The sequence below is a fragment of the Elaeis guineensis genome, chromosome 12 (assembly GCF_000442705.2).
Source record: "Elaeis guineensis isolate ETL-2024a chromosome 12, EG11, whole genome shotgun sequence".
Lineage (NCBI taxonomy): Eukaryota > Viridiplantae > Streptophyta > Magnoliopsida > Arecales > Arecaceae > Elaeis > Elaeis guineensis.
The window spans coordinates 6,235,012-6,305,878 of record NC_026004.2 but is presented as its reverse complement, the minus strand read 5'-3'; the positions used below and the strand labels follow the sequence as shown (position 1 = coordinate 6,305,878).

General features: G+C 37.6%; 7 protein-coding genes across 7 annotated transcripts; 3 read left to right on the top strand and 4 right to left on the bottom strand.

Moving 5' to 3' along the window:
- The first annotated feature begins 3,289 nt into the window (after positions 1-3,289).
- LOC105054824 (WD repeat-containing protein RUP2) lies at positions 3,290-4,657 on the top strand. The gene has a single exon (XM_010936427.4). The coding sequence runs from the start codon at positions 3,400-3,402 to the stop codon at positions 4,546-4,548; it is 1,149 nt and encodes a 382-aa protein (XP_010934729.1). The 5' UTR covers positions 3,290-3,399; the 3' UTR covers positions 4,549-4,657.
- Positions 4,658-7,282: 2,625 nt separating this feature from the next.
- On the bottom strand, positions 7,283-16,508 carry LOC105054825 (pre-mRNA cleavage factor Im 25 kDa subunit 2). The gene is made up of 7 exons (XM_029267521.2): positions 16,254-16,508; positions 13,143-13,188; positions 9,997-10,090; positions 9,800-9,873; positions 8,306-8,392; positions 8,100-8,210; positions 7,283-7,617 (listed from the first exon to the last, which is right to left on the bottom strand). Exons 1-7 carry the CDS (start codon positions 16,370-16,372, stop codon positions 7,546-7,548), a joined length of 603 nt encoding a protein of 200 aa, XP_029123354.1. The 5' UTR covers positions 16,373-16,508; the 3' UTR covers positions 7,283-7,545.
- Positions 16,509-17,154: 646 nt separating this feature from the next.
- Positions 17,155-19,453, bottom strand: LOC105054826 (pentatricopeptide repeat-containing protein At3g29230). The gene has a single exon (XM_010936429.4). The coding sequence runs from the start codon at positions 19,197-19,199 to the stop codon at positions 17,523-17,525; it is 1,677 nt and encodes a 558-aa protein (XP_010934731.1). The 5' UTR covers positions 19,200-19,453; the 3' UTR covers positions 17,155-17,522.
- A 14,316-nt stretch (positions 19,454-33,769) lies between these two features.
- On the top strand, positions 33,770-36,576 carry LOC105054880 (transcription factor MYB86). Its single transcript, XM_010936511.4, has 3 exons — positions 33,770-34,174; positions 34,743-34,872; positions 35,698-36,576. The coding sequence occupies exons 1-3, from the start codon at positions 34,039-34,041 to the stop codon at positions 36,302-36,304; spliced, it is 873 nt and encodes a 290-aa protein (XP_010934813.1). The 5' UTR covers positions 33,770-34,038; the 3' UTR covers positions 36,305-36,576.
- A 3,735-nt stretch (positions 36,577-40,311) lies between these two features.
- On the top strand, positions 40,312-51,209 carry LOC105054827 (acetyl-coenzyme A carboxylase carboxyl transferase subunit alpha, chloroplastic). Its single transcript, XM_029267522.2, has 11 exons — positions 40,312-40,458; positions 40,909-41,357; positions 43,452-43,526; positions 45,556-45,663; positions 45,767-45,927; positions 46,273-46,387; positions 46,509-46,663; positions 47,257-47,308; positions 47,391-47,459; positions 49,792-49,869; positions 49,970-51,209. The coding sequence occupies exons 2-11, from the start codon at positions 40,986-40,988 to the stop codon at positions 50,960-50,962; spliced, it is 2,178 nt and encodes a 725-aa protein (XP_029123355.1). The 5' UTR covers positions 40,312-40,458; positions 40,909-40,985; the 3' UTR covers positions 50,963-51,209.
- A 3,269-nt stretch (positions 51,210-54,478) lies between these two features.
- Positions 54,479-59,126, bottom strand: LOC105054828 (remorin). Its single transcript, XM_010936431.3, has 5 exons — positions 58,786-59,126; positions 57,429-57,482; positions 57,243-57,330; positions 55,414-55,495; positions 54,479-54,927 (listed from the first exon to the last, which is right to left on the bottom strand). Exons 1-5 carry the CDS (start codon positions 58,946-58,948, stop codon positions 54,727-54,729), a joined length of 588 nt encoding a protein of 195 aa, XP_010934733.1. The 5' UTR covers positions 58,949-59,126; the 3' UTR covers positions 54,479-54,726.
- A 1,391-nt stretch (positions 59,127-60,517) lies between these two features.
- On the bottom strand, positions 60,518-68,543 carry LOC140852799 (uncharacterized). The gene is made up of 3 exons (XM_073246361.1): positions 67,463-68,543; positions 60,730-60,770; positions 60,518-60,643 (listed from the first exon to the last, which is right to left on the bottom strand). The coding sequence occupies exons 1-3, from the start codon at positions 68,103-68,105 to the stop codon at positions 60,518-60,520; spliced, it is 810 nt and encodes a 269-aa protein (XP_073102462.1). The 5' UTR covers positions 68,106-68,543.
- Positions 68,544-70,867: the final 2,324 nt, after the last annotated feature.

Genomic DNA, 70,867 nt, shown 5'->3' with positions numbered 1-70,867 from the left:
ATATTTAAATAAAATATTTATATTTATATTTATATTTATATTTATTAGTCAAAATAAATATGAATATAATTATTCTGATATTCGATCTGTATATGATCTGATTTCAGTCTTACAAAAAAAAAAATTTTTTTTTTTTTTGAAGATTTTTGGGAGGCAACGGCCACCCTGCTTTGATCGGAAGGAACAAAAACAATTTCTATTTATAAATAGTTCCAACCAGCTAAAGTTCAACAAGGAAAGTGGACACGCCATATGTTTGATAAGCATGGTGGATTAATTGCGATCCATGAATTCTTATTGCATTAATTATATGAAGATGATCACCAACTGTGCTCTCATAAACTTGCGTGTTGGGACGACGCGCCACGTGAGTCACCAAAGTGAATACACATTCTACTTAGGCCCTCACAATTCGCGTATCTTCCGGTGGCTTTCTTTGTATATATCATATATGGCAAACAAGGGACTGCCCTCACAAGCTAGGATTTGAAGAAAGTAACTTTGTAATTTCTCAAAAAAAAAAAAGAGAGAGTAAAAAAGAAAAGAAAACAAAGAAAGCAACTTTGTACCAACCTGGATTTGGATTGCAGGCTTTGCTGTCCCTCTTGGATGGAGACTAAACTCCTACATTGGCTATTCTCTGCATGGTGCAGTAATTTGTACATTTTTAATTTTGGGTGAGGGTTGTGGAGGTGGTTATTTAACGGAGGCTAGCCATCTCTTCTCTAGAAAGGGGACAGCCATGATAATGCGACGTTGTATATTATGCTCAGCTATATCTTAGTAATCTCAATCTCCAGTAAAAGATTTGTATGCATACTACAATATCACGATCAAGATACAAACATGCAACCAAAGATATTGTCACAAATTGGGTGGCACAATCGGAAACTTTCTTGTCACTTGATCCTACTTAGTGTAGATAGGTCTCCCTAATATATTTTCTTTTATTGGAAAAATATGATCATTCTTACTTTATTTTTTTAATAATTAAAAAGCACTTGCAGTTGAGTGATATGAACCATAAGGATTCATAATTTCTTTCTTCGAATTCTCCCATTAACCATACATATTTCTCTCTCTTTTTTTCAGAACATGGACGCTAAATTTCATCTGAATTACTAAATATGAAGGTGAAGTAAACAAACACTTGAATCTTTAGTATTTTTGACATCATTAGTTCACCCAAGCTATAATTTGGAGCGAAATGATTCGAATGAATCGAGTGGGTTTAAATTGGATTTAGCATACTGTCCTGATGGCAGACCGATACACGTCAAGGATGCGATGACCGGATCATAAGATGGATAAAATATGTTAAGCAATATGGGTTGGATCTGATCAAAATTTCCGTGTAATTCAATCTTAATTCGATGTTTGCTGCTACATTATCTTGGTGAAATCTAGGCCATATGTTGCCAAATTTGGAATCCTTGACTAGTAGGTCAAAGTCTCGCGAAATAAAATATTGCGTTAAATCAAAGTTGACCTGTTTGCATTTAACAAGTGCCAGAAACGTATGGAGGACAAGCCTGGGGACCAGATGGAAAAGGATTAGTCAAGAACTCATCCAAGAAATACGCTCTACCGTGGCAGCATCGTTCGTTGAGATTGCGAATCCCCGGCAACTCATATTTAATTTTAGGTGTATGGAAGGGCCCAGCAACCCAGCTTTGATGTGTGCTCGAGGTTTTATTCAAATGTAGAAAGAAATTATTAGAGGAGAAAAGAGGGGGTGGGAGGGGATGAAAGGAAGTATCCTGTGATGGTGAGGATGATAAGAACGAGACGTGTGATAGGCGTCCGTCGTCCCACGTTACGGCTAATCGACCACCACAATTCTTCTGGCCTTTGGACGGCTCCAACGAGGCTCAAATGTGGCCAACCTCCCCTTTTGTTCGTCCTCCACTACTTCCACTTGACCGTTCCACCAATGCAGTTCTACAAATTAAATAGGACGGTCGTAGTTGAAAAAAATGGCATTTCATATTTTTTTTCCTTGCAGATAATAAGCTATTTTATTTCAAAAAGAAAACATGCGAAATCTGGTTTCTTGGGTGTTTTTTTTTTTTTTTTTTCTCTCTCTCTTTTCTCTGTAGAAATATATATAGCAAAACCAGTGGCCTTTTTAGTATTAAATTATTGGTAATTGTTAATGGTACCGTTGAAAATATTATCTGATGTAGGCATTGATGATGAAATATAATTTAGGATAAACATGAATTTCACTCATATTTAATATGCTGAAACTATTTAAATGTTCAAATTAATTAAAACATGAAGCGTTAGGCTTGCATTAACTGATGGGGTTTGTAGTATTCGATTTGCACTATAAAATGCTATATAGCATTCAATGGCTGCTAGCAGACTATGGATAGCCATCAAATAAGATAGCTTTACATATCATACAGGACAACCTCATTTGATGACCATCCATCTTCAAATGATGGCCATCTAGTACTGTACAATATTTTGTGGTAGTATCGGCACGTATTAGAGAATTCTAGATCTTTATTAAGTACTAAATTACTGATATGCGGTATTGGTGGCAAGGTGTTCCATCTATAAATCATGAATGTGGTATGTAGAGTTGGTGGCAAAAGGTTGTCCAAATCCATGCATGTGAACAATTAGATCCATAAATCCATGCATGTCTCAACTAATCCATCACTGCCACGTCAACGCAAATAAATGTGTGACTTTTAGGTTGAACAGCCTTACACATGCTTAACTCTTCCATGTTCTAGAATCTAGATGGATAACATGTGCCAAACTTCCAATTCAGCAAATTGGTTGGTTAGGAACTATAGAAGAAGATGAAAAAAGAGATACAGAGTATGATATATGTAACGGATCTCCCAACAAACTGTTAGACAAAAAGCCATGTGTGACTACCGTCATCACGAAACCTTTGATCAGCGCATGTACACGTGTGCTTGTGTCATTTTGTAATAAAGATAAGTAGTGATTTATATGTAAAATTATCCCAAGTTTACAAGTATCAACCAAAATTGCTAATTAGCTAAAATAAAGTCCCAAGAATCCAATGGTCAGGCGGTGGAAAACAACAACGCTTCTTCTTTCTTTTTCTTTTTTTTTTTTCTTTTTTTTTTTCTTTTTTTTTTTTTGGGGGGCGGTGGCGGGGGTGGTAAAATAAATGATTCTCATTTGAGTGATGGTAACAGTAACACAATAAAATAATGAATATCCAATTACGACCTAAAACTGCCATTTCCAACCTAACATAAATTCCAACCAATCGAATCCCATATCTCCTCTAATCGCTCCACCACTTCCCATTGGCCCTCAACTCCACAAAAGAAAATAAATATTATCACAATCTTTTCATCTCCATCATCTCGAAGGCCCCATCTTTTCTATGAATAGGCCGTGAACAATATGAACTCTGGAATCTCCAACTCCAACGATGATTCAAACCAAGAAGAAGAAGAAGAAGAAGAAGAAGAAGAAGATGAGACACCCGAAGACAGAGCTCGCTGTGAATGGGACTTCCACCTCGCCTCCATCATCTCCCCTTCAACCACTAGAGAAGTCTCCGACGTCATCGGCGCCATCGAGTTTGACCCCACCGGCCACCTCTTAGCCACCGGTGGCATCTCTAGAAAGATAAGAATCTACGCTCTCAGTTCTCTAGTATCACCACATGGATACAATAATATTAATCCAACCACAAACTTTTCCGACCACTCCACCACCTGCAAATTCTATATCTGCACGCCGGCCAAGCTAAGCAGCCTCCGGTGGCAGCCCAATTCCGGCGGTCGCGTCATCGGCTCGGGGGACTACGACGGCGTCGTGACCGAGTACGACGTCGAGAGCCACGTCGCGATTTTTGAACGCGACGAGCATGATGGCCGGCGAGTGTGGAGCATAGACTATTCGATCGACGGGGAGCTCGGGGTGTCGGGCTCCGACGACGGTACTGCGCATATATGGGATAGGAGGTGCAATGGCGGCAGCGTGTGGGCAGCGAAAGCCGGCGGAGCCGTTTGCGGCGTGGAGTTCGACCCGGGGGGCGGGCCATGGATCGGCGTCGGGAGCGCCGACCGGCATGCGTACGTGTACGATATTCGGGCGGGGGCGGCGGGGGGGCCGGTGGCGGTTTTAGGGGGGCACGGCCGGGCGGTGACGTATGTAAGGTTCGCCACCGCGGGCGGCGGAGGGAGGGTGGTGACGTCGGGGACGGATGGGAGCCACAGGCTGTGGAGTTGGGAGGAGGGGAGGGAGGTGAGGGTTTACAGAGGGCACGCGAACAAGCGGAGTTTTGTGGGGTTGTCGGTGTGGAGGGAGGGAGGATTGGTGGGGAGCGGGTCGGAGAGCGGGGAGGTGTTCGTATACGACCTCCGGTGGGGGGAGCCGGTCTGGGTGAACCGGTGGGCGGGGGACCGGGCCGATGCGGACCGGGGTTTCGTTAGCGCCGTTAGCTGGAGGCAGACGCCGGGGGAACGGGAGGGGTTGCTGGTAGCTGGGGGTTCGGATGGAGTGCTGCAGGCGTTCGTTAGCAAGAGGAAGGCCGGGTATGACTGAAGGCTTGCCTGTTACTTTTTCTTTTCCTTTAAAAAAAAAAAAAACTTTTACCCTTTCCTCCAAAGAAAACTGTCTGAGAAAAAGTAATAAAAATGGTGAATTTACAAGATGATAGAAACTCAGATGATTTGTTTGTTTATTTTTCTAATGGAATGTTAATAGCATCATGGAACTGACTTTAGGAGCTTGTCATTGGACCTTTCTGCAAAGGAGAGGTATTGTGGCCAAACTGATCATTTAAACAATTATGAAAAATGTGATTTGATCTAACACTTTTCCGGTGGCCGACAGTCACAAGACTAGATGGAATGATCCTGGAAGCCAAACTTTTGGTTACTAACCATGAAATTTAGCAGTTGTGTGTTCTTATAGCATTGCTTTAAAGGCAAAAAACACTAGATGTTGCAGGACCTGCATGGCCGGCCACCATCTTAAAGATATAGTTCCACTCTCTTCCTTCTGGTTATGAGCTGTTTTTTTTGGGTAAGAAACATTGATTATACCAATAAGTAACAGATACAATGGTTGTTGCAATGAAAAAAATACTTGAAAGAACAAAATCCGCACAAATTGGAAAATTGCATTTTTAAGAAATTGCATAAGGAAACTACAGTGAAGACAAAAAATGAACAAAATGAGGGCAGCAACCGCAGAGGCCAGACGTGAAGAAAACCTGAATGAAAATGTGAAGAATAACAGAACCTGTGCTTGAAATTCATGAAGAAAAGAAGTATTCCCACCTGCATCATATGAGACGTGTGAAGTTATGAGCTGTTTCATTGTGAATCAACAACGCCGGAAAGAAAGTTTCCGGTTGTGGTGATCGTCTTGCGGCTCCAGTTTGAGCTACGTGCTCAAATATGGATGTTGTAATGCACTCGAATAGGAATCATTATACAACATGTATCTTCACGTACGTTTCATTGTGTGTCCTACTTCCTTCTCCTTTTTTGCAATAATTGTTGCCAAGTACATGGAATATATGCTATCCTTTTATTATGAGTGCTTAAATATTAACATAAATGGGTATATAAAGCTGCATTGCATGTTTCCGCAACTACATGTCATCTCGTTCGATATACAATTAATTTGTTATCCACCAATATTGTTTTTTGAGGGGTAAATCCTTGTAGACTTCAGCTACCATATCAACTCTCTAGTTTTTTCTTTAAATCAATTCTCTTTTCGCCCTCTGATGAAGTACAAGACCAGGAGTTACGTGTGACTTTGCACTGCATGTGCTTTAGGCCCATGGGATCAACACATTCGATCAGATGAAACTAATTCAAAATACCAAATTAAGTCACAATCTACTGAGTTAATGTGAAGGCAAATCGATTTGTTTTTGTTTTCTTTTCCTCGTGGATTATCCAATTGGGGTCCATAGACAAATTAAGCAGTCTTTTCTTTTTCTCGTCTATGCTTTATCAGATAGTAATTATCAAGTTTTTTTCCAACCAGTATCTCGCTATGTGTATCTCCAAGGCTCCATCCCAATGAACCCCACCAATCAGTGTCTCACCATGTATATCTCCAAGGCTCCATCCCAATGAACCCCACCAGGTCAGTCCCATTTATTTATTCAGATGAATTGACCGAATACTATTGAGCAGCTTGATCTTTTTGTGCGCCAACTATCTTAGCCACGAGATCTTTTCTCCCAAAAGTGTTAAACAAAGATGGAGGGGTTGAAACCAGTAAAGGCCAGTGCATTGCCAATCCCGCTATGTGGAAGATAATTCTCGGCATCTAAAATTCTTGGCCATGTACCCAATATTAGCCAACACTGCTTATTTGGAGAAGTATTCTTGACCACTTTTCGATTACGCTAAATTTAGTCTCAATATTTCCCTTATCACATTTATACATGAAAAAACGTTCTAAGCAGTATTCCAAAAAATCAAGCATGTCACACAACCCGGAAGGATTAGTTCTAATTGTCAAATCTGATATACGAATAAACCTAAAATATACACCTCATTTGTAATCTTATTGAACGAAACCTATATGAAGATTTCATGACAATTACATGCTGTGAATGGTAGCACAGCCTTCCCATCTCCTCAGTGTTGCCTGTTAGGGGACCAAAGCGATAACATGGACGGCCCCCAGACGGTGGATTGCATAAGCTCAGACGTGCCACCATCTGAAAAAAAGCAATGCTCAGGTGATATAATCCACACCCATTCAGGAGCCGAGGTTTCCGTACCAAGAACTAGAGATTTGATATTCGCATTACAACGACTCCAGCTCAGATTTCCAAATATAAAGTTCTCAAATTTCATCACAACAGAGCTTCAAACATGTTTTCTTTTATCTTGAAATGGTCCTAACATGGTGCCCTGAAATGACTAACTACAGGCCTTCATAAAAAAAAAACAGTCGACGAGAACATAGATATAGCTCCCATATCTTAGACAAATCAAATTAACTGCATAAATATATAAAAATATCTACCCCACTGGATTTTGTAATACATCTGCTCACGCAAAATTTACCCCATCTGGATCAAACATTTAGCAAGTCACCTGTGGAAAAAAAAACCATGCGAATCAGCATGAGCTGAAAACGTGGGCAGATGCATCAAACTTTTTCATCATATTGCACCATGCTGGATGGTGGTGTAAGCCAAGATACCTGTAATCACACGTAAGCTTCAACATGCAATAGCTATCGGTCTCTCATCTGTTTCAGCCCTCTTACGTATTCTCTAACCTAACATCGGAACTATAGATGAGCCAATCTTTTTTATAGACTACATGATGACAGCTTGTAAGTCCAACTGCCCATGTCAAGCTTACATATAAAAGAAGAAAATCCCATGCATGGATCAACCAGTTCTATATGTTTGCACAGAAAAATAAACAATAAATTGAGTAACCAAAGGCGCTCAAGTTACGTTGGACTAGCTTCATTTATCTTGCTGCTGCATGCACATTTTGAAGGTCCTGAGGATCAGTTAATCAAGAACTCTATCATGAAACCCGCCTACCATCTTCACGAACTGACCATGTTGAACTGGAACCTTGATAACTGTTGTGGAATGGTTGAGATAATAGGTCCATATCTCTGCATACATTTGAAATGGCAAGTTTTAAGCACATTACCAGATTCTCGGATGATGACTAGCATTACAGAACATTAAAAAAGCAAAATACCAGTGAAAAATGTAGGTACCAATCTGTTCTAGACTAATGACAAGGCCTTCCATTAGTGTTTAAAATAAAAAATAAGGCCACAAGGCAGAATCTAATAACAAAGACTTTTCCGTTTTGATAGAGTAAGTCACGGTTTCCCTGATTAAGTGATATTTGAAATGTATGTAACAAATTAAATGATTAGCAAACAACCAGAAATACAGCTTTCAGGTGGGAAAAGAAAGAGAGATGAACAAGCAAAATTGTATTGATATTTTGCATAGTGGTCAATTCCTAACACAGCAGGGCAGTCGACAAAGAAAAGAAATGGCTGTGGGAGATATCGTATACTAGCTACTGAGGAAATCAGAAAACAAGCATCCAAACACATCGTTAACGTTGGAATGTTCATACCGAAACATTGTCATACAGTTCAAACAATGGAACAGCAAGCAACTTCAAGTTTTTGGGAACAGCAAAGAATTCTCTTTCTGGCAGGTGAACAAGAAAAAGCTTCTTACACTCCTGCAAACAGAAATATATAATCAGTTAAAAACACCAAAAATTGTAACAGCAGACAAAAAAATTCACTAGAACTTTGAAGCTGTGGTGCAACTCACCTTGGGCTTGGTAATATGAGGAGGACAATATGGGTACATTGCTGTTTCAAAGTTTGGCCTCCACCACACAGCAACACACTCTCCAATCTGCAAGTGACAAAATGACCACAGAGTTCACCATCATGGAAGGTTCTTTGGATGAGTTTTCACTTCATGTCTAAATATATTACCTATCCAAAATTTATAGGTCCTAGCAATTCAAAGAAATATTACTGTATTCTTCTATGTAGCAGTTTGCCAAAGATTACAAACTTAAATTGACACCTCTGGAAAAAGTGCAATTTGAACTATGAAAGGTGTCGGAAGAAACTTGCACTCACAATTCCGAAAGACCTCTGGCCTAATGATAAATATTAGGCAACTACGCAAGGCTTAGAGGGTCATGATGTCACTTGTTAAAACACACATGGAAGAAGTTTCAGTGAGATGAGGTGAAATATGGTGTAAAGAGGCACAAATAAAGGTCAAATTTTACACAGGCAGGCAGCATTTCTGAACACCCCCCCCACCCCCCCCACACCCCCACCCACCCAAACCTCTTCCTCTTCCAAAAGCAGTGGACACGCACACAAAAAAAAGGAAGAGACATAAATTAACTGAAAGAAATGACAAGGCATGTCATTGAACTTGCATTCCTTCAATTGAAAATCATTAATGCCTTTCTGAAATGCATCAGAACAAAGGTATTGAAACCTTTTTTTAATTTTTACACTACCCTAATGCGATAGATTTCCATGTCTTGAAAAAGGATGTTGCTAGAATATTAAGAAAAATCACCCTATTTATATTTGGAACTCCCAAAACAAGAATAATTGCTTTGTTCACATTAAATGCCATCATCATGAAGCTGAAAGGGAGAATCTGTAATTGGAACATTAAATCTTAGATTTCCTTGAAAGTTGCAAATTTAGCTAGCAATCATTACAGAAATAGACAAACTTAACAGCCAGGCAATGACAACTGGAGAAGGTTTCGAGCTGGATTTGGCAAGAAAAGGCCGAAAGGAGGTTTGAAGTACTCATAGATGTACCTTACGGTATTTTAATGATACATGGTATGTCTATTTTTGCCCGCTCAGCAAACAAGAGGTGAGAATACATGTGTTCATAGGGTTAAGTTTCGAAGGACGTACTAGTACAGATATCTTAATAGGACAAAATACAGTGCAGCTGGTATGGATCCATATATGCACACATACTCAAATCACTAAGGGGGTGTCCTCATAATGGCCTACAAGCGACGCAGCTGCAGAAACCAAAAATCCTCACTATTTGTCCTTGAGAAAATGTGCATGAGAGGGATTGTACAGCAAGCCCATGGAGAGAATAACGGGACAAAAGATCACATTATAATGTCCGCCGCAGAATGCGGAACATATCTGAACACATAATCTAGCTAACATAAGGTCAAACCTCTTTTTACCATTCCATGTGCACCAAATTCCAATAAAGTGGCATCTGCTGATAGAAAAAGAATGCACATTCACACATGTACCTGCCAATTTTGCTGGAAGGAAGGTGAGTTGGCACCAAGTTTGCTAGACAGCTTCCGTTTCAAACCCTCAATTTCTGTGAAGGAAGTCACCAGCGACCAGGATTAGAAATTTTCAAACTTTGCATAAAAACATCGTTTAACAAGCTCTGCAGAGATTCAAGAATTAGAAATATGATATAATAAAACAACATCTCTACCATTCTCTCCAGGCTTCAGACGTCCACCAGGAAGTTTACAAAACGTATTTCCAATTTGCAGTAGCAATATATGGGGATGGTTGTGCTCCTGTACCTGCAGGTCATAAGACAGGTGAAGGATAGAGTTGCTAGAATTTTTTATACTGCATTCCTGAGGATAGCCAAGGAAAAACATCCACTGCATAAGAATTCCAATGATTATATGTGTGAATTCCATTTCAATGAATCGTAATATAAACCAGATCACATCTCTAACTTGCATGCACCTTGAGTATGTCATGCCACTGTAAAGATTACATGGACTTTAGGCATGAAAACTATTGAAGGCAGATAAACAATAGCTTAGCCTCTTTAAACATTTCTCACTTTCATATTAAATAGAAAGAATTAAAAAAAAAAAATCTAAACGGCAGCTACACATGGTAGAATGCTCTCAACCAAGGCTTGTCTGAAGTCTGAACAATTAACTTCTTAAAATAAACTGTTGGAAAATAATATCATTATGACAAGAAATACTGAAGAAAAGAGAGAAATTGCAATTAGAGGCAGACAGACAATGAAAAACCAACAAGGATAAGCCTACAATGACTGCTCTTTCAGACAAGCCATCTGCTGAACAATTAGTCTGTAAACACATGCTAGAAGAGCACTAGTATCAATACAAAATATGTGGACTAATGAATATCGTTTCTAAATGCCAATGGAACCCGATATAAAAATTACTGACAAATATGAGTATTTTCCAAAGGAACAAGTTATGTCTCCTCGAATGTTCATGTGATAAAGATCTTGGTTTGCATTGAAACCAACTAATCTAAACTAGATGAACCAGTGAGTATGACAAATGACTATCCAAAGCAAACTTCTCAAGCAAGACAAGAAAACTATTTAGAACATCTTGGCAGGAAAAAAGGGGGTCGAAGTTGAGGCTGAAAAAAAAGGATATTGTTCTACATGTTAAAAACTACAAGAAAAGATATGCCTCCATCAAGGCCAAGGCCAAAACCCTCCACCAACATTAAGAAACAACATCCTTACATCCATCATAAACTCTCTCATACATCATTAGAAGTGCTAGATCAAATTTTTCCTGTTGTAAATGTATTTCTTACCAACCATTATCCAATAACACAAGCCAGCTCTAGGTAGGTCAATCACACTCCATATTTGAGCATCAGAATCATTGCGACCCCAAAGGAGAAAAACCAAACCCCAAATACCATTTTAGTTCCATGTTTCATCCATTTGATTATAAAAATGCGAGAAATTATAAGAAATCAAAAAATGTGCAAAAAAAAAATTCATAGTTGCTTCATAAACATTGAAAACACCTATTATGCTTATTTTAGATCTAAAAAAATAAAGAGAAATTTAAAATAGTTCATGAGTATAACATGATAAAGTATTTCAACAAGGCTTTGTTCTTCAGATTGGTGCCTTATCATTTACATCAACAGTGTTGGGAAATCCTATAGTGATATGATGAGAATATGTGTTGCAAGATAACTGCAAGAGAAATGGGAGACATAAGATGTCAGAAACCACATCAATATGTGTTACCAGCTAATTCTAATCAGAGGTATCACTAAAGTTCAGTGCTCACTGACTATTTATAGGCTGCTAGACAACTTTATCACTTTGCAACGCTGTTAAAGTTTATAATGCTATTATGCGACTGATGCAGATGATGAAATAGATTTTTGAATGACCCAAAAGACCATACAAGATGTTTTTATCGTCTTCTTCCTTGTTTCTCTTATTGACATTTCTTCCCCATTCTTCATTATTTAATTCTTATAGAACATATCAGGTTACTGGTTCACTATGCATTCCAGCATCAACTTGGCTTTAGTAAGATCAAAAATTAAGATGCGATCCTTTTTCCATGGGAAAAGATGTAATTTCGGTATTTGTTGAATTACCAGGCTTGTTTTATGAACATGACTTGTTGACAGAACACAATATACAAGTCTAGTTTATATCTATGAGCATATGATACATATGAAACATGGAAGTCAGATGATGCAAAGTTTATATGAATGAAACATGCACAGCTTGTATCACTTGTCTATTGCAGTGATGCAAGCAGGTGAGCTATACATGCCGTACATCCCTGAATCCAAACTAATCTTAAAATCATTAAGGCCCTTTATTGGATTGAGAGAATTGGAGAGGAAAGAAGAGAAAAAGAGGAGAGAGTACAAATCCTACATTTGTTTAGGAGAGAATAGAAGAGAAACCATTTTCTCTGATTTGGTTAGAAATAGAATAAAGAGAGTAAAGAAGAATAATTTAATATTCCTCATTTGGATGGTAAGTCAAGAGAGAAGAGAAGAGAAATGGTGAGAAATGATTTCTCTCCAGATCCCCTTTTTAATCTCGCCAAAAGTAGAATCTGAAAAGAAAAAACTCGCTTCTCTTTCTTGTCCCTTCCATTCCAAGTTTTTTTTTTTTATCTTTTCTATTCTCTTTTCTTGAGTTCAAGATTCTCTTGTTTTTCCTTTCTCCTCTTCTCTCATTTCCTTTTTTTTTTCCTTTCTCCTCCCCTATGTATCCAAACAGGGCCTAAGTTCAACCACAAAATTCAGCATGTATTAACATCATCCAAAAAAAACATATATAAGCTGACAATTTGGATCCCTGATAATTCACTCCAAATCCATATTGATGTCGCTTCTTCTTTTTTAGAAGTCGCTCTTAAAACTCACATTTTTTAAGTTCTTAATAAAAATTAGTTTTTAATATATTTGGCATCTGGAAATTGGAATTGTAAAACTATTTTTTATAGATGAGATTGCCATGCATGAAAGCGAAGGAACAATCTCACAAAAAAGAAGCTAGCAGCTAGTATTTCTAGCTTCTCCTAAAAACCCTTCTCTCTTTTTTTTTTTTAAATCACTCCTGCTTGTTTCAGAAGCACTTTTTGATATTGCCAAACACACAATTTTTGTAGAAAGTACTTTCACTCTAAAAATCACAAAAGGACTTCTTCAAAGCAACACCAATGCACCCTAAGTCTTTAATAATATGGCTAATTAGCATGATCATTGATATATCAAAAGAAAAGGTTACATAATGAAAACAATGACTAAAAACTGGGAGAAAAAGTAATATCAGATCAAATAATGACATGTGCAGCGTATTACCAGTAAAATCGCCTCAACACTCGTCCGCATACCTTCTTTCATATAGCTGACATCCACCCAAAAGAAAAAAAGGAAGCCAATCAAATCTTGTATATAATCATTCCCAAACTCATTTGCTTATGCAAAATTAACAAAAAATCACCAGCAACATATAAGCTCTCACCAATATGAGTTCTAAGACCTTTAAATGAACAAAGTAGTGGGAAAAGTAACTTTTTTAGGTGCATTCATAAACAACATGGTATTAATGAGAACTTATGGACATGAATGGTTTTGAGCAATCAAAATTCAGCCTCCAAATATAGTGTTCGCCTATAATCTGGAAAAATCCATAAATTTACAAACTACTAGAATTGTTTTTGCACAATCTTTATGAGTTTGTTAATTTTATTCTGTATCCTAATTCTGTGTAGTTTTTGTTTCCTTTATCCATTCAATTAAACATCTACTCATCAAATTCTTTTCAAAACAAAGAAACATGGACGTTACAACTACCAAGAGATACATCAAAGAGTTTTTTGTTCTCAAAGTTTTAAAGGCAAGACACTGGTCATCTTGGTTAGTGACTGATATCAAGATGTGCCGAAATACCAGATCCATAATTCAAAATCTCAGCCAAAGTAAAATCAAGTTCAAGTACAGTAACTGATTTTGACATTTACTAACTCAAAGAACCATTTAAAATAATAAATAAATGGATTAGAAAATTCTCACATGAGATATTGAAATTGTATCAGCTTAAGTTTTCTAAGCTTGATATCCCCTTGGCTCTGAATTAGCGTTATAACCAAGTATATAAGATGCTAGGGAGCGTAATGGAAGCAAAATATCAACCATAACGGATGGTTATAGATGTGTGCAGGGTGGAATGATTATGCTTAGATAATTGGAGAAGGTGAGTGAAACATGGAAATGTACGACCAAGAAGACCATACATATTCCTTATTAGGAGGAAGATTTAGTGGATCACAGCACTTGAACGCAAGAAGGGTAACCTTGACTCACTATGAGAACTTACAGTTGTTCCACATATTGGGATACCTATACTGTACGATCTACCTACTAAGTGTCGGCTCTCAAACTTGAAAAGATAATTTGATATTTTCACAAGGCTCTTACCCATTCCTACAGAAATGACCTTCACTATTCCGAGACATGTCATTAGAGTCTACAGCAATGCTACAGCAGCTCAGAAAAAACTCTCAAATTGCTTCATTTAATGGCATATTTCATGATGCATGCGCGAGCGCGCACAAACACATAATTACACACAAATTGTAAAGAGAGCAATGAGAATGCACCATACCAGCTGAGTTAAGCATTTCGTTAGAGCTTATTAAAGGCTCATAAATAATTCTAGAACACCACAGAATCCTTTTTTTATAATTATTTTTATTTCTGATGCAGTATGTATTAAAAGTATCCTTTATATGGGCACGTTTGACATAAACTTGCTTTTATCAGCAAGCAAATTTCAACCATCTGGACATTGAGGCCTGTATTACCTACACCATACACAAGCAAAGTTACCTATAGAATGGAACTCTCAGTTTCATCTACATATCCAAACCTGACTCAACCTCTCTTATAACTAAGGCTTATCCGTCATTGGAGTCAGATCTGACAGCTATAAATATTTAATGCTCCAACAGATGATGATGAGGCATCTCTAAATCAGAGGAGAAAAAGAGCAAATAAGGAAGGACACTGTGTTATTTTCTTCCTAAGCAAGTTCCATTCTCCAAGACCCTCCTTCCAGAAATGGCCAAACAAAATAAGAAATTGTTAAAAAAGCAGCCAACAAAAGGAAAAGCATTCCAACAATTTCTCATATTCAGCATTCTGAAACGGAAGAGATGGATTGCCTTTATGTATCATCAATGCATCAACCAAGGTTTACATAAAATAGGGAAGAAAGTGGGGCATTTGAGTGGACAATTTATGAGCCCAATCTTTCTGCCCATCCAGGAGTGTCTATAAATTGACTGATCTTTAACAAAATGTACTCCTCCTGTCCCTTCCAGAAAGAAAGAAAAGAAAGTATACTATGAAGCAACATGGGTGCATGTATCAGCTCCAATTTTACTTTCCTTTGAATCAGCAGGTGCAACACATGTTAAGATCTTGCAAGTAGGTCTCTACACTACCAAGACATACAATAAATGATACGAAAATTACACTTGAAAGTTTGTGATATACTAAAAAGGTTTATGCTCTTTGTAATGAAGGCATCCATCTACAAGCTATACATGTTGAACTCAAAATGTGAAGCATACTGCCCATACGGTGGGCGTCCTAAGAGATATTGGGGCATTGGTCATCCACAATTGATAAATAATACAAGGATAATCCTCAACCTTTCTCTTAATTTCACAAACACACATATGTATAGAAATGCACAGACATGTGCACATGTAAAGGATTCAGCAAATGGGTGACTTGATGTGAATTCCTTTACAAGCCATCTAAAGCAGTTTGGTAACACCATCTGAAATACTTTTTACCAAATAAATAATGATTAACACCATCTGGAATTCTCTTCTTCAAACAGTTTGATGCCCTTTTTCCACCTTGACATGATACACTCAGAAAACAAAACATCAATGCGATCCCATATTTCCACCAAAAAAAAAAAACCAAAGAAACTATTTTGGACCAGCTAGGTCACTTCCATTCCTCCACTTTCCCTATTTTTGGAACAAAATCCATCGATATCAATCAGAAAAAGGAAAAGAAAAGTGATGCTTTTAGGGTTCTACCCTCATCAAACCATTCGGAACAAATGAAACACTTTTCGGGCCAGCTAGCTAAATCGCTTCCGTGTCTTCTTTCCACTTTTCAGGAACAAAAACCAATCGCTATCAATCAAAAGGGGGAAAAAAAAACCGTCGATGGTTTTAGGGTTTTACCCTCATCACCTAAAGCTTCATTCCGGACATACAAACCCTCGTAGAATCGTACAACAGCAGAAACTAAGCAAGCAGATCGCATCACCGGATTCCACTAGGGTTTCCGTGAATCCTTAGGAAAAAAAAAAAAACAAAAGAAAGAAAGAAAGAAAGAAGAAGAAATATAGTGTTTGTGGAGGTTTAGGGTTTTGACTGCGCTTACTTGACCTTCATGCGAGCGAGGCGATCGGCGACGGAGGTGTCCTTCTCCATCTTGGGCTCCTTCGTCCCGAAAGTGTAGTTAGCGAGCGGGTACATGTTCACCGCCGTAGACGTTACCATCTTGGGGTCCTCTTGGTCCGACGGCGGCCCAAGGAACTAGGAGAAGAGAAAGAGGAGGAAGCTGCGTTGCCTCGTCGAAGTCTCTCTCCGCGTGAAGGCAGATAAATAGTGCGAGCATGTCGGTTATCGGGGTGGGTGGGAGCCCGAGCCTGCCCTTCAAAACGAAACGACCGCCGCCACGCCCGCGCTCGACCCGGCGTAAAACCGGGTTCATTTTCGGACCGGGCAATTGGCCGGCCTTCAATATGTTTACCGCTTGACAAAAAAAAAAATTTTTCTTTAAAATAACAAATAGTTTTAAAAAAAGTAAGTATTTGATAGCATTATCTAAAAAGTATTTCTGAAAATTTAAAAAATAATTTTAGGAGAAGGTATAACTCCAGTTTCTTGTTCTCTTTTTAACAAAGTAGGAGCAACAACTAGAAGTGTTGTCGCTATTTTAATTCAAGAGGGCCCAAGTAATAGGTTGGGGAGGAAGAAGATGCGTGTCTTCTTTTTGTTTTCATACATTCCAAGCCTCGTGCATACAACAGCCTGTGCAATGTTTTTGTTGTGTGAGAATACCATTGCATTTCCGATCCATGACCAGTCATAGGAATTCCGTGATGTTTTAACTTCCCTCAACATCCTTGAATACAAGCAATCATATGAATCAAATGTATGAAAAAAATATAGAGATACTTGCAACATCCATGTGCTGGGTATTTACATAAACATTCTTAAAAAATAAATAAATAAGTGAGATGAGATGTCTCCATTTACAGAACTGTGAACAAGATATATTAGGATGTTCAATAGGTTTCAAAGATTTCTCATTAGTTTTGTGGCAAACGTTCTTGGAGTTCTTAACATCAAACTTTTGATTAAAAAAAGTTGCATGTTCCTTTTTTGGAGCTACAAAAATCAAAAAGATCCAACAAGAAATGGTAAGTCAAATTCTCTTGCCCAAACTTTTGCACCAAACTCACGTAATGGGGCTCTCCGGGGCTTCACCTGCAATACTTTCTGACCAATTATTGCCCTTTCTGCAAACAAAACTGTCAGCCGGTTTTGCTCCAAGTTACTTGCAATATAAAATTTCCAAACATATTCCTCAATTTGTCGCTGCACTGACCATGCTCTCATGTGGTTCAACCAGCATTTAGGGCGACTATCTCACATCAGCAGCCTCAAGAATGCTGCTATACCCTTTGCACTTCCAAATTCCTCTCTGCTCCATCTTGTGTCTTGCCTTCAGTGCCTCATTCCATTCACTGGAAGCAGCATACATATTTGATACAAGTGCATAAACTCCGCCCTCATTGGTTTCCAACTCTGCAATTCTTTCCATTGCCTTCTCCGCCAATCTAAGATCATTCCTTGTTCTACAGCCACCAAGCAGAGCTCCCCACACAGCAACATCAGGCTCATAAGGCATCTCTTTTATCACTTGTTGCGCTTCTTCCAATCGAGCATTACGGCAGAGAAGATCAACTAGACACCCATAGTGTTCAATTTTTGGCTGAATCTTGAAGTCTTGCTCCATAGAATCGAAGATTTGGCGACCCTCTTCGACAAACCCTCCATGACTACAAGCAAACAACACGCTCATAAATGTGTAGTCATTAAGCAAAAGTCCTCCTCTTTTCATTAGTGCAAAGAGTTTCATAGCATCCTCTACCCTTCCATGAATTGCAAGTGCTTTAATCATCACATTCCAACAGAACACATCCTTCTTGACCATCTTGATGAAGATTTTAAGTGCTCTATCAATGTCCCCACACTTGGCATACATTTCTACCAGAGCTGTCCCCACTATAGCTCCAGACTGAAGCCCATCTTTTATAAGGTTGAAATGTATCCATTTCCCAATCTCCAAAGCTCCGAGGTGAGCACAAGCTGATAAAGCTGCAACAAATGTAAAGCCATCCGGAACAATTCCATCTGCGTGCATCTGACGGAAGAGATCCAATGCCTGCTGAAATCTTCCATGACGGGTGTAGCTCGAAAGCATGCAATTCCAAGATACTACATTCCTCACTGGCATGTCGTCAAACAATCTCCTTGCTGCTCTAAAATTGCCCGAATCAGCTAAACCTCTGATCATGGATGTCCAAGACACGACGTCCTTCACTGGCATCCTTTGGAACAAGTCTTTTGCCCTCTCTACATCCGTGGCTCTCACGTAGCCTGAAAGCATCGCATTCCATGATACCACGTCCCTCTCCGGCATTTCCTCAAAGAGCCTCCTTGCAGACTCGATGTCACCGAAACCAACGTATTCCGATATCATCCGATTCCACAGACCAATCGTTTTGTCCGCCAAACCGTCAAAAACCTTCCGCCCGTCGGTTAATGATCCAACCAAAAGGCGAGATCTTTCCATCTCCATATAAAAATTCAACAGCGAACTACCAATCGAAGGGACAAAATCGACACCGGCCTTGATAACCCGGCAATGCACCTTCTTCCCAAACTCACAATCACCAAGGCGGGTGCATGCATCTAAGACATACGGGTAGGTGAATTCATTAGGCTTTAGGCCTCGCTGAGGCATTTCCTCGAGCAAATGGAGGCAGTTCTCGTGGGGGCCATTGTAGGCGTAGCCTCGGATCATGGCGTTCCAGATAAGCACGTGGGGAAGGACGCCGGCGGAGGAGAAGACGAACTCGGCGTAGGCCATACGGCCAAGATCTGTGGCTCGGCGGATAAAGAGGGAGGAGAGGGTGGGGACTTGGGAGAGCGAGGAGGTGAGGAGTAGGCCATGGATTTGCTTCAGCTGTTGGAAGTTGCAGTGCTTTAGGATGTCTGGGAGGCTCCGTTCGATTGGCAAAGAAGCGCGGCACATTGGGTATTGGGATCCTCGGCGTGGCTTCTCACGCTGCCGACTCGATTCACGGCCAAACCAACACACTGCCGGCTTTGAAGCTACGGGCCTAAAGGCTATGGTTGGTCCAAATTGGTCTTTTAGGCCCAGGGTGGCAAAATTTTGAGCTGGATCTGCCAAGCTGTGTCGTGTGTCTTCTGGGATGAAGATTTTCTATCATTAAATCTGTGCTAGAGGGTCCATGACTACCTGGAATACAATTGTGCCTCGCCATCTCCCTGCAGACAAGTAATAATTTGGATAGGTTTGGATTGTATCTTTCACACAGAAGAATGATTGATCTTCTTTTACGACCTTAGTCTTGGATCATATCTCATGCAGCTCTCAAAACACTTCAAACTATTTCCATCCATCTGCACAGATCTCAAAGTAGTTATTATGCATTCCAATAGTTGATGTTGTGAAAGAAGGTAAAAGATACAATCTGATCCATAGTCGGACAAATCCTTGTTCTATTTATTGATTCGTTTGTTTTCTCTGAACATGTTCCAAAATAAATAAACATTATATATATATATATGTGGGCTTTCAAGTAGTCCTAGGGGTTATTACGAAACATACAATCGGCCTGGACAGGACACCACTATTACATGGAGAAAAGTAAGAAAAAGAAAAGACAATACATAATTTTGCAGTCTTTGAGAACTTCCTCATCAAGTATAGGAGAAAAGTAAAGTTGCGAAATACTTTGATAGCAGGTAATGACTGAAACATCTTCAATAGTGTAGCCCATATTGGACATAGAAACATGTATAGATTGAGATATGCTAATGAGGATATTCATATGCAAACTGAAACCATACAGTGAAAAGACTGAAAAATAAGCTGAGTGAGGTGGAGCTTGCCAATACTGAATACTGGATGACATATAAGGAAGATAGTGCTTTGGAATCCAACTAGTGTTGAAGCTTAAAAGGCAAGCCACAGGATCCATCCGACCAGAGTATTGGAGCAGAGTCTGGAGAAGCATCACGATTAAATTTGGAGATGCCTTGAGACCTTTTCCAAGGTGCTGAGAATTATAACTGAGATAAGAAGTGGGGACCTATTGTTGAAATCTGAAGCCATTGATGAAAGAAATTAAGCAGCAACCAGCATAGCTGAAGCCAGGTAAAGGCATGAAAACTTGAGAGCAAACGCGGGAAGCATAATAGTTGAAGTCACAAATCAATTGGCTGTAATGTCAAGCTTGTAAATCAGGGTCCTCCGAAAATTTTCTTAACGGTAACTTTTTATTTCACTGCTGGCTCTAGAAATCAATTCATTGTGCACCTGTGGTCAAGTATGTTTGGATGAGTCACTAAAGCATTGGGTCCTGGATTTAGTCATGACATACAGTATATCACCTTTGACTGTATGACTTGACCCAATTGCTTGGCTTCGCAAGCAAATTAGGGTTGAGCTAAGATAAATTTGAGCCTGGCCTAGTTTTGTGCACAATCTAATAAATATGCCACTCATGCATATTTTAAGGAAGAACCAAATTAAAAATTGAGTACTCTAAAAAGTGATATTATTGCTGCCTGGTTGTGGTAGCCCAAATAGAGCTGGGTCACTCGTCAAAATTGACGAGGTCGCATCAGGTTGGTCATTCAACGTCCCGATCATACCAAAACCCAACACATTAAAACTTTATAGACAAATCCCCATGTAAGTGATGGTTTTCTCCAAGGATTGTGGTTGGAGTTATGGTCAGAGTAGGGGTAGCAACGGGTCACATATAGGTCAAATCTATCAATATCTATATCCATCTTATAATTAAAAGCTTCTTATCCATGCCCGTTTCGGATTGGATCAAGTCAGGTAAAGTAGACTGTAGGAATCAGATTGGGCTGGATAGATAAGACGGTTCAGATCAACTAAAGAACTCATCATATAAATAATCTAAAATAAATATAATTTTGAAAAAAAATTTAGATTAAGATTATATCAAACTAGATTTGAAGCAGAACATATCATTATCTCCATCTGCACTAAATCTACTTCGAATATTTTATTTAAAACATTGGCCCACCTTAATGTTTAAATAGATTAGGTAAAATCCATCTCAATTAGATCGGGTTAGTTCGGGATCCAATGGGTCGGCCATAATTGCCAACTCTAAGTTGGACCCTATTGCAGGAGTTTGGAGGAATATTATTAGGCTAGGAGGCAGCATGATCAGGAGAAAATTGAAATATTTATGGCATGATTTTATTAGAGCTACTTGCACCACCAGCTGCATCTCGGCATTTTTAAATTTCTCCGTAAATTCTATCTGGGCTTTTCTTGGATGGATCAACACAAATCCATTGTCCGCAGTTGCGTTCACAGCACAATGCTCTAAGTGGTTTTCTGCAAATTTTTATATTATGTGATCCTGATCCACTAGAAAAAATTAGTCATTATCATTCAGAGGCTTTTTTTTTTTTTTTTTTTGATAGAATCATTCAGAGGCTTTGCCGCTTTGGCAAACAACTGTTCCAGGCTTGTGGGCAGAACTCTTCTTTTTTATTTTTTTCTTCTCTCTCTCTCTCGTAGAAGGAAACATTATTGGATTACCGTATGACCAAGATATCACAATGACAGTGCCTTTGTAGCGTCAGCATTACCTCAGTTCATTTCATGACATTATGTGGCGCCTCGACCATAATAACAAAGTGCCCTTGTTGTTTATTGGTTTTAGAAGAGTGTGACCAAGTCCCTAGGGCCCGGGAGTCACATATTATCACATGGCAAATTCTTTGTGCACTGCAGACATCGCAAAAAATATGAAGCGGAGCATCCTATCTTGTTCGATTGATTCATATGATTATAATTTTTTTAATATATATTGAATATTTTATTAATTTTTTATTTAAAAATTTTATATGATAAAAATATTATTATTTTTAAATAAAATTGTGATATTTTATATTCATATTATGACATCTTGTATTCAAAAAATCATAATTTTTATTCACAGGATATCATAATATAATACAGGATATCATAATATGCATAGAATGTCATAATTTTTTTCAAAAAACATGAGTATTTTTGTTATTCAAAATTTTTAAATGAAAAAGTTGATCTGCAGATATTAAATATGCATTGAAAAGTTGTTGGACAAAAATGTCCATTTCATATTATAATATCCTGGATCATATTATGATATTTTGGACTATAACATACCACAGGTTGCCATAAATTTCTTTCAAAGAACCGGGATTTTTTCTTCATACAAAATTTTTAAACGAAAAAATGACATGCAGACATTAAATGCGTATTGAAAAATGATGATTATGTGGACCAATCTGACAAAACGATATGCTCCACATCAGATTTTCTACATCGCCCGTGCTGCACACATAATTTCTCGTTATCACATTGATGACCTCTCAGGCATCTCTATTATAATAGTAAAATGATCAACAAGTTTTATTTGTGAGGTTTCATGTTGACACATCAGATTGTGGGGTAGTCTTTCAGCGTACCACGTGTCAAAGGAGAAGAGAAAAAAAGTACTTCATGTGTGAGGTGTCGTGTTGACATGTCAGATTGTGGGGTAGTCTTTCAGCGTACCACATGTCAAAGGAGGGGAGAAAAAAGCACTTCGTGAACAGCACTCGAGATGACGCCCACTCACCCAAACAGTGCAGTGCCCTCTCGTCCGAGCAACGCTCCGTCGATGATGGAAGGAGCATGCCGTTGGAATAATGCACAGTGCTCCACCCTTAGCTTCCAATCACCGAAGTCGAGGGGAGGAGGGGTCGGGGTCGGGGTCGGTGGCAGAGGAGGGGGGAGAGTTTTGCTGTTGGAAAATGGGCAACCGTGGATGATGGGAAGGCTGATGTCGATGATGATGGGGAGGAAGGCAATGGTGGAGACCGGCGGGAGGCGGCGGTGGCTGCAAGAGATCTGTAGAAGGAAAGGAAGATTGGAGGTAGGAGGTGAAGGTCGTCTACCTTCAATGGGGGTCGTCAGCGCGGCCCCAACAGCTACAAGGTGAGAGAGGGCGTGGGGCGTTGATCTGCTGAGATCTCGGTATGGCCACCCCGATGACAATGATGGTAAGATGGTGGCCATGGCCGCCACTATCCCATAAGTTTGAGGTGCAGTTGGTCGGGTGGAGGATCGAGGGGCTGCCTCTGCTTTTGCCACCAAAGGAGGTGGGGGCGGTGCTGACAGCTGTGGCAGAGGTGAGGTGGAAGGGGTCGAAGATGACGCTGAGCTCACTGAGGCCGACGATGAGGAGGAACCGCACCTGGGAAGAGGGGTGGGGCTGGGGGATGTCGTGGAGTGGGAAGAGGAGTTCAAGAGCCTCTGCAGCCTCACTACTTACCGTGAGAGTGTTAGAAAAAACAAGCAAGCTAATTTTTCTTTCTTATGAGATTAAATGATTTCTACTACCAGTTTGTTAAAAAAAATACAAGCAACCAATAATAACCAGCACCAATAATAAAGATAAATCAAACTGCACAAAAGAATACCAGAAATTTTATGTGAAAAATTCAGAAATGGAAAAAATCACAGGCCAAGTCAAGGAGAAAAATTTTCACTATAATCAGTGAGATACACAGTTCTTCTGAAAGCTCCAGAGATCACATAGACCACAAATCATCAAATCCACAATAAACAGCAACCCAAAAAATTTATAATTTAAAATCAAATAAAAATCTAGGTTAGAGAGCACCTGACAATAATCAAACCGTTGGATATAGAGAACCATATGTAGGGAACACGTTTGCAAAATTTCAAGCCAATCGGAGTTGAATCACCACTCCGATCAAAGCCAAAAGATTGCAGCCAAAGAAATTTTTATTTTTTTCCCTCGGGCGGCGGCGCTGCGTGTGCGTCCAAGTGATCAGGGGAGAGAGAGTGAAAGAGAGGGTGCTTTCTCAAAACCCTCATATGGCCCATTAATGGTTGGGCCCCACATGGACAGAACCTAACAAATCTCCCCCTTTTGATCGATGTAGGGGGCTTCACCAAACTTGCCATTTGTCTGCACACCTCTATTTTATCTCTTGACAATACTTTTGTCAACATATCTGATCCATTTCTATCAGTATGAATTTTCTCAAGGGATAACAACTTGTTTTTCGAAATATCACGAATCCAATGATAACGAATATCAATATGTTTGGAACGAAAGTGAAAAGTTGGATTCTTACTGAGATGGATGCCACTCTGACTGTCATTGTAAACTGTGAATCCTTTCTACTTCAGTTTCAGTTTTCATAAGAATTTTCTCATCCAGAGTATTTTCATACAGGCTTCAGTCATAGCAGTATATTCTGCTTCTGTGGTCGACAAAGCAATACATTTCTGTAATCTAAATTGTCATGACACAGCTCCCCCTGCAAAAATAATCAGGTATCCTGAAGTGGACTTCTTGGAGTCAATATCTCGAGCCCAATTTGCATCACTATAACCACATAACACTGATTTATCAGTTCCAAAGCATAAACAAATATCGGATGTTCCTTTAAGATACCTGAATATCCACTTCACTTCTTCCCAATGCTGTTTACCTGGATTAGAGAGGAATCTACTGACCACACCAACTGCATGAACAATATCAAGCATCGTGCAAACCATAGCATATATTAAACTACCAACTGCAGATGCATAAGACACCTTTTTCTTCTTTTTCCTCTCTTCTCTACTACTAGGACACTGTTGAGAGCTTAACTTAAAGTGACCTACGAGTGGAGAGCTCACTAGTTTTGTCTTGCTCATGTTAAACCTATCAAGAATCTTCTCGATATATTTCTCCTGAGAGAGCCATAACTTCTTTTATTTTTTGTCATGAAAAATTCTCATACTAAGAATATGCCTGACTGGTCTTAAGTCTTTCATTGCAAAAGACTTACTCATCTCCCTTTTCAGCTTGTCAATTTTCTTTCTGTCATGACCTACAATCAACATGTCATCAACATAAAATAGAAGTATGGTAAAATCATCATCATCAAACCTCTTAACAAAAACACAATGAGTAGAAGGGGTTTTTGTATATCCATGATCTGTCATAAATGACTCAAACTTTCTTTATCACTATCGAGGTACTTATTTTAGACCATACAAGCTCTTCTTCAACCTGCATACAAAATGCTCCTTGCCTTTGACCTTGAACCCTTCTGGTTGCTCTATGTATACCTCTTCATCCAGATTTTTATGGAGAAAGGTTATCTTCACATCAAGCTGTTCAGTCTCTAGATTCAAGGTAGTAGCTAATCCAAGCACGATTCTGATAGATGACATCTTCACTATAGGTGAGAAGATCTCCTCAAAATCAACACCCTGCTTCTGACCGAAGCCCTTCACAACTAATCTGACCTTATACCTTAGTTGTGAGATGTTCTCTTCATTCTTTAGTTTAAATATCCATTTGTTCTTGAGTGCTTTTTTACCCTTAGGTAGTTCCACCAGCTCAAAAGTATGATTGTCATACAAACTTTGTATCTCCTCTTGCATGGCTTTCATCCACTCTTCACTTCGCTGACTTAAAGTAGCTTTCTGGTAGCTCTCTGGTTCTCCTCCATCACTCAACAACATATACTCATGAGTAGAATATCTAGTAGAAACCTGTCTCTCCCTATTAGATCTCCTCAAAGGTGCTAGCTCTGTAAGTTTCTACTCACCAAGCTGCTCAGAAATTGCTTCATTAGCTGTAGGAGATTCATCAGGTGTAGGCATAATATCAACAGAAATCTCAGCATCTACTGGCTTGTGGTGATCTTCCTGTATCTCTCATTTGTTAACTGTAGGTGAAGGGACTATATCTGTGTCATTGAGATCATCTCTGAACGACTGTCTTTTCTTGATCTGTTCAATATCCTCAATAGTTTGATCTTTCATGAACACAATATCTCTGCTTCTGATCACCTTCTTATCAACTGGATCTCATAGTCTGTAGCCAAATTCTTCGTGTCCATAACCTAAGAAAATACTCTGTCTTGTCTTGCTATCAAGCTTGGATCTCTCATCTTTAAGAACATGAACAAATGTCTGGCAGCCAAACACTCTCAAGTGTCTGTAGGAAACATCTTTCTTCATCCACACTCTATCTGGTATGTCACCATCCAATGGAGCTGAAGGAGAAAGATTAATTAAATCAATTGCAGTCCTTATTGTCTCACCCCACAATGAGTTAGGCAGCTTAGCATGTGAAAGCATACATCATATCCTTTCCTCAATTATTCTGTTCATCCTTTCTGTCATCCCGTTGTGCTGAAGTGTCTTTGGAATAGTCTTCTCAAATTTAATACCAAGATTTTTGCAATACTTCTCAAAAGGACCTCTGCATTCGCCGCCATTATCAGCACGAATATGCTTCAATTTTTTTTCTTTCCCTCTTTCAACACTTGCATGAAAATACTTAAATACATCTATCACCAAATTTTTAGATATTAAAGGATATGTCCAAACCTTTCTAGAGTGGTCATCAATAAAGATAACAAAATAAGTAGCACCACCAAGACTTTTAGCATTTATAGAACATATATCAGTATGAACCAAATCAAGAATACTTTGATATTTATGAGGATGTAATCTATGAAATGCATGCCTATATTGTTTACCAACCAAACAATGAGTACATGGTATTAGATCAGTACCTTTTAAATCTGGCAGGAGTTGCTTCTTTGCAAGAAGTTCTAGGCCTTTCTTGCTCATATGACCAAGTCTCTTGTGCCACAGCTCAATGGAGGAGTCTTCAAGAACATTCACTTCTCCTCTACATATCTTGGCTTCTGTCCTGTAGAGAGTGTCCAACTTCTTGCCTCTAGCTTTTATCAGTGAGCCTTTAGTGAGCTTCTATCTCCCTTCACTAAAAGTACTACAGTAACCTTCTTCATCAAGACAACCTGTAGAAATCAAGTTGAGGCGAATGTCTGGAACTTGTCTAACATTCTTCAGCAGTAGCTTACCTCTAATGTTGGTCTCTAGCAACACATCTCCCATGCCTATAATGTTGGAAACACCATTGTTTCCCATTCTCACTTGGCCATAGTCACCTTTCACATATGATGTGAAAAAATCATGTCATGATGTGACATGATATAAAGCAGCTAAATAACTATCCAAGTAGAATCCTGACAGATGAGGTTGACATATCCATCATCACAGACAATGAACATATCATTATCTGAAGCTGCTGCCGCTGTACCCTTCTCTTTGTCATCTTTCTCTTTACCTCTTTCTTTTGAATTTTCTCTTTTGAGTTTTCTGCATTCATGCTTGTGGTGTCCTATCTTGCTACAATGGTAGCACTTGATGTTCTTCTTTCCTTGTGATCTCCCTCTGTTTTTGTTACGGTGCTAAGAAGCTTTGCTGTTACTCCTCCCTCGCCTCTCTATAATAAGTGCCTCAGATTGGCTAGAAATTTCTTGCTCTCTGCATCTTGTTTTTTCATTATACATACTGTCTTTCACCATATTCAATATCAAAATACCTTTAGGGGCAGAATTGCTAACTGATACAACAAGTGCCTCCTAGCTATCAGGTAAAGAACTCAGTAGAAGCAATGCCTATACTTCATCATCAAAGGCTATTTTAACACTAGTCAATTGATTTATCAAGTCAAGAAACTCATTGAGATGTTCAGTCACTGAATGGTTTTTCTTGTATTTCAAGTTGACTAGCTTTATCATCAAAAATACCTTGTTCTGTGGGCTCTTTCTCTTATACAACTCCTCTAATTTTGTTCAGAGCGAGTTAGCATTGGTCTCTGTGGTAAAATGATGGAATATACTGTTATCAATCCACTACCTGATCAATCCAACAGCTTTCCTGTGTATAACCTGTCACTCTCTCTCTGACTTGCCTTTTGGTTTCGCACTGTCTCCTTCAATAGACTCATGCAGATCTTTTGCAATATAAATAATCTTCCATCCTTAGCTTCTAGATCGAATAGTTTGACTAGATTAATTTCAACATGGTGCCTGTGCCATTGTCCTCCATCTAATCACACAATATCACTATAGCCGAACCTCGCTCTGATACCAGTTTGTTAGAAAAAACAAACAAGTTGATTTTTTCTTCTCATGAGATTAAATGATTTCTACTATAAGTTTGTTAAAAAAAATACAAGCAACCAATAATAACCAGCACCAATAACAAAGATAAATTAAATTGCACAAAAGAACACTAAAAATTTTAAGTAGAAAACCCAGAAACGAAAAAAATCACGGGCCAAGTTAGGAAAAATTTTTTTCACTATAATCAGTGAGATACATAGTTCTTCTGAAAACTCCAGAGATCACATAGATCACAAATCATCAAATCAACAATAAACAGCAATCTCGAAAATCTCACAATCTAAAATCAAATAAAAATCTAAGTTAGAGAGTATCCGATAATAATTGAACTGCAGAATGTGGAGAATCATATGAAGGGAATATGCCTGTAAAATTTCAGATCAATCGAAATTGAATCACCTTTCCAATCGAAGCCAAAAGATTGCAGCCAAAGAAAATTTTTTTTTTTTCTCAAGCGGCAGCGTGCGTCGCGTCCACGTGATCAGAGGAGAGAGAGCGAAAGACAGGGCGCTCTCTCAAAACCCTCACATGGCCCATTAATGATTGGGCCCATATGGGCAGAACCCAATAGAGAGCACCTTCCATCCCTGGGAGATGGCCTTCGTCGTCTTCTTCAATGTCAGTTCAGATACTTTCTCTCTTTTTCTCTTTCTCTCTGTTTTTCAACTCCTCTCCGAACTTTCAAATCAATATGACCGTTTCTTTCTTTCCTTTCTGTTTTTCATGTGATTAATAGTTATTGACTTAGTGTTACATTTCTAGACAAAAAGTTACCTCCACATTCAGAAGAAGTTCAACATAATAATTGATTTGTTTGTTTAGGATGTCAATTGCTTCTGTTTGGGGTAAAATCATATTCTCCTCCTTTTGCTTGGTTGGTCCATAGACAACAAAGGACGGAAGCCACCTGTTCTCACTGCCTAATGGAGACATGGGATTCATATGTCCACTTCACGTTGATTGCAAGTAAATGTTACATACTGAAATAGAGTGCTGAAAAAAAAATGGAATACAGTCAATTATATCTGCAGATTTATTAATTATGAGATGCAAAGGAGGGAAGACATGTATACTATTGCCTTCTGGAAAAATCATGGAATTCATGGATCATCCACTTCACGTTGGTAGCATGTAAACCAAAGAACATTACTGTAATTTGTGGTGATACTTTGCACCATATTACATCTCTCCTACCTTTTATTTTCCCGTGGAAACTGCCGAATGAGGTTTGATGGTGTGGAAATAATGTGTTCTTTAAGTAATGATAACTAGGAAACAATGGTATCGCCTGTAGATCAGCATTCCTCCTTTTTCTTTTGTTTCCTGTTTTATAGCATATTTACTAACATTCTATTTTTTGGTAAGAAAGATATCTTTATTCTCAAGGAAACTTGAGATATAATCCGTATAAACATGGCCTTGGCACTAACACAAAAACAGAGAAGCAAGAGTTTCAATTTCAAAATATAGAAGAAAAGTGTGACAAGGTAAAGCATTAAAGGGGTGTTTGGTTGGGGGGAGCAGGGGTCTGAAATCGAAATCGGAATGGGTGACTTCCATTTCAATCATTTGGTTGGAAGGAGTCCCATTCTGATTCCGAGATGGAATGAAAATGGCTTAATTTATATAGAACTCAATCCTTACTCTCCTCCAAGGATTCAATTTTTCATTCCAATTTCGATTTCGATTCCGGTCATGAACCAAATGTTTCGAAAAATTTGGCTATTTTGATTCCGATTCCAAATTATCCTGATTCTCATTTTGATTTTGATTGCGAATCAAATATCTTTTGAAAGTGTGGAACCAATATCTGTACAGCCTAATGAAGTATATATACTGTTGAGAGTAGTGCAAATATTGTTAGAAGCCGAAGAATACGTAAGAAGTCCAACCGTATGGAGCTTGCACCAGGAGTACATTGCAACCCAGAAGTAGTACAAAGTTGAAACATCTCATCTGCCGGAAAGTGGAATTATATGGTACAATCAAGTGTGACCACCAACTAGGGAACAGTAAACCAATGCAATGAGAAGCTTATGTTGGCCTTTCAATATCCATTGCCAAATGAAATTTTCCTCGCAAGATAGATTTATGCATAAAATCACTGCCCGGAGTACAGATGTATAATAGTTCAGACTTCATCTGGCATATGCAAGATCTCCTTTAACTGAAATAAAGCAGACAAATCTGAAATCTAAGCAGAGAAAAAGCAAAAGCTGCAGTAAGTCCACTACCAGCATGTGAACATTGATTGAGCAAATATGTATGATGCAGGATCTATCAAGAATTTGGGGCCTACTAACATTCTATTCATCCTACGAGTTGGAAGTATGTTCATATCCTACTAAAAATATTTAATTTTTATAATTATTTTAATTATTTTTAAAATATATATAAAAAAATATAATCAAATAAGTAAATAAAATTAAATATTATTTTAAAAAAAAATCGTATCTCATGCATCCCATGGGATTATAAGCTAGTTGCTTGTATTCAAATCACTCTCAATTAATTTTTAGATAAGAAAAATTATATCTTGCACCGCACACAGCCTTGCACCACATCAATCATTAAGACATATTCCTATGGATCCCATTCATTATTCATTATACACTCATCTCCAATGATTGGCCCATGGGCATGCATCTTGATGATTGGTTATACCACATTGCTGCATGCAGTGTTGGATATAATTTCTTTAAACAAGCAAAGTTTATGATGAATGCGTGTATTATGAGGCCTCTAAGTCATATGACTTTTTGACATCTCATGACAAAACCTTCTTGTTCATTTCTGGCAATAACGATCAAATGTGCCCATCATATTAAAAAAGTCAATGTGGTTTCTTAATCATAAGATGCTTTAAGCAGTGAAGTTTTTTACGCATAGTGAGAAGGAAGAATCTTTTTATGGACAGAAAATTCCCGATTAGAATATCTTTTGACAGCCGGAAGATCCATATTTCGTCAAGGAGTTGTTACTCCCTTGTTTGTCCACAGGCATTTGGCAATTCTTTTGTGAAACAGGTGGCGAAAACTTGACTAGAAACAAACTCTATGTAAAGAAATAAAAGCAGCATGATGTTGATGGTTTTGTTCACTGCTGATTGACATTACTCCTGGATTCTCCTGCCAAGTAGTCTAATTTAATTAAAATTCTTGGATAAGGTTGTTCTTCAGTATATTGAAATGATAAAACTTTGCAGTTGTCCAGCTAAGCACACTATTTTTCTGATCCTGTTGGAAGATTTCCAGTTCCATTAAGGGCCAACTGATGATTAAGGAAGAGAAAAAAAAGAAAGAAAGAAAAGAAGGATAAGATATACATTTGAAGAACAAATAGACAAGTTCAACTTGGGCTGCTTCTTCTAATTATGCAGCAAAGAGATGACAGAAGTGTTGACTAAAATCATCCTTTGTTTTACCTATAAGCTCATGACTCACAAGTTCTTATTTCAAGTGGAAGAAAGATATGCTGTCTATAATGGAGATCATACTTTGCTCATTAAATAATGCCCTCTCTCTATCAGCTGCAAGATAAACCTATTCAGTTACCAGAAATGATGCATGACTCCATAGTTTCAGTCACTCCTGAGCTCTAGGCTTATGGGTGTAGCAACAACGTTTTTTATGCATATTCCTAGAACAGGAGGTGGAATTGATGCTACCAGGCAATAAACATGATAAACAAACCATTTGTTCACTCGAAGCAAATTTGTGGAAACAATTTGATTATATCAATTTCACTCTCAGCTGGGTGTTTTTCTTTGTTTCTATAGTTCGAAAGGACTAAAGGATTGTACTAATGAAAACATGGATTGTGAAAAAGCAGCAGCAGCAGCAGCAGAAAAGAGAGAAAGAAAAGAAGGTCTAATCGGTGTCGACTGGATTCACCGGTTTGTATGGACATGCTTGATAGAAAGATAAATTGGCTGTCGTTCTCTGAACCAAATTCAGCTGTTATGTGAAAATATCTCAACTTGCACCAAAAGGGTTTGTACTGATATATAATTTGAGCGGAGTACTAAGAAGCAGATCAATCTTTACATCATTCAACTTGGAGTACCATGAAGTATACTAATTTTGCATATATAAATTCTTTGTACACCGCCCACGGTGCAGAAAATCTGATGTAGAATGCACCGTCTCGTTCGATTGGACTACGTTGCCAACGCTTTCCAATACGTATTTAATATCCGTAGTTCTATTTTTTCGTTTGAAATTTTGAATGACAAAAATACTCTTTTTCTTCTAAAAAATTATGACATCCCGTGTCGATTTTAAGATATCCTGCATTGAAATTATGACTTCTTGTACAGGATGTCATAATTTTTCACAGAACATTATGAGATTCTGTAAAAAATTTATATTAAATTTTTCATAATTTTTCGTCATTGAAAAATTTATATAAAATTTTTCAAAAATAAAAATGTTCATCCCTCAAATAAAAAAGTGAAACTATGGATATTAAATACGTGTTGAAAAGTGATGGCTACGTAATCCAATCGGATGAGACGGTGTGCTCCACGTCATATTTTCTATACCACAGGCGGTGTACAGAGAATTTCACTTTTTTCATAGTTTAAGTTGGCGTACTATAGATTAGACTAATCTTCTGCATAACACAAGCACAAGCGTTCACCGTCCTAGAATTGAAACATCAGTTTCATCATGTCCAACATAGTCACGTTTCATGCATTCGATCCCTGTTTCATTGGTTAAGTTATTAGTCTCCTAAGTGTGGTAATTTTTCATCATCAAATTATCTTAATAAGTAATTCCATCCTTGTACGGCAATGCACCCTGAACTCATAACCCAGTCTCCAGTAACTGTGACATAAGCTCAGTTTTTCAGTTTTTAATGAGTTGAAATTTGAATGACCATGGAGGATTCACAAAATAAAGAACTTTTTACCCCTTCTATCATTTTGAGTAAGTGCGAGTGGCTACGTGTTCCTCCTCTAAATGCAATTAATATAGATTGAAGTCGACTGTGTGATTAGATCATGAGGTGAAAGAAAAATGAGAAATAAATGGAGATGAGTTGGAATCTGGTATTTTATATAGAGAACAGCAAATAAGGAATGAGGTTGACATAAAAAAATACTTAAATATATGTTTGTCGGTCTCTTTAATTTATAGCCACCTTGTAGAGAGCATGCAGTGCTTATTCCTTTGGTTCCCACTCCTTTTGTTTTTCTGTTTGAAAAAGAAAAAGGAAGAGGTTAGTAGTAACGGTAGAAAACTACAGCAGAAATGTTAGAAAAGTCACAGGAAACCAATGGCATCTACTCCATCTCTATACTCGAATTTAAAAGCCTAAATGGGTTGGTACCCCATAATGATGGATGAAGACTTGTCAAAAACTTCTTAACAGCCAAGTCTTTGGTCTTAATAGATGAACAACTCATCCTTTAGATCCCTTCAGGCTCCTCAGGGTCCAGCTTCACCGGAAGACGCCATCTGGCCTTGATTGGAACATTGGATTCTAGAGCAAAAAGCATTATATATTGATAGAGGTAACTTAAATTTAACATACACAGAGCATGACGATCTCTTGAGGGAAGTAAGCTTCATTAACCAAAGCCGACATTGTCAGACGTTTACGCATGTTTATTTTTCTGTTTGAGATCCAGGTGTATATTATATTGGTTTCTCTGTAAGCAAAACAAACCAAACTAGTTTAAATCCCATGCTACTTCATCATCCAAGAATCTCACAGCTCAGAAACTGAGTTTTCAGCTGTCGCGCAATCCCTGACAACTCCGACCAGTATCCAGCGAACATTGCCGGCCAAAAATGGGTTGCAGGACATGCGAGACGCCCAAAGTGAATTATAGGAAAGGCTTGTGGTCTCCTGAAGAAGATCAGAAACTGAGGGATTACATGCTTAAGCATGGGCACAGCTGCTGGAGTGCAGTTCCTGTCAAGGCTGGTGAGTTCCTACATTATAGCAGAATTCTTCGATTGGTTTAGCTAGTCATCTACATTTATCTATGCTGTTTCTGACAAAATTAAATCATGCTTTAATCTAATCTTCCTCAAGAATGTACATTGAAATCGACTTTTCTCTTTCCTTCTTCAACCTTTAGAACTTATTGAGCCAAGATGTCTGCAGGAATTTGAATAGAAGAAGAGGTCAGTTGTTTGTTTGCCTGCATTATAAACTTAAGTAGTCATCAAGCATCAATTACAGCTGGGAAACAATTTAAGGATCATGAAATTTTCTGACTCTTCTGGATTACCTCGCTGAGTATCCCTAAATTTAGCCTAAGATATTTATTCTTCCAGGCATTCAGGCCTGCCCACCAGAATAACGCTCTACTGTTGTTCAAATTCTTCTTTAAAGATTTTGGAGTTATAATTAAATGACAGAGCAGAGACATAAGCCATATTTATTTTACATATAAATCATAATTGTTCTGTATAAAATAGTTTTCACGTTTTTACCATTTTTTCTGTTTAATTCATTTATCTTTATCACCACCAATCCTCGTTCACAGGTTTGCAACGAAAGGGAAAGAGTTGCAGATTGAGGTGGATCAATTACTTGAGGCCTGGATTAAAGAGGGGATTTTTTTCTCAAGAGGAGGAAGAAACAATAATGAACCTTCAGGCCAAGTTGGGCAACAAGTAAGCATTGCATGATATCTTAGATGATAACTGTGTGACTCTCGCAACCCAAGTAATGAAAAATTCAGTGCTTAATAAATCAGAATTGGTGTCTTGTTGGATGTTCGTTTACATGCTGTTCCAAATTAACCATGCATGTGAAGCGCCTTGGCTTCTTCACAGATGCCCATTTAAGATCATAACTTCTAAGGTCGGGCCATCTGACATCAATCCTGACCTGTTATCTGATGATCAAAACATTTCGCTGATTTTTGGTCATTTGGTGATTCATAGATGATAAAATGGATCGGAAAAAAATGGAAATAATTGGATAGCAAAATTACTGCCCAACATATGAAACAAGTAGATCTAAAATTGTCAACTCTTGGCATTCCATGTCCGAAGAGGTAGGGTTTTGTATGAATAATTAATGCATGAGTTTTCAATGAATATTTGTTCACAAAGTTGACTTAACAAAATCTTCCTGTCAAATGAAAAAAATTGTACTCATGAAGTTGATCCTTTGTTTGCATTCTTTTCTGCATCATTTTGTTCTCTTAATGAAATGGTGTGGAGGTGATCCTTGTTTTCTGAAAAGAAAATAAGAATCAGATTCATTTTTTTTTCTACACGGGCGATGCCCATGCTAAGACCTTAAAATCCATTGGTGTGATAATAAATGTTACAAATGGATTTACATATTGTTTACATGAACTTTTAGTTTGATTGTTCTACGGTTTTATTTAACAAAAGGAAATGAAAAGGATAAAAAAGAAAAGAATATGTATGGTGATTTTTTGAACTGTTTGCAAAATAGCCTGAGTATTTATCAAGTTTGTCTTTCAGGTGGTCACGGATAGCCATGCATCTGCCTGGAAGAACAGATAATGAAGTGAAAAATTATTGGAATTCCTACTTAAAGAAGAAAGTGATAAATGCTCAAGGATCAGATCCTCATGGCTCTGCAACAAAATCACCAGATTCGACCAATCAAAGCCAAGTGACTCATGCAGAGACCATTTACAAAATTTCAAGTTCTGAATCCATAGAGCCTCCTGGATCATCTACGAGAGATTTAAGTCCATCCATGATGCATCGAATGGAATTTGGCTCCTTCAAAGGGGCAAGCCATCAGCACTTCCCTAAGGTTTTTGCAGATTGGCTCTCTGTCGACCAAGTCATTGATCAGAGCTCAGGGAGCTTTGTTCATGCAAACACTCCATGGAACTCCAACAACTCAAATATTGATGAGGTCCTTAAGCCAGGGTCTTCCCAAGTTGTTGCAGACTCTAAGAGTGATCTTCTCAGTGGATATGGAGATTCTGGTATTTATGGTGAGCTTCAAGCACAACTTGAACCTGCTAGTCAGACTCTAGGAGATGAGTTCTTTGATCTTTTATCCCTGGGGGAGATTTCAGTCAGTCTTGACACGAACCATGATGTGCTATTTTGATCCATTAGTGCAAAGGATATGTACCTATTAGTGTGTGTGAATAAGTATGCTATTCTTCTGCTTCACAAGTTGTTCTTGGAGTGACAATTGGAATAAGTTCTCACTGAAAGACAGAAATAAGAGCATCATGGCCTTAATGGTGTAGTTGTTCCATAGTTGGCCAGAAAAATTACCATGTATCCATCAAGACCAACAAGTCATATCCCCTATTCCATGTATCTGTTGTTTACAAATTTTTATTTTTTTTAGTAATGAAGCCTTAAAAGGCTAGATTTGAAGAACCTCTGGCCTACTCATAATTCTTCATTTCTTCTTCTTCGACATGCATATGGATCCCAAGACCTACTTTCTATACCTACTCATCTACTTTATTCTAGTAAGAATACCATAAACTTCCTGCACCAATCAAAGGAAGGTCTTAGGGCTATCAGCATTCATTAGGCCAGGAAATAAATAAACAACGTTGAAGATGGAGAAAAAACGAAAACAAAATTTTGTAAATATGGGGAGAAAGGATATCATTGGGAACTAATTAAGAGAAGGATGGGAGTCCAAAACTCCAATTTTTGGAAGAAAACATATATAAAAGAATCCAATTCCAAGATAGGGAGAGAATGGAGCTGAGCTTATTTGTAGAAAGCTTACAAGGCTCTATGGGAGGTTTTCATAGACAGAGGGGAAGCGTCCAAGGTTGACGAAATGGTGGAAACCCTAGCCATAACGAGGAGAAGAAGACCATGACTTAATATATTAAATTGTTCGGAGTGCTATCAATAAACCATTACTTATCTACAGGTGACTAGATTTCAAGTTCCTTATAAAGACCACAAATGAAAAACTTTAGAGCCAGCCAATAATACTTTGGCTAGCTACGAACAGCATTAAAGCACATATAGTCCATGGCCCAAGTGGGTTGAGGGATATTAAAATATGGACCAACTTTGGTTGATCATGAACTAATTATGATGTTTGTAATAATTAAATTTACAGTATTTATAATTGAATTTGTATCCTTAGTCTAATAAAGATGTCAGTGCTTAAAATAAGAGAGCACACAAGAACTCCTATAAGCATGTGTTCAATTCTGCATCGGCTATCCACTGAATAAATCCTACACATCTGTACAAGACCAAAAATTTCAAATAATATTTTTTAATTAGACTTTTTAAATGAGATTTTGAGTTACTACTATCATAGAACTAAAATTGATGCAGAACATAAATGTCGTCTCAAAATGAAACAAAAGTATCTAACAACAAAATTATAAGATCCAAGGGAAATAGATTACCTACATTGTTAAAACCAAGAAAGAGAAACATCAAGCAATATGTTTTTACATTGCAAACAACAAAGTTTGTTAACAAAAAGTCATGCAATGATGAACTTCACCTGGCCTCGATTAGATAGAAAATCTTGGATGCTCTAAAGAAAAGTTTTGAGATGGTTAAGAGGGAAAATGACAACATTATCTTATACTTTGTGATTGCTGTACATGTAGGCATTGTTCTCAAGCATATTTTTCTCATATAAGGAAATTTCTTCTGTGGAAATATTGAAAGATGGCATAAGTGGTGGTTTGTCATCCTTTATTTGAATGTCTTTATACTTTGCTATTTTGAATTCGTTATGTTCTTATAATTAGTCGATGATTTTTTTTCTCCATTATGACATAGTTGCTTGCAAGACAGTCTGACTGACATCTCACTTAATTTGTGTACACTTCAGGAAGTATCAGATTGAAGGTTATGCCCGGGACTACTAGGTCTGAAAGTCGCATGATGGTCATTGTGATTTTAAACGGTACTGCTTGTTCCAAACTTCCTTTTCCTTCAAGTTTCTACCAAGATTCAATATACATGCATGGATCTTTTCACAATTTTTCTTTTAAACTTTCTTTTGTTGTATCCTGTGCCAGTGAGGTCTCAAGTCTATGGTGCAGGTGGCTGTAATTGTTCGACTTTGAGATGGCAACTTAGAAGTCAAACCCAATTAAGCATGAGTGTGAGAGAGAGATGTTAGGATGCTTCTTTTATTTTTTTTTCCCTCTTTAAGCAATAAAAAGTGCGAACTTTTCTTGTTATCTTATATTGGTAGCATCTTCACCTTGGCTCCATATTAAACCGCATATTGAAGAACTATACTTTAAAAATCTTTGAATTTTGAATTCTATACATACCATAAATTTAGGACTGATACTAAGAATCTATTTTTTCTTTTTAATCTTTGTATCATCTTGTGGTAATCTTTTGTATATTTTTAACTATAAATATACATGATAATCATCTCACAATATTGATAAGAAAGTTTCTCACAATATTTTTATTTCTTATATAATCTTCTTAGATGTTTCAGCTCATCAATTAGGAACAACTAGCTTCCACCAAATTAATAGGTCAAACTATTGCCATACATTTACTATTCTATTTAGGGCTGCAGTCATATCAAAAATAGATCGGACACCAGTATATCCATATACATATTTGTTTGGTCCGATAAATATAAATATGGATATTGATTGGATGCAAAAATTTATATCCATATTTGTTTTAAACATATATGGATAGAAATCAGATAATAGAAGTATGAATATAAATATAGATATAAGTTAGATAATTAAATTCTATGATTATAAAATTAAAGATATTACTAAATGAATGATAAATCATATGTTTATGCAAATCAGATAATTTTTTTTTGATTGTCTTATATGAGATGAGGCATAAGATGGGTCAAGTGACCCTAGCCAATTATATAATTTGGTGATCTCACTAGGAAATTTTCATCCCTCATATATTTTAAATTAGCAAATGGATAAGTACATATTTGTCCAAATAATTATTCGATAAACAATATTGCACTACAACAAAAGATATGTAAAATTCTGCTCAAGCTTGTAAGCTAACGAGGGAACAAAGTCATTTTTATATCAACAAGAAGTATATGTAGAGCTCAGAACTACATGACATTTCTTGAGAAACTCTCCGAAGAGTCTAGTTTCTCCTTGATAGATCAAATATCCGAAAAAAAAACTAAAGTATACAAAGGTACACAAAAAAAGCTCAAAAGCGATATTACCAAAAAAACAACCCACCATCTGTATCCATTATGATCGTCAAGCTAGGGTTTTACTTTTTGGACGATCTTGGTTGATATCTTAGTTGAGTAAACTCGGGAGCAAACCATGTCAGGTCTTTGGGGTGAAAGACAAAATTATGGCTACTCCTGCAGCAACTCCCTGATCATATTTATAGGTGCCTGACCGTATGCAATTTTAGAGATGTTTGATTCGCAATTGAAATCAGAATTAAAATAGATTGAAATCGAAATCAGAATAGTCAAATCTTTCAAAGTATTTGATTTATGATCAGAATCAAAATTAGAATGAAAATTTGAATTCTTAAAAAAATATAGAAATTAAATTTTAGATAAATTAAATTATTTTTATTTCATTCTGAAATCGGAATAAAATTTTCCTCCAACTCTTTCAAACCAAATATCCTCTTAAAATGACCTTAAAATGGGCATTGCAGTATGATCCAGCTATGTATATGAAAGATCATGATGGGCCTCATACGATCTGATCCGTCTACTGAATTCTCCTCAAAAGCTTGGCAGCATTTCCTAGCGGAACGGGATGGCCGTTCATGCTGTAAGCACCCTGATACATATCAAGAAGGCCTGCCAGAATGGACAGGTCAAATGATGTAGGTACAAATGCGTGCATCCAAGGCCGCACGGATTACCACACAAACAAGAAACAACGGGAAGTCCAAATCTGGGTGGCAGCGGGACCCAAATCCGCCCAGACAGGTGGTCGCACCAAAACCCTCCACTACTTCTCCATCGCCAGCTCCATGGCGAGTCGCGCGAGCAAAAGTCCACGCGGCATCGGATCCCTGCGCGAATCTGGAAGCCACACGGGTCCGCACGGACAATCCGGTGCGCGGAGGCGCACCCAAAGGGGGCGGACCGTAGCTCGGCACCCTTTGGAGTTATCGCCCTTTCCTGCCATGAGATTACCGTAGGACCATTTCCTATTACCTTTGTTTCCTTTAAACGATCAGAACCCTAATCTCGAGATCTCCGGAGCTTAGTTTTTCTCCGGACTGCTCTTAGTCGATAGGTAGTAGAGAAGCTGGATCGTGGAATTCGAGGTAAGGTCTAGTGATTTTTAGGCATTCTCCTGGTTCTGTTGCGTTCGATTTCGATCTCTGGTGTTATTTCCCTTTTATTCGTAGATTTCGAGAGATTTCAGGTGCGTGGATTTATCATGTTGAAATCAATAACTGTGAAATCTGTCGCTATGTCAATGGAATTGATTGTTTTATGAATTATGTGTTTGTTGGAAGTAAGAATGTTCATAAATTCTTGAACTTGTCACAGAAAATTTATGTCCGCATGTCCGTGATCTTTTTTGCTGAGATGCTGTTTTGATCCTTATTTCCTTGTTCTTTTGTTCATGATTTTCTGATTATAAAAAAGTTGGGCTACATGTAGAATGGCGCATTCAAAGAAAAACTCTATTTGGTTTCTGAATATATCTCTGTTGTAGGATGCGAGGGATTTTTTCCTTAGCTTCTGATATGTTAGTTCTAATGATACAGGGATGCAGGATTCAGGGTTCAGCTCATATTTAGCATAAAAGAGTTAACAGATCCTGGTGAAAATTGGGATTTTGGATATGAATTCGCTGTCCCTTTCACCTGCTGTTAATGGTGGAGAGAGCTGCAGTTTTGTGTCTGGATCATACATTAATCTACGGAAGACATCCCTAGCTGCTATTCTGCAGAGGAGTCCATTTAATGGAATTGGTGGAGCTTGGTTGAGGCATTTAGGATTATCAACAGCTACAAATGGGCGCAGGTTTTCTGTTTGTTCAAGGGTCAGAAAGGTACAGAAGCATGAGTATCCCTGGCCAGATGATATTGACCCAAATCTGAAAAGCGGACACTTGAGTTATTTGTCTCACTTCAAGCCTCTAACAGAGAAACCAAAGCCAGTTACCCTTCCTTTCGAGAAGCCATTAATTGATTTGGAAAAGAAGATAATCGATGTGAGTAATTTTCTCATCAGGCCATATATTTAATACTTTAGGCACCTTTTACTTTTATTATATATTGTATTCAAGTTCTTGTGCTAATATGCTAACCTAACGATTATTACCAGTCCTGGTCCTATCTATTGATACTACCATCCTGTATCTTAAAAGAGTTATAGATGTGTTTAAGTTCAATATATTGGCATCTTTCCATGGGCATGACTAAAAAAATTGTGTTGACGTTAATTTTAAACTTAGTGAGGTAAATTATATTGATCCTACCAAAAGATGTTGTATGTTAATTCCATTAAGTAGTATTTACACAAGCAACTCAAATAAGTGAAATACCATAAATCATAAGTATTTAAGACTGTCTGATTGTAATATCAGGCAATTATAATTATTAGAATTTTGTATTATCTCAAACTATCCATATAATGGTATAAATTATGCTTTCCTTTTTCATTCTCGTGAGAACAAGGGCATATCAATCATAAGAAAATGTTTCTATCAATTGCTTTGTTATCGTCATGAAAGATGAAATGTTTATTTGTAAAATGAAGGACAAGCTAGTACCGTTCAGCATAAAAGTCTCAAAACAAACCAAGTGACCCCCACAACAAACCTGTGAACCCTCCTAATGTAGTAGATATATTTTGGGGTTAGAGTGGTTTCCCTTGTTGGCAACGTTTTAAGATGTGAAATGCATCCTTTAGGACCAACTAATGAACTAATGAAATTAATAAATATAGGGAGCTAAATAGCTAATGCATTGTCAATTCATGGGCACCATTAGGTCCAAATGACAAAACATAAAACGGGCTAACCATGTTTTTCTATTGAAGACTTTCTCCATGTCCAATTTTTTTTAAAAAAATTACAGCTAGTCTCACTTCTACTGCAGTAGTCAGTTTTTCTTTATTCCAGTTAAAACTGTATCAAGCATCTGTTTCTTTGTATTTGTTTTTACTCACGTTCATGAATCAAGGCAAAATGGATATCTTCAAAACAGTTGCTTATTCTATGTGAGAGGGCTTTGGCTTGTTGGCTTGGGTTGAGACTATCATATTTATAATTTTTATTTCCTCTAAGACACTTCATTTTGGCAGGGTTGGTTTCTAAATCATGCATGCACTGCTGTCAAACTTCAGAATAATTGTCAGTATATAAAGCTGAGCAATGCATCAAGCTAAATCTACATCAGTTGCATAAATTACATTAATATTTCTTATCCAATTCATAATTCAAATATCCATTGTTAAGTAGTAGAACTGATGTTGTACCAATTAAAAAAAAGTATCAGAACTGAGGGGATTTCTAGACTATCAACATCAGGCATGCAAATATGGCTACCAGTGTGCAACCTTCTATGTGAAGAATTTATCTTTTTGATTTCTTTTCTTCTCTTCTGTATTTCATAGACAACTGCATTTCTTTAGGGGACTAATATTGATTTTAGTATTTCTATAGAAGAGAATGTAGTTTTCTTAGGATATAAGAAGTTAGAATTTCATATTCTGAAGAGACTTAGAGACATGGTGGGCTGTAATGCTTCATTTGATAATGCCTCGCACAGATACCAGGTGCACTCCAAAGATCTTTAACATAGTTGGGCCCAAAAACTCATGAGGGGTCTGGCTTTTATGTGTTGGTTTTCTCCTACATGTGCATAAGATGGAAAACCGTGGCAAGGCAACCTAGCGCTTGCCTAACTAGAATTTAAAAATCTTAATTTTCTACCTCCGTACACATTGATGCAAAATATGCCAATTTAGAGCCACCCTTTTGTTAAGGGTCTGTTTTGGTAATGTAAATGAGCATGGTCAATTCTTCTTTTGGTGAGTAAATATTTATCCTTTGGTAGTAGCATGGCGGATTATGGACTTATTGGAACTAATGATTAAAATTTATCCAATGCTACTTAAGCAATGATATAATATAGGACTTGAATTGTTTTTTCTTGAATATTTAATCATTACTAATATTTAGAAGTTAAAGTACAAAATCCCCAGGTCACAGAAAAATTATGGCTAGCCATCCTTCTCTTCACGTTTTTCTTTATGATTAACAAGTCATTCATTTCTTGCTCTTGTCTCTTCCTTTATACAGGTGCGTAAGATGGCGGAAGAAACTGGTTTGGACTTCAGTGATCAAATTAACTTATTGGAAAGCAAGTATCAGCAGGTTGGTTACATGCTTATGCCACAACTGTCGATATTAAATAAATAGAGGAAATTGACATTGAGATGGCAATTAGCAATATTATTGTTGCATGAAATCCTGAAATCCATGTTGGTATATTAATTGCTATTTTCAGACATTTCATGCATTTGTGATTTATTGTGAATTTTCTTGATACAAAATGGGTGAACCATGACAAGTGAGAAATTTGAAAGCCCAGAAGCAGTAGAAAATAACATTGCATGTTATCAATGTTTACTTATCTCAATCACTAATTAATGCAGGATGCCACATGGTTATTGCATTTGTTGTGTGATGAGCAAAAATAAGAAGGAAAGAGGAAATTGAGATTAATCAAGAATAAAGCAGAAAAAGGGAAAATGTCAAATAGTTTTGGAAGTTTATGTGAATTTCTGACAATCAGATGGTAGATCTTCTTAGTAGTTTCCTATAATAAAGTACAGCAATATTACCTAACATGCACTATAAATTAATGTGGATATCATGAGTTAGTTTGTACTTTCTGGTCGTCCTATGACTGATATTCGCATTTGACTAACTCCCACAAAATAGAATGTGTAGATTTTGACAAAATATTATGATCTAGTATCAGGTCATCAAAATCCTATTTTAGGATGATAAGAAATGATTGTTGATATGCTCTTGACTGAACATGATTATGATTGCTTGATCTTATGTACTATCAGATTCATCCTGCATGGTTATTTTAGTTTGATCTACAGTAAAGACCCCAAAATTGTCAGATGCATGTGTAGGTTGCGACAGTAAGAAAAAGAAGTTATGTGCTTTGTTGGTCATAAAATTTTCATTCATGAAGGCCTCTCTATGCTATCTGAGTATACATAGTGATTTATCCCTTAGATCCGTTGGAAAAAGTAACATTTAGTTTGTTGTTTTAACTTTACATGGGAGGATTGGTGATAAGGTTTCTTCATTATAATTGAGAATGGTGGTACATTGAAGAGGTCTAGAAGCTAGACATCTGAGAAGGCAGAGGAGAAAGAAAGAGAAAGGAAACTGTTCCTCTCACCCTACACACAAAAACAAGAAAAAAACATTTCAGTTAATAGGCTTATTCTCAAATTGTGTTATGCGCCTGTTACTCTTCTCAAGTCAATAACAACAGTAACTAGATAGAGTTTGCCAACTAGTAAATATTTAATAACCAGTACTTTCTTACAATGTTCGTATCATTCATCATATCAAAATATCAAATACTTGATAGATTGTAATTTTTGTTCCCTACCTGGAATTTCTTGAAGATCATCCTTTAAAGTGTTGATGTTTCTGCTTTTCCCATATAGACATGAGCTTGCAATTCAACATGACAGGTATGACTGCTGTTTAGCTTCTCATTAGTGAGCTTGCATGGAAAGGAGCTGGATAGAGAGAACTGTTTCTGACTGTAGCACAATAAGTATCTTTAGGACGATCATATGAAGCCTCTTGATAGATTTTGCGAATTACGTCAATTGTCACAATCACAATTACAAACTGTTTTAATTAGCAATGTCAACAAAACCAAAGTTACTTGGACCTCCTGTCAGTGGTTAGGTGCTGTATAGTTTAGATTTGGGTGGAAGAAATCAATCTGAGATATAGTTGGTCACAAATATCGAGGCCCAAAATATTTTCAGGATTTGAACTTAATGGTAGTCCCCAAATTATATTCAGTCCTGCACTCCTTTAGTTATCTATAGTTTTTTCTGCTCTTTTGTTGCTAAGCCTATCCTCACTTCATAAGACAATCTTGTGTGGTTGACTGCATTATTTTATTCTAAAGGCAAGAATCAATGGGTAGTTTCTGCAATTTCACATAAGCAAATGCTCAATTTCTAACCATCCAACATGTTAGTCAAAATTTAAAAGTTTTATTGCAAATATTCTAATAATCTGCTTATTTGTTAGATTCCGTGATTTTAAAATTGTCAACTCTTCTGCTCTTTCAGTTCTCAACTTTGTATGGTACTTAATCTGAGTGAAATCTATTTCTCATGCATAATTTGTACAGGCCCTGAAAGATCTATACACACATTTAACTCCAATCCAACGCTTAAGCATTGCTCGCCATCCCAACAGGCCAACATTTCTCGATCATGTTTTAAACATTACCGAAAAGGTATTTTTTCTCACCTCATGTTTTTATTTCTTGGTCTGTACTTTGCTTTTTTGCATATTTGCTTGGAATTGACGGATTTTTTTTTTATATGTAAATTATGAAGTGGGTTGAGCTCCATGGAGACCGTGCTGGTTATGATGATCCTGCCATTGTCACAGGAATTGGAAGCATAGACGGCAAGCGCTATATGTTTATTGGTCATCAGAAAGGCAGGAACACAAAGGAAAATATTCAGCGCAATTTTGGAATGCCAACTCCACATGGGTAATGAATGAATTTTCCTATGCTAATAATGCCTTTTTGATAAATAGAGGCTTCTTTACTGCAGCAACATATTATTTTTAAAACATATTGGAGAGTGTGGTTATCAAAATGGCCTGGGGCTTTCCTATCTTAGTTTAAGAATTTGTTGAAACGTTGTGGGTAAGTGTAATTTTTAGTCCATTTAGCTTCACAATATTTTTTCAGTATTTTACTGGGAAAGTGACAAAATAAAATATGCAGAATCCTTTAAGGTATTCTCGAAGATAGTTCTCACATTAGGTTTTAAATGATTTATTGTGCTGAAGTACACTAATGCCGCATTAAACATATGTATTTGCTTTGTAGCTATCGAAAGGCTTTGCGCATGATGAAGTATGCTGATCATCATGGATTTCCCATCATCACATTTATTGACACACCTGGGGCATATGCTGATCTTAAATCTGAAGAACTTGGTCAGGTATTGTATTTTCTTCTACTACTTCCCCACTGATGAGGGTTTTGCTTTCTTTGTGAATTACAGAGTATTCTGTCTATGTTTCTCAAAGATGGGTTACTGTTCTTGTTTTATATATATGTAGGGAGAAGCAATAGCTCATAATTTGAGGACCATGTTTGGCCTAAAGGTTCCAATTGTCACTGTTGTTATTGGAGAAGGTGGCTCTGGTGGTGCTCTTGCTATTGGCTGTGCAAATAAAATATTTATGTTGGAGAACTCTGTCTTTTATGTTGCCAGGTGATCTAACATTGTCCTATGCATTGTGCAACCAAGATGCTTGTCTAAGTTGAATATGACTTGAGTTTTCGATCAAAAGTACTGTATAATATTCTTCTGCAAGCTATGAGGTGTGGATGATCCAGTTAGGCTCATTGTCCACAAGGTTTTTTTGATTGAACTGAATGTGAGGATTCCACATGATCCACAATAGACCAAAAAGGAGCAGACTTTGGGAAATTTGCCATGCTTCAGACCCGTATCCATGTCTTCCTGATTCATGAGAATACTGTCTCTGTTTTGACCATATCATGGGCCAAAACAAGCTTTATAATTTTACAAAGATCATATTAATATAGTCATAGGGCTTCTAACTGTTTATCTTTGATCTCATTCTACTTAATTCCATATTCTCTCAAAAAATTAGTCCTTGCAACTATGCTGTTGTGGGAAAATGGCACATCATGACTGCTCCTCTAATGTTAATTTTATTCTTCTGGTATCATGTGAAACTATCTTGACACGTCAAAAAATATATATTTTTGATGCATGTGTGCCATGTTTATGTTAACTTCTGATGCAATATCTGTATTTGTGTGATCTCTTGGATGCAGCCCGGAAGCATGTGCTGCAATACTGTGGAAGACCTCATCAGCAGCTCCTACGGTACAAGATCTGTGTGATCTCTGTAATTCTTGTAACCTTAAGCAGTTGCTTTGATATTAATAGTTTGCAATCACTTGTCCAGGCAGCCGAACAACTAAGGATCACAGCCAATGAACTGTGTAGACTCAAAATTGCTGATGGAATCATTCCGGTAAGTCTTCATAAGTTTCTTAACACTGACTTTATTCTACTTTCTGAAGCTCTTGAATGCCAAAAATACCATGATAGTCAGACCATCAAGTATCACTTTTTGTGGAAAAGTATTGTAGAAGTAATTAAAATGAGATGGTACATTGCTTAAATGGATTGAAGACCCTGATCAATAGGGGTTTTCAAAATCCTTTTGGAATGGAAAAGAAGGGGGCCTGTAAAGACCTGGATGCAAGTATCGAGATGGATCTGTGGCTCAGTGCATGGAAGATGCATATGTACATACCCATGAAAATAGTATATATCCATAAGCCAAGTAGGAGTAGATGTGAAAATTATCGGTCTCCTGGTTATGACTGTAAGTGGTGTTTTTTACAAATGCTGTTTGGTCGATTAGGTTAACAAGTATTGATAAAACAATGACCAACTTGATGCGATTGTGGATTGGTATATGATTCAATATGCAAATGTTTCTGATTTCAATAAAGTTTTAGAGGTTTTCTCTTCTCTTTTAAAGAGAGTTGATAACTTTGACTGCTGGTGTTTTTTGTGACATTTTAAGGATCCTCAGCTAGTGATTTGCATGGCCGAACTATGTGATGGGTTCAATTGCTCTTGACCTTTGTTTACGGGCTAATTTCTTCTTATATAGTTTTTAGCTATTTTTTCCCTGGACACTTCTTGCATCAAGTCATTTCCCTATCTTTCTTTTATGATACTAATCTTTTTTATTTATACTCAACTTTTCTTGTTCAAGCATGACCGAATTATAGGCCAGTTAAATTTCCAGCTACTTGTACATATGACCCAGGAAACTCTCCACTGATAAATTATCTTGCAAATCTCCTTGGAAACCATTTATTCCAACCTACATGGGCAGAATTAGCAAATAAAGCTCGTTTTTAGAAGTAGAGTTGTCTGATGTCCATTTCTTGTATCAAATATTGCTCTAGATTGTATATTCATTTGCTCTACTTTATGAATCCATCTCTGAAGCATTTCATTCATAAAACTTTGAATTTATTTTATTCTAATCACTTTAATTCCAACCACCAAGAAAGGTAGGGATAGGGGGATTTAGTTTTGTTTCCCTGGTGCCCATTACTGGATTTCCTCAGAATTCTTCCATGTTGAGTAGTGCTTGCATCATTGGACTCATTTTGCTTGTGCGCTTGGGCTGGCATGGTTTTGGAATGCAATTTGTTGATTTCTTTCTGATATTGTGCAGGAAAAAAAAGATATAGAATATTTTTGAAAACTTGCCAAAAAAAAAGAAGAAGAAGAAAAATTTCTTAACAACTTTATTGCAAGAGTGGCATGTATTACCTTGTAAAGCTCCTTAAAAGAGTCAAAGATGTTGTCAATCATGTTGAAGCTTAGAATGAATTTAATAAGTTTTAACCTATATTGGAAAATCAAATTTTATGTAATGTATTAATTTTGTCATGTATGGATGAACTATGTGGTTGGATCACAATGAAGGTACGAATGTCGGGCACATATGTTGCTTCTGCTCAAAATGAAATAAATCATCTTTAGGCCATTGTCTATATTATTTCCTTGAACTGAAAGCATTCTTCAAACCATTAAACCATGATATCACTACATAATATGCATTGTTTCCATGAAACCTGCTTGGGGGAGAATTAACTCCATAATATGCATTGTTTCCATAAGTAGAAAAGTATAAAAGGACTACATGACCCATTTTTGAAGCATCTTCAGTACCAAATTATCACATTTCTTAGAGATGATCCTTATTATCATATTCGATTTAGAAGTACCAGCATCAACATTCAAATATTGTACGGTCTTGAGTTTGCAGTTCCTTTATGTCAAATCCCTAAGCTGTGCACCAGAACTTGTTGAGAAACTTTTACATGGGTTTCAGTTACTCGACAATTATAGACAATATATTCATTTTTTCTTTTGGGTTCTAACTGAACTGCTGTAGTTTGAACATTTGAAAGCCATTGCCATACGTATGATGTGTACCATGTGGTCATTCATTGATCAGAAGAGCCTAAATTTTTACAATTTTTGTAATTGTCTATTAAGTTAACATGTTGGATGTTTTATCAATCTTGATTCATATTTGGTTCATATAAATTTGATAGCTTTACAACCACTCTTTCTTTAGCTGTCTTAATTTATTTCTTTTTCTTTTTTTTTTTTTTTTAAGTGCTCTACTGGTCATATGCTTGTTTCTAGTTTAGCAATATTTATAAAGCATTTGTTATCTATATTAATTGTAGAATTTTTTGCTAATATTTTGAGTTTTAATTTTATGTGTACATCTCTGTTTACATGTACAAATTTGTTATTTCTTTCAGGAACCTCTAGGTGGTGCGCACACTGATCCATCTTGGACGTCCCAACAGATAAAGCTTATGGTCACAAAGGCCATGGAGGTATATGTTGTTTTATCATTTTGTGTCCCCAAATTAAACTATCCATCAAGACTTTGAGATATCCTGCAAAAGCATTGAGATACCATTTTATGTTATTCAGGAGCTTGGAGGTATGGATATAGATGGGTTGCTAAGCCACCGGCATCTGAAATTCCGGGCACTTGGGGGTTTTGTGGAAGGTGAGCCGGTGGATCCAGAGAAGAAATTGAACATGAAGAAGAAGGAAGCTGGCCTTGCTCAAGTCACAGCTGATATAGAGACGGAAATTGAAAATCTCAAGAAGACAGCAAGAGAAGCCAAGGGCAAGTCTCCAACTCGCATCATCTCTGATGAGGCTCTAGAGAAACTGATGGAAGAAGTAGACAAGGAAATGACGAATGCTTTTATTGCAATGGGCCTACAAGAGAAGCTGGAAGCTTTGAAGATGGAGCTATCTGAGTCTCCTGACACACCTGATGAGAACCTTAGTCCAACATTGAAGGAAAAGGTAGACAGGCTGATGCAAGAATTTAAGCATAATTTATCCCACCCTGGATCCTATATGGCATTGAAGCAGAAGCTTGAGATGTTATCAGAGGCTAGAAGAATGGAGCAGAAGAGGGTGAAGGGAGAGAAGCTGAAGAAAGAGATCAATGAGAAACTCCAAGAGGAGGCAAAGGGACAGATGCAGGTTCTTAGAAAGGCATGGGAGAAGGTGGCGAAGGGAGAGAAATTGGACGAAAATCAGATCGAGGAGGTAGAAATGGCCAAGGAAGATCTGAAGGAGATGCTAAAGTCAGTGAACCTGGAGGTGGTGGGGCCAGGGAAGAAGATTGTGCCGACGGCCCCACCAGGCCTAGAGGAGATATTAACAAAGGCAGATGATGTGATAAAGAAAGAAATAGAGGCGGCAATTGGTAAAGCAGGGTTAAGGGGGAAGGTAGATGAATTAAAGGCGGAGATAGCGAGTGGTGCAAGTAAAGATAAGGTGGAGAATTTGCTGAAGGAGATAAGAGAAGGAATTGCTGCTGTAATGGATACAACGGATCTAAAGAAGAAGGTTGAAGGTACTGTGGGATCACCAGTACAAGAAACAGTCGGTGCTAGTAGCTAAGGATGTGGTGTTAAATTCATGCTAGACTTAATGCTGTTTATGGATATCCGTAGAAGTCATTCCCATAGTACTTCGAGGATTTTTTCCCCTCCATCTTTTGTCCTTGATTTTTCTCTATAATGGTGAACTTATTTGAGATTGATTTATGAATTATGTACTGAAATGCTGGAAAATGTACTGAAATGTTTGATGCAGAGGAACAAATAAGTTTGATAAATAAAAAGTTTGATCTATGCTAGTGGATTTAGTCTGATAGTCTCAGTTTCTTGCGGAGGAACAATTAGTTTCCTGACCTTGTGAATTGAGCCCAAGTTGCCTGCTGTTAATCGATGAGCTTGTGAAGCATACATATCGATCAATCTGTCAATGCAACCTGGAAAAAGCATGGACTTCATGGTAGAAAAACAGGTAATATCTTCTGGACTTGTCAAGCATCAGATTGATCTTCCCATTTGGAATACATTTAATTTCCCCATTTGACCTTTTTTTTTCCCGTCATCCTTCTCTTCAATGTTGCCACTAATCCTTTGAGAGTTTCTTCAGGAGGAAAGAGGACACCGTGCTGACAATGCCTGTCTATAAGATTGCAGCGGCCCTCACAAACATTGTAATGGGAGTCCATCAAAGAGCTGCTTCTACCAATGGAAAATGTTTGGTTGTTGGAAAACAACCTACTTGGCTAGTTTCTATTTTCCTGATGCTTGGGAGGGTAGTTTATGGCACCCATCTATTGTGCAATATTTTCATCTCCTTTATATGTTTAAAGATTTATTTCTTTAGGTCTTGACAGCGGCACAATGACGAGAAGATTATCCATTATTTACACATTTTGATCACTGTAAGGTAGTGAAGATCAAGATTCAACACCCTTTGGATGGATTTTTTTAAAGGTATGATCCAGTAAACCAAGTTAACTTTGGAAGGTAAGATGGCTTAGTGTTCTCTCACTTAGAGCGGTTTAAGATTAGCACCCGCGCGAGCCAATAGGTTTTGCATTGACTGGTGTACTGGTCCTAGAAAATGAAGAGGAAAAATATTTAATGGATGTTCTAAATCATAACCCATTCATTAAACCTCTATTATATTATAAATTTAGGAGTTTGTGAGCAGCAAGATAGCCTCCTTTTTCTTCACATCTTGGGCATGTCCTGGTTCCCCTTTTAAGCTTTGTATATATGTCCAACCAAGACACATCACATCCTATTTTTATCCCATTATTTTTCTGTGCAACCACATAATTTGCCTGGCATTTTTTTAAGGTGAAAAATATAGTGCTAATTGCATAGGTTCAACCTAATTAGCACTACTTACTGCATGCTAATCGTGATAAACCCTGGCCTAAAAATCATCTGAAGAAAATGATGAACAATTCAATTTTTTGCTTATGGTGCATTCATCATAGATGAGAATGCGACAGTTGTTATTAGTCTATTTTATAATTTTTATATGCTTGCCCAGCCAAAGGTGGTCCTCTTACACAGTTCATATGCTTCTCGTAGAAGTTTCTTCACTATGTAAATGATGGACGCATCCTTTGCATTCTGTCACCCATATAATGACATCATATCTATCCATAAATAATATGCCAAAATTTTCATATAAATAAACGAATAATGTAAATCTTGTACATCCATTTGTATTTTTTTCTGAGATAGTCACATCTATTACGTTGAATGCACATGTAGCTAGATTTTCTCCTAAATAAATGCTAAAATAAATCTTGTATCATAGTTCAATAGCCCTTGCGGGAAAAAGCCTGGAATCCATTTAGCTACATAGCACATGCCTTATTCATAATTTTTGATAGGACTAAAGAATCAAAAACAGTCACCATGCGTTCATTGTATTTTTTAACTGGTTCAAAAATTAAGATAACTAGTTTATAATCCAGTGCGCTGCATCGAATGCTGCTTCTTTTTTTTTTAATAATATTTTATTTATTTTTTTATTTAATATATATATATATTATATTTATTATTTAAAAAAATAGTATTTTATTTTATTTTTTTTGTACTTTCTCTGCGTCCACCGGTGTCGCCCCACCCTCTCCACCAGCCCTCTTCGCCGCAGCCCGCCCCCTCTCACACAGTTCCGAAAGAACTGTCGGCACCTATTTTTATGACATTGCCTTCTCTCTATCATCGGCCGGTACTGTGAAACTCGCTTTGAGCCCGACATCAAATTGCCCCTCGTCAACGACCCCGTCGTTGCCCTCACGAAGCTGTGGAGTTGGTGAGCAGATGTCCCACCTCAACAAACCCGAGCTCCTTGCCGCTATGGCTGCTGTCGTTTCGGACGTCTCCTAGACACGCTCTGACCTCTTCCGACGCCTCACCTCCTCCGGTGTAGCCGACTTCAACCTTGCACCCACTGCCTCACCTCCTCCGACGTCATCGACTTCAGTCCCAAAGATGAATGGAGCGTCATCGATTATTATTTTATTATTTTATGGAGCATATGGATACCGCATTTTAGTATTTTTTTAAATTATTGTTTTTGTGCAGATGCATGGCATGCAAACGGGTGGTGCTGCCAGGCGTCGCGTGAAGATTGTGCTTCGGGTTTTTATAAATACGGATTAGAAACGTGGCCCTCTGTTTTTATACATATATAATAGATTTTGTTTTATATCTATCTAGCTTGGATTAAATTAGATTTACTATTTATTTTATTAACCTAGTTGATGTTTCAGGTCAAACTAGGTCAAAACTAATTCATACATGACTACATGAGCTAAAAAAATACAGAAATTGGCCATCCAATTATTTCTCGGTTGAGTTGGGGCATGGCCCTACTAGGTACATGTTTGTGAAAATCTGAACATCATAATTTGCAATTTTTTTGCCGCATCCTCTTAGAAGTGCTTCTGTTGCATGGCCTGATGCCATCGACCACGTAAACTGAAGCTTTTGATTTAGGGCCTGTATGCTTGTGTTTGATGAAAGTTTGTGGCCTCAAATTTACTGTTTTAACCTATTGGATTTGTTATCTGCAGAAGACTCGACCTTTAAGCATCCTCTTACTTAATGTCAATCACCTTCACCATGTGGGTTGCTGCCATTGTTGTGTTTATTATTGTTTTGCTGATAGAATGGGGGGTATAGACTCTGATAGACGTAGTCTGTCTTCTTGAGACGAACATAAAAGGGTTCTAGCTTGACCAAGCACAAGCCAGACAGTGGAGCATGCTGATGACAAAACTAATCGAGCAGAGACCATTTTATGGCGTCAGCCTGCCTGCTTGACTAATTGAGCTGGCCTTTGCTACTTCTGGAAAAAGAAATACACGGCCTTTGCTCGATTAGCTTTGTGAAGCAGGCCGATGTCTCCCAATCATGTGATGATAAAACCCAGAATTATGGCAGCTTTAAGAATGGTTAAACCTCAGGGAACAAAGAGGTGACAGTTTAAGACATTGTGCTGTAACTTCTGGGATTACATTTCAGCAAGTAGATTGTTGTATGTCATGATACTAAGATTGTCGCAAACCAGCAGCATGCCTTTCACAACCAGCTATTGGAGAAGGATTATCCATAGTTGAATAATCTTTACATTGTGAGCTGAAAGAATATAGATACATCACCGGGACATTTTGTTGTTGGATGGATCATCTATATACAGGCATATCACACACACACATATACTGAAATCTGGATTGAAACTTCATCTAGAACTCCACAAAACACCAACGCAAGCACAGATGAGGAAAAACAGCACCTAGATGACGCTTCCGCTGATCCACTAACCTTCCATTGTGCTCAAATCTAGGCGCTGAAGCACCCACATACCTTCTTTGGATAAAGTCCTGTGGCGCGATATTTTGCAGCTGATTCCTCTGCCTTTAAGATCTCCTCTCCGCGCTTGGCCTCAACAATTGCTCTCTTCTCTTCTGCTGCCTTGTGGATCATGGCGATTTTGTTCTTCATTTTTTCTGAATATTCCGCCTTCTTCATCTCAAGTGCTTCCTGCTCACACAATCATAACTTACAGCTTGCTTTCGAAAGCCAAACACAAGCACAATGAAAGGCGAACTGATTGATGATTAAGGGACTTGAGTGAATCGGCAATTTAACTACATGCAAGCTATTGTTTATTCCACAAGCATTTCATGACATCTTATATTTGGATTTTTGGGTGCCACTTCCCTTCCAAAGCCCATGAAGTATTTGGGTTCGAAACGTGACCTTGTCAACCTTAAACCAAGCTGAACCATAAACTCTCAGAAATTTTGGGGCCAATGAAGTAACTGTGTTAGAAAAATGATCCTATTATTAAACTTTGTTAAGCCATAAATTTTCAGAAATTTTTACTAGTATCTTGTTCGCTTTAAGTTTCTAAGCAGCCTGACTTCACTGTTTCGGTAACTTTTAAGACCAGTAATGGATATAATGGTGGTACAAACAATGAACTATTCAAACAGCCTTACATGTCTGAAGGAAGACTCTGCTTACCTCAATTTTTTTCAACTCAGCTTCCACTGCTGCCTTCTTTGTGTTCTCCCATGAAACAATGGATGACATCTTCTTCTGAGCTCTGTTTGGGATTATCAAGTCATTAGATGGAACAACACATAAAACTTACATTATATAGAAAAAATCATTAGGGTTCTGTATCTTTAGTTCTTTACTACCAAACTTCTTGGTACTGTACAGTGTTTCAGTCTCAATCTTCATGGACCAAATATCGAACACTTGATGAAACCTTTGGTAGAATACAGTGTCTGCTGATATAGTAGGTTTTGGTGTTCAGTTAGTTACATAAGGCAGTCATTATGCTTTTACTCCTACCTGAAAATGGATCATGGGAACCCTATATTCAAACTAAAATTACAGAAGAAATTTCACTTGGATCATTTCTGGTAAAGTCTCAGGACAAAGTCAATATACGAGTGCCCCAAAATTTTGGAAACACAAAAAACACCATAGTCATTACGAATGTTATTCAGTACAAAGCAAAATCTTGGTCTGTTCTGGCCATATAAAACAGAAAGGCATAAGAATGCACATACAGCGATAACATGAATCAAGATTTAGGCTGGGATAAAAATTATTTATATCAAGATGCAAGATATGACAAGAAATCATAGGAAGTTGTTGGAAATGGTGAAGAAATAGACTATAAGAAAAATGGAAGAGGAATGAAGAAAATTAAATGAAATATGGGCAAGGCATGCTAACTCAAGTACTGCCTTAAAGAAAGGAATTTCCCCTGCACTTCAGATTCAGGTGGACTAGTAGAAATCCATTACAGGATGCAATGCCCAATTAATATGCCTACCTGGTCTCTGCACTACCCAACCGGCTAAAGAAAGATAACCTAACCCGGAAAATTATGAAAGAAAAGAAATGCTCAGCAGGAGTGTTCAGGAATTTCATAAGTAGAAAGAGAGGGTATATGTAAAAGATATCTGCATGTATCCACTTGCATACAACACAACTCTTTATAAAAAGAAAAGAGCTATATACACGTAACTGTTAATTGCCAAGCAGTCACCAAATAAAGAGAAACAACTATTCAGCAAATAGTCATCTTAATAACAGAAAGCTGATTTTACAATAAATAAGAATAAAAACCTAATAGTCATTGGAAGGGCCAAGGATAAAAAGACATCTATTAGAAGTTGGAACCAATGCCTTGTTCCAACATTTTAAAAAAAAAATTTAATTTTTGACCACCAACAGTCCAAAGTCGAAAATGCCAACAGTTAAAAATTGAAATGCTATTTTCAATTAAAAAAAAAAATAATACTCTAGTACAAGTGGCAGGCAATTACAAATAAATAGAAGTCGCATGATAGAATTTATTATGGGCTTTTGTTTGAGGGGGAAGCTTAAAAATTGCACTTGGGAAGCAGAAGTTTGAATAGAAAGATATAAGTGACAAAAGCAAATACATGCATGTGTGCATACATATGGATATACATGCAATACATATGTACATGTATGACATGTTCCATTCTTGAGATCTCACATGCATGCTTAATCTTAGCATGGATATTGAAGCAGGTGATCCATGGATGATGAACCAGTGCTTCTTGAGCCGCTGACTGAATAATTATACAAGAGTCCAGTTAATTTGACTAATTCTGTATATATATGTATGTACATATGTATATGTTTATGTATATATTTGTACACATGCTGTGTGTGTATTAGTCTAGTGTAGAACAAAAGTATATGTGAAGAAATGAAATAATTTTAGACTTCGGGATTCTTCTCCTCCAGACAAATTATGAATATGTGCTCGAACAAATTGAGAATTTAAAGTAATTATATCTTACTTATTCTCAGCTTTGGTTTTTTCACTCTCCTCCCATGCCTTGATCAAAGACATTTTCTTCTCAGTTGCTACCCGTGCAAGAACAGCATCTGCAGGTGAAAAAGAATAAAAAATTTCTCTGCCTCTTTCCAAAAAAAAATATCACAGGGAATATTTCGATTCTGTTGAGATTTCCTTAAACCCTTACCTCTGTTAGTGGAACCTGCTGAGCTTTTCTCAGGTGGAGGAGAATCTGCAACCTCTGCAAAACAGAGAAGTAGAAAGGTTATGCATGAAGCATAAATTATAATTAGTTTGAGCTATCATACAACATTCCCAGAATACGCATGGTGCACCCTGAAAAGCCCAGTTCAAATTGTTGCTATCTCAAGTAAAGTAGATCATGCATGAACATATAGATCTTCTTCTTCTTCTTCTTCTTTTTGGTTTGGGAGGTGGGAGGTTGTAGGAGGAAAAATAAAATGATAGCATAGATACAAGAAAAATAAAATGCATCATTGCACTTCACACTATTTCTTCTCACCATCTTCCTTTTGGAGTCACTCTTTCAATTGATGGGTTCTTGTTCACAAGTGCGCACAAACAGACAGAGAGAGGAGGGGAGAGGGGGGGGCGAGGCTAGAATATATTCATTTAAAGCAACAAAGAAGAAACTTCTCTTGACGTTGGACTATTGGAGATCTAAACAAAGTAAGCACCAGACGCAGTGCAGTTCTTGACCATATCTAACTTGGGAAAAAGGAAAATTAATCGATAGACTCATGAATAAATAATGATATATCACTCTGTAACTCATGAGATTTTCTTAAGATCATACAGCCCATCAATCATAACAAATACTATGAAATTGATTACCTGGAAAACCAGAATTGAAGAAAAACATACTAATTATTTATAGATCATTTATCGACTCAGGCAAATTTAAGCTTTGGATTCCCTTATCTACACAAATTCCAGACAGAATTGAAAGCTACCAGAACAGGGAAGAAAAATAAAGAAAAATGGAAAAGAACATCAGTAATGAATACAACCAAATCACCTTAATTTTATTTATAAAGGGGATTCTTTTAGAGGAAGGGGGAAAACACTTAAATCAGATAACGTAGTAGCATAAGAATACACCACTCAAAACTCCACCGGCTTCATCCAAACTGAAAAATAGGCTATCGAAACTTGAAAGCTTTCCAAAAATCGGAATTCCGTTCAAAAAAAGAAAAAAAAGGAAAAAAGAATGTAAAATCTTGAATCCATGGAATCAAAAGGAATCTTAAATTTTATTAAAGCAAATAACTTTATCACCAAACTTAACAATTCCAATACAAAAAAAACTAATTTTACATATTTTCTCCGCAGAATTCTCTTCAAGTAACCGCGAAAATCTCGTAGTCAAAATCCAAACCAAACTCTAATAGAATCCAAAATTCCACCTAAACCTCTAACAAACTCTGCAATTCTTCATCCATTAACTAGAAAAAAAGAAAAAGAAAGAAAAGAAAAAGCACAACAGAAAAATAAAAGAAGAGGACAAGAGGAAAAAGCCTCACTCTCCACGACAACGAGAGCCTTGGATTCGTCGGGCTTCTCCTCTGGAGGCGGCTGAGCCAACGCCTTCTCCTCCGGAGGTGGCTGAGCCAACGCCTTCTCCTCCGGGCCATCCTTTACGGCCTCCGCCGAGGCCTCCGTCTTCGTCGTCTCCTCCTCCCCCATCTCCCTCTCTCCTCCTCCTATTTCCACGGACGGAACCTTAACTCCTAGCTCTCAGGGACAGATACCCTTCCCCAAATTATGCGGCCCTCAAAGCTCGGAAGGAGAACAGCAGGACGAGGAGAAGGCTCGCTTTCTTGCAGTAGAAAAGAAAGGAGGGAGAGCTCCCTGGGGCACAGACAAATTTATAACCTCTCATCCCTTCTCCATCGGTTGGTATATTTTCGTGGTTGTAAACTTTATATGCGGGGAAAATATCCGCCGTCGATGTTTCCAAAAATAGTACATCAAACCGCTGGCTCCTGGCGTCAGGCCTCGGCGTCATAATTTCTCGGAGGCGGATTCATGGTTAATTGGTGTAAGCTTAGCAAATTAAAGGACAAAGTAGTTTCCTACAATTACAGTTTTACCCTTCAATGCCGTCTTAGATCCAACCGGTCAGGACCGTCTGATCTTGGCCTCGCCGCTTCGATGGTGATGGATGGAGGGAGTTACTGAGTTAGTGCTCGGATGGAACTGACGGTTGTAAGAGTATTTTCGGAAAGAAAAAACGCTATGTCGGCAGTCCCACGGAAGGCCAGACAGTACCCAAACCTGTCGCAAACCGAGATTTTCGGTCGACCGGCAAGACCCCAGAAAAGGAGGCGATTCAGGATGGATGTCGGTAAGAACACGGTCTGCATTGTTGGGGGTACCGCAGGGGTAGCGTAGCAGCAGAGACCGGAACGGAAGGAAAATATAAAAATTTCGACGGCCACGAGGAATCTTCCGATTAAAGACTTTTACTGAAGAATTAGGGGCGGTACGATGCCCACGTGGCGGTGGTCGCCTTATCCGTTCTTTTGGCCATTATTTTGGTGATAGTGAGTGAGATTAGAATACGAGGCACGCGCAAATAATTCTTGTAGCAACTGCCCAGCCTTTATTGGGCGATCTCTCATTTGGATGGAGCCATTTGAGAGGGGATATAATATTTTTCCTATTTACCCTTCACCATATGAAGTTTAGTGATGAGTGTAGAAGAAGAATTAGCTTTTGGAGCATGAAGTCATTGCTGCATTGCTTTAGACTTTGTTTGGAAAATACATCTCCTGTCTCCAATTATGGTCCCATCATATAATGTAGCGATGATAAAGACTTAAAGTTGGACTATGTGATGTATCAAAAAAAAAGTTGAACTTTGTAATTCTTTATTAAAGAATAACATTGACAACATCAGTATTTAAAAAAAAAAAAAAAGAAGTTAATTTTTATGTCGAGATCTTGGGTAGACACATATCATGGTTAAAACCTGCAAGCAACCTCGTTTGTTGGGAGCACTAGTACAACTTGTTGGCTATAATCTTCCTTTGGACAAGATAATCTTCCTAATTCTTCTCATATATACATTGCTTATGCACTTAAAATGCAATTTTATAAATTAGGTTAGGTGAAACATTAGTAGCGCTAATGCACTTATCAACCTTATTTACTACCTCATTAAAACTTAGTATGCTAAAGATCAATATGCAAACCAACTTAAATAATTCCTCTTTGCTCTTTCTCACTCTTGTTAATTTCTAGTTTCTTCACTCATTCCCTGTGTTTGTCTGTCAAAGTTGACATCCTTGAACAAAATTTCAATAGCTGCAATGGCAACAAATTCTTAGTTCGGTGGCTCTTCCAAACAGAATCCCCTGTTTCCCAGTTGAGAATAGTCTAAAATGCCACCAGATGGTCAACAGTTGCAAAAAAGCGCATCCAAGAAGATCATTAGTTCAAGCATTTGTACAGATTTCATGAACCTGTTTGATAGCCCTCGGTGCAAGTTGTTGAACCCATTTTCCTTCAATGAACAATTGCTATTCAACTCTCACCAGAAATTGCGGTGAGCAACGGTGATCAGCTGAATAGAGAATATATTGCAGGACATGGAATTTTACTAATCGTGACAAGGGAGTCCATTGTTCCAAAATCTATTTGAGAACCAATAGTTGGTCATTATGCTTGCATGGTTGATATGTTTGGCAGGTCAGCAAGGTTTAAAGAAGGGATGGATGTTGTATGAGAAATTTTCTTTGAAACCAATAAGCAATTCGGTCATCCCTACTCCAAGCTAGCAGTACTCGTATGAATGTTTTGTTACTTAGCAAGAATATATTTGGAGACGACTCCAAAAAGTCTTGAGATATATATATATTACTCTTTCAAATATCAGTCCGGGATGCCATCGCATAGATGAGCATGAGGGATGACAGATTATGTCGAGCTCCAAGGAGGAAGGGTGGGCAACTTCGAGTGAGATGAGGAGGGATGGGATGCGGAAGAGCAATGATGGCCCGTGGGTGGATGTTTTCTCTCTCATTTTTCTTTTTCACTTTAGATACTAAAAGCACTTAGAAAATTATTTACATATTTTAAGAGTTAAGACACATGATGGTCATGTTAGTGTTTTATTAGAATTTGTTTAACAAAGATGGATGATAGAATCACATTGATAGATATAAATAAATTAAAGATCTAATTTCAAATTTTTAAAGTCCAAAAGTTGTGCATGTAACACATGTAAAGTCGAGACTGTCACGCCCCAAATCTGGGACATAACACGGCCATGCTACCAAGAGATGGACCCACGATAACACGAAGCCAAAATTTATCTTCTTAAGTATAATGACAGGTGTATCACAAATAAATATAATAATAAAGTTCAATTCAATTATTTAATTAAATCAAAACTGGTTCAGAGCATCTAAATCCAAAGATGAAATAATCCAAGTCTTAAAATTCATAATGACTACAATCCGTAAACATAAACTGAATTCCTAGAGCAAAATTTCTAAACTTGCTTTGCTGATCTCCAAGCCTGGAATATGAGCTACACTAGCTCAGTAAGTAGACTTCCGCTTCCTTACCGGATCAGGCATAAGTTTTCTATGATAATGCATCATTTAGCAAATAACAATTATTGCAAAAGTAAATATTTCATAGAGCATATAATAAAACAAGTTATAAGCTCATCATGCATGCATAAATCATGTATATTTCACAATTATGAATTGTAAATCATGTTCATCATGTATTCATGTCATGTTTCAAAATATTGCTCACAGACATTCGTGCTAAGGTCACTATTATACCCTTGACAGGATCATGTTTCTTAATCGACAGAGTTCTTAATTCATGTGCCAACTTTATACCCGCTGGCAGGGCCATGTTTCGTGTGGATGCTAGCTCCGGATGTCGACCTTTCCGAAGGGATTCATTCATAGCCATCTGAGAGCTTTTGAAATCTTTATATCTTTTTCTTAAAGCATACATATACATAGATGGAAAAACAATGAAATTCATGCTTCATAATCATGCTATTTTCATAAGACATATTCATAAAATTAATGCTCATAATAAAACATGCTCTTTCATATCACATATGCCGATCCTTATTTTATGAAAAATTATGATTTCATCAATAGCAATTCTTTACATAAAAACATGATCATTTAAAAATAAATAAGGAGCATAAGATCTACTTACCTCGATCGTTCGGGACCTTTTAATCTTCCTTAAAAGAATCAGACAGTCCTATTTAAAATATTAAATCATTAATAAATTTCATATTTCTAATAAAATTACATAATATAAAAAAATGACCGATTTGATAATCAATCCAATAAATCTATCCCTTCGGCTCTAACCCGATTTAAGGTCATAGGTCCCTAGAAGTGAAGAAGATAGCCTAATAAGGGATTCATAGGATTTCTTGGAGAGATTTTTTTTTTTAGAGAGAGAAAGTAGAGAGAGAACGAATCCAATTTTAGAGAGAGAAAGATTTTAGAGGGGGATGAGAGAAACTTTCTCTCTTTTTTTTCTTATTTATTTATTTATTTATTTATTTATTTATTTTATAAATATATATTTATTTCTTTTCTTTTCTTTTTCTTCTTTTCTTTTCCTTTTTATTATTATTATTATTATTATTATTATTATTTGATTATATATTTTTCTTTTCTTTTCTTTTTTTCTTTTTCTTTTTCTTTTCTTTTTCTTTTTCTTTTTCCTTTTCCTTTCTTTTTCTTTTTCCCCCCCCGGTGGCCTTCTTTGGCCGGAACAGGGGACCTAGAGTTCCCCGTTCCCCACGTCGGCCGTTCACGGCCACCCCTTGCCCGGCGGTGGCAGGCGGCAAGGGCGGCCTTCCCCCGAGTTCGGAGGGCCTGTATCGGCGGTCGGTGGTGACCGTCGGTGCCGGAAAATCGGAGAAAAGAGGCCGGACAGAGGTTCTCTTTTCCAACAAAATCCGATGACACCCGTCGTCGGCAATCGTGCCCACAGGCACAGGAAAGAAGGGAGAGAAGAGAGGGAGAGAAAGGAGACCTTACCACAACCTCCGGTGACCCCCCACCGACGTGAAATCGCGGCAAACACAGGTCGAGGAGTCGCGGCTTCAAACGAGAAAATCGGAGAAAAATCTCCGGCAATCGACGGCGATTGATGGATCTACCCATAGAGGAGAGGAGAAGGGTTCTTATAGAGCTCGTCCTAGGGTCTTTCAATGGCCCTAGGACTCCGATTCTTGATCGGGGAAGAAGAAGACTCCGATCGGGAGTCTTCCTGCTATGTTTTTCTTCTTTTTTTTTTTTTTTTTTAACAGGGCTAGTGGGCCAGGCTTTCACATTCTACCCCCCTAAAAAAAAAATTTCGTCCTCGAAATTTAACATACCTTCATTTTCAAATAAGTGTGGATATCTCGTCTTCATATCGTCTTCAAGCTCCCAAGTAGCCTCTCTCTCTTCATGATTACTCCAATGAATCTTTACGTATGGAATGATACGCCATCTTAGAACTTGCTCTTTTCGATCAATAATTCGCAGGAAAAATTCTTCATAGATTAGATCTTCATGAACTTGCAATGGCTCATACTTTATCACACTGTTTGGATCAGGTACAAACTTCCTCAGTAGTGAAACATGAAAGACATTGTGCACTTTGGATAAATCTGGTGGTAAGGCTAGTTCGTATGCAACATCTCCTACTCGATTTAAAATTTCAAAAGGTCCAATATACCGCGGACTCAGCTTGCCATGTCTCCCGAACCTCATGACACCCTTAGTAGGTGATATTTTTAGAAAAATATGATTACCGATCTGAAATTCTAATTCTCTTCTTTTTCTATCTGCCCAACTCTTTTATCTATCCTGTGCTGTCTTGAGTCTTCTCTTGATTAGATAAATTTTGTCTCTGGCATCTTGAACTAACTCGGGACCAATTAATTTTTTTTCACCCACTTCATCCCAATACAGAGGGGATCTACATTTTCTTCCATATAGGGCTTCATAGGATGCCATCTGGATACTAGAATGAAAACTGTTATTATATGCAAATTCAATCAATGCCACATGATTATCCCAATGTCCTCCGAAGTCAAAAGCACAAGCTCTTAACATATCCTCCAGAGTTTGAATTGTCCTTTCAGATTGGCCATCGGTCTGAGGATGGAATGCATATTAAGCCTCAATTCTGTTCCCAAGGCATCTTGAAAATTTTTTCAAAATCTAAATACAAATCGTGGGTCTCGATCAGATACAATACTTATTGGAACACCATGTAGACGTACAATTCCATCAATATACATCTGGGCTAACTTATCAAGAGGAGTGCCAACTCGAAAAGGTAGAAAGTGAGCTGATTTAGTAAGCCGATCAACAATCACCCATACTGCATCATTTTTTCTTGTTGTCTTTGGAAGTCCAGTAACGAAATCCATCGTGATATATTCCCATTTTCATTCTGGTATCTCTAATGGTCTTAGCAGACCAGCAGGTCTTTGATGTTCGACTTTCACTTGTTGGCATACCAAGCATTGAGATACAAATCGAGCTAACTCCCGCTTCATTCCATTCTACCAGAAGAGTTATTTTAAATCTCTATACATCTTTGTACTACCGGGATGAAAAGAGAAACGGAATTTATGGGCTTCTTCCAAAATTTTTCTTTTTAGTTCAGGATCACCTGGTATACATAATCTGTTCCCAAAATAAAGAGTTCCATCTGTATGGAGTCTAAACTCAGTTCGTAATCCTTTCTCCATGTCTTTCTTAATCTGACATAAATGAATATCACTTTGTTGGGCCGTTTTTATCTGTTCGATCAATGCTGGTTGTACCATTAAATTTGCTAACACATTCTTAACATCAGAACAGGTCACTTCAATTTACAAATCTTCAAGATCCCTAAGAATTTATTGCTGAAAGGATAACAGAGTCATCACATTCGCTGAAGACTTCCTACTAAGTGCATCTGCCACCACATTAGCTTTTCCAGGATGATATTTAATATTTAGATCATAATCTTTTAATAGTTCAAGCCACCTTCTTTATCTCATATTCAGCTCTTTTTGAGTAAATAAATATTTTAAGCTTTTATGATCAGTAAAGATTTCACATGATTCTCCATATAAATAGTGTCGCCAAATCTTTAAAGCAAAAATAATAGCTGCTAACTCCAAATCATGGGTCGGATAATTCTGCTCATAGGCCTTTAGTTGTCGAGAAGCATAAGCTATGACCTTATCATTCTGCATCAACACACAACCTAATCCTTTCTTAGAAGCATCACTATAAATGACAAATCCTCCTTCATTAGATGGTAGGGTAAGAACTGGGGCGGAGATCAATCGTTGCTTCAGATCTTGAAAACTCTGCTCACATTCACTGCTCCATTCAAATTTTATTCATTTCTGAGTTAAGCGAGTCAGAGGAATTGCAATTTGGAAAAATCTCTTGACGAATCTTCTATAATAACCAGCCAAGCCTAAGAAGCTTCTAACTTCCGTCACATTAGTCGGTCGAGGTCAATTTACCATGACTTCTATCTTCTTTGGATCGACTGAGATTCCTTCCTTGGATATTACATGACCGAGGAAGACAACACTATCCAACCAGAATTCACACTTTCTAAGCTTGGCGAAGAGCTTCTCTTTTCTCAAGGTCTAAAACACGATCCTCAAATGTCTCTCATGTTCCTCTATATTTTTAGAATACACTAGGCTATCATCAATAAAAACAACAACGAATTGATCCAGATACGGCTTGAAAATTCTGTTCATCATATCCATAATAGCAGCCGGTGCATTGGTTAGTCCAAAAGGCATTACTAAAAATTCATAATGGCCATACCTGGTTCTAAATGCAGTCTTAGGTACATCTTCATCTCTAATTCTTAGTTGATGATAGCCTGATCGTAAGTCAATTTTGGAGAAAACTTGAGCACCCTGAAGTTGATCAAATAAGTCATCTATTCGTGGAAGAGGATATTTGTTCTTTATGGTTACCTTGTTCAACTCCCGATAGTCAATGCATAATCGCATGCTCCCATCTTTCTTTTTCACAAATAACACAGGAGCTTCCCAAGGTGATGTGCTTGGCCGGACAAACTTTTTATTCAAAAGTTCTTGCAGTTGATCCTTTAATTCTCGTAATTCTATGGGAGCCATCCGATAAGGAGGTTTCGAAATAGGTCCCGTTCCCGAGGTGATATCAATTTTAAATTCAACTTCACGCTCTGGGGGCAATTCGGGTAGTTCATCTGGAAAAATATCAGAAAATTCTTTGACAATTGAGATATCATCCAGCTTTATCTTTTCCTTCTCGACGTTAATTACATGGGCCAAAAATGCTTTGCATCCTTTCCTTAAAGCTTTTCTTGCATTCATGATTGAGATAATACCCAAAGATTGTTTGGATTCCGTATTATGAACTTCGCCTTGAAAGAAGAATTGCGGTTCATCCGAAATTTGAAATACTACTCTTTTTCCAAAACAATCAATATGTGCATGGTACGAAGATAATCAATTCATCCCAAGAATAACATCAAAATTATACATATTTAGCTGAATCAAATCTGCTGCTAATTCTTTTTTTTCTATTTGGATTATGCAATTCTTGAAAATAATGTCAGCAACAACAATATTTTTAAAAGGTGTGCTAATATATAATGGTTCATTTAGTTTTTCAGGCACACAATTCAAAGAAGTAGCAAACTTGAGAGATATAAAAGAGTGTGAAGAGCCAGAATCGAATAACACATGAGCATAATTAGAATTGACTGGGATAATACATGTCACCACTTGATCATTTGCATTGGCCTCCTGCTGGTTTAAAGTAAACACTCGTGCGTTTCCTTTTTGTTTTTGATCAACTGGTTTGTTAGATCTAGAGTCATCTCTTTTCTTATTTGGGCAATCACGAGCCATATGTCCTTTTTCACCACATAAGAAGCATGCTCCAATCCTCTTGAGACAAGGTCCATTGTGATTTTTTCCACAGTAGGAGCAGGATGAAGATTCTTTCTTCTTATCAGAGTTATTACTTTTGAAATTTTTTTGCTGATCCTTTAGATTTTCTGCTGATCTCGGTCTCTTCTTATCTCCTCTTTCTAGTTCTGCTCTTTTCAATTCAGATTTCACTTTCAAAGCTCGCTCCAATACGTCCTTGTAGTTATTGAAAATATGAGAAGACAGACGGGATCGAATTCCATATCTTGGACCTTGTTCAAATCTGTTAGCTTTACTCCTTTCGAATTCCATAAGTTGGGAGCAGAAGCGGCCTAGCTCATTAAACTTGTTAGCATATTCTAGCACCGTCATATCATCCTTTTGCTTTAAGGCTAGAAACTCATTTTCTTTTACCAATCTCATTGTCCTCGAAAAGTACTGATCATAGAATATCTCTTTGAATTCTTCCCAAGTGAGCTGATCATCATTGTTCCCATAGGCAGCTTTTATTGCAGTCCACCAAAACTCGGCATTTCCTTTTAACATAGGAATGGCTAATCGGACCTTCACATTCTCAGGGTATTGCAGGGCATCAAACATCTTTTCCATCTCTCGAATCCATGTCTCTGCAGCTATAGGATCAGATCCACCCTCAAATAGAGGTGGGTTGAGCCTTCTGAATCTCTCATAGTATGACTCCATAGATAATGTCGGTCGAGGAGCAGTCTGTGCCTGCTGCTGAATAAGTTGAGCCACCACTTGACAAACACCAGCAATGTCCGCCTGTGTGGCCGGTGCGTCAGGAGCCCGCTCAGCTGGTTGATTGTCAGCTCCTCGTGACGTCAGTCTTGCTCCTCTTGCTCCTCTTGTCCTAGCGGCCATATTTGCCAAAGTCTCGCCCTCCCTATCGCTCATCGTTTCCTATTCAAATGCCAATCATTATTACGTTATTTTATAACAGAGTTACAGTACAGTTAATAATTTAAGTCAGAGTCTAACTACGCGTAACCTAGCTACTCACTGTTAGGTTTTAAGTTCTATCCTTGATTAAATCTATTGCTCTGATACCATAAAATGTCACACCCCAAATCTAGGACATAACACGGCCATGCTACCAAGGGATGGACCCACGATAACACGAAGCCAAAATTCATTTTCTTAAGTATAATGACAGGTGTATCACAAATAAATATAATAATAAAGTTCAATTCAATTATTTAATTAAATCAAAACTGGTTCAGAGCATCTAAATCCAAAGATGAAATAATCCAAGTCTTAAAATTCATAATGACTACAATCCGTAAACATAAACTGAATTCCTAGAGCAAAATTTCTAAACTTGCTTTGCTGATCTCCAAGCCTGGAATATGAGCTACACTAGCTCAGTAAGTAGACTTTCGCTTCCTTACCGGATCAGGCATAAGTTTTCTATGATAATGCATCATTTAGCAAATAACAATTATTGCAAAAGTAAATATTTCATAGAGCATATAATAAAACAAGTTATAAGCTCATCATGCATGCATAAATCATGTATATTTCACAATTATGAATTGTAAATCATGTTCATCATGTATTCATGTCATGTTTCAAAATATTGCTCACAGACATTCGTGCTAAGGTCACTATTATACCCATGACAGGACCATGTTTCTTAATCGACAGAGTTCTTAATTCATGTGCCAACTTTATACCCGCTGGCAGGGCCATGTTTCATGTGGATGCTAGCTCCGGATGTCGACCTTCCCGAAGGGATTCATTCATAGCCATCTGAGAGCTTTTGAAATCTTTATATCTTTTTCTTAAAGCATACATATACATAGATGGAAAAACAATGAAATTCATGCTTCATAATCATGCTATTTTCATAAGACATATTCATAAAATCAATGCTCATAATAAAACATGCTCTTTCATATCACATATGCCGATCCTTATTTTATGAAAAATTATGATTTCATCAATAGCAATTCTTTACATAAAAACATGATCATTTAAAAATAAATAAGGAGCATAAGATCTACTTACCTCGATCGTTCGGGACCTTTTAATCTTCCTTAAAAGAATCAGACAGTCCTATTTAAAATATTAAATCATTAATAAATTTCATATTTCTAATAAAATTACATAATATAAAGAAATGACCGATTTGATAATCAATCCAATAAATCTCTCCCTTCGGCTCTAACCCGATTTAAGGTCATAGGTCCCTAGAAGTGAAGAAGATAGCCTAATAAGGGATTCATAGGATTTCTTGGAGAGATTTTTTTTTTTAGAGAGAGAAAGTAGAGAGAGAACGAATCCAATTTTAGAGAGAGAAAGATTTTAGAGGGGGATGAGAGAAACTTTCTCTCTTTTTTTTCTTTTTTATTTATTTATTTATTTATTTATTTTATTTATTTATTTATTTTATAAATATATATATTTTTCTTTTCTTTTCTTTTTCTTCTTTTCTTTTCCTTTTTATTATTATTATTATTATTATTATTTGATTATATATTTTTCTTTTCTTTTCTTTTTTTTTTTCTTTTTTTTTCTTTTCTTTTTCTTTTTCTTTTTCCTTTTCCTTTCTTTTTCTTTTTCCCCCCTCCCGTGGCCTTCTTTGGCTGGAACAGGGGACCTAAAGTTCCCCGTTCCCCACGTCGGCCATTCACGGCCACCCCTTGCCCGACGGTGGCCGGCGGCAAGGACGGCCTTCCCTCGAGTTCGGAGGGCCTGTACCAGTGGTCGGCGGTGACCGTCGGTGCCGGAAAATCGGAGAAAAGGGGCCGGACAGAGGTTCTCTTTTCCAACAAAATCCGGCGACACCCGTCGCCGGCAATCGTACCCACAGGCACAGGAAAGAAGGGAGAGAAGAGAGGGAGAGAAATGAGACCTTACCACAACCTCCGGTGACCCCCCACCGGCGTGAAATCGCGGCGAACACAGGTCGAGGAGTCGCGGCTTCAAACGAAAAAATCGGAGAAAAATCTCCGGCAATCGACGGCGACTGATGGATCTACCCATAGAGGAGAGGAGAAGGGTTCTTATAGAGCTCGTCCTAGGGTTTTTCAATGGCCCTAGGACTCCGATTCTTGATCGGGGAAGAGGAAGACTCCAATCGGAAGTCTTCCTGCTCTGTTTTTCTTCTTTTTTTTTTTTTTTTTTTAACAGGGCTAGTGGGCCGGGCTTTCACAGAGACAGTCAAAAAAATTATACTTTTTAATTATTTTATGTATAAAATAGAAAAATTATATATATATATATATATTAAATATTTGGGGAAACAGCATTCATGGCTAGAGAATGGAACCGGTTCCAAAGGAAAGATAGGACCAATCATTGAATTATACACCCTATCTGCCTCTTTTTTTAATTTCTACATTTTCTCTTTCACATCTAGAAACAGTAAGAGTTTGAATCGATGCTCAAAATTCTGTGAGAAGTTGTCTACTGATGATGTTAGATTTGTATCTTTTTCTTTAACAATACAATGACATTGATAGCTCCACCCAGCTCGCTCCAGGGGGTTGATAGGGATAGATTTTGTGTCACTTTCAATGCCAGTCAAGCAACGGTCATTGGATTTTCTCCTTACGGAACAAATAAGAGCAAATTTAACCAATTTGGTGAAGAAGGTATTAAGAACTTGACATCGGTCGCGACCCATGAGAGGAAGACAGAGCACAGTTAATGTA

What these genes read in the sequence shown, in the direction of transcription:
- LOC105054824 (XM_010936427.4), top strand. Translation starts at nt 3,400, where the DNA reads ATGAACTCTGGAATCTCCAACTCCAACGATGATTCAAACCAAGAAGAA.
- LOC105054825 (XM_029267521.2), bottom strand. Translation starts at nt 16,372, where the DNA reads ATGGTAACGTCTACGGCGGTGAACATGTACCCGCTCGCTAACTACACT. An exon ending in CTCATATTACCAAGCCCAAG is followed by an intron (nt 8,211 to 8,305) that starts GTGAGTTGCACC and finishes TTCTGTTTGCAG; the next exon opens with GAGTGTAAGAAGCTTTTTCT. An exon ending in AACTGTATGACAATGTTTCG is followed by an intron (nt 7,618 to 8,099) that starts GTATGAACATTC and finishes AAATGTATGCAG; the next exon opens with AGATATGGACCTATTATCTC.
- LOC105054826 (XM_010936429.4), bottom strand. Translation starts at nt 19,199, where the DNA reads ATGTGCCGCGCTTCTTTGCCAATCGAACGGAGCCTCCCAGACATCCTA.
- LOC105054880 (XM_010936511.4), top strand. Translation starts at nt 34,039, where the DNA reads ATGGGTTGCAGGACATGCGAGACGCCCAAAGTGAATTATAGGAAAGGC. An exon ending in TGCAGTTCCTGTCAAGGCTG is followed by an intron (nt 34,175 to 34,742) that starts GTGAGTTCCTAC and finishes CCTCGTTCACAG; the next exon opens with GTTTGCAACGAAAGGGAAAG. An exon ending in CAGGCCAAGTTGGGCAACAA is followed by an intron (nt 34,873 to 35,697) that starts GTAAGCATTGCA and finishes TTTGTCTTTCAG; the next exon opens with GTGGTCACGGATAGCCATGC.
- LOC105054827 (XM_029267522.2), top strand. Translation starts at nt 40,986, where the DNA reads ATGAATTCGCTGTCCCTTTCACCTGCTGTTAATGGTGGAGAGAGCTGC. An exon ending in TGGAAAGCAAGTATCAGCAG is followed by an intron (nt 43,527 to 45,555) that starts GTTGGTTACATG and finishes TAATTTGTACAG; the next exon opens with GCCCTGAAAGATCTATACAC. An exon ending in AATCTGAAGAACTTGGTCAG is followed by an intron (nt 46,388 to 46,508) that starts GTATTGTATTTT and finishes ATATATATGTAG; the next exon opens with GGAGAAGCAATAGCTCATAA.
- LOC105054828 (XM_010936431.3), bottom strand. Translation starts at nt 58,948, where the DNA reads ATGGGGGAGGAGGAGACGACGAAGACGGAGGCCTCGGCGGAGGCCGTA. An exon ending in GGCTCTCGTTGTCGTGGAGA is followed by an intron (nt 57,483 to 58,785) that starts GTGAGGCTTTTT and finishes TCTGTTTTGCAG; the next exon opens with AGGTTGCAGATTCTCCTCCA. An exon ending in CTGAGTTGAAAAAAATTGAG is followed by an intron (nt 54,928 to 55,413) that starts GTAAGCAGAGTC and finishes TTGTGTGAGCAG; the next exon opens with GAAGCACTTGAGATGAAGAA.
- LOC140852799 (XM_073246361.1), bottom strand. Translation starts at nt 68,105, where the DNA reads ATGAGCGATAGGGAGGGCGAGACTTTGGCAAATATGGCCGCTAGGACA. An exon ending in AGCTAACAGATTTGAACAAG is followed by an intron (nt 60,771 to 67,462) that starts GTCCAAGATATG and finishes TGTTCATTGAAG; the next exon opens with GAAAATGGGTTCAACAACTT. An exon ending in CACCGAGGGCTATCAAACAG is followed by an intron (nt 60,644 to 60,729) that starts GTTCATGAAATC and finishes GTGGCATTTTAG; the next exon opens with ACTATTCTCAACTGGGAAAC.